This window comes from Lactuca sativa, chromosome 4 (genome assembly GCF_002870075.4).
Source record: "Lactuca sativa cultivar Salinas chromosome 4, Lsat_Salinas_v11, whole genome shotgun sequence".
Classification (NCBI taxonomy): domain Eukaryota; kingdom Viridiplantae; phylum Streptophyta; class Magnoliopsida; order Asterales; family Asteraceae; genus Lactuca; species Lactuca sativa.
In genome coordinates this window covers 284101282-284173370 of record NC_056626.2, presented here as the reverse complement: position 1 = coordinate 284173370, position 72089 = coordinate 284101282, and the positions used below count along the sequence as shown (strand labels likewise).

The 72089-nt window shown below is 39.6% G+C and overlaps 2 protein-coding genes across 2 annotated transcripts; one reads left to right on the top strand and one right to left on the bottom strand.

Moving 5' to 3' along the window:
- Positions 1–1418: 1418 nt before the first annotated feature.
- On the bottom strand, positions 1419–5303 carry LOC111921558 (receptor homology region, transmembrane domain- and RING domain-containing protein 2). Its single transcript, XM_023917138.3, has 4 exons — positions 4772–5303; positions 3726–3950; positions 2509–2913; positions 1419–2440 (listed from the first exon to the last, which is right to left on the bottom strand). Exons 1-4 carry the CDS (start codon positions 4890–4892, stop codon positions 1836–1838), a joined length of 1356 nt encoding a protein of 451 aa, XP_023772906.1. The 5' UTR covers positions 4893–5303; the 3' UTR covers positions 1419–1835.
- A 60336-nt stretch (positions 5304–65639) lies between these two features.
- Positions 65640–68326, top strand: LOC111921557 (uncharacterized membrane protein At4g09580). Its single transcript, XM_023917137.3, has 4 exons — positions 65640–66304; positions 67292–67559; positions 67706–67876; positions 67967–68326. The coding sequence occupies exons 1-4, from the start codon at positions 66042–66044 to the stop codon at positions 68096–68098; spliced, it is 834 nt and encodes a 277-aa protein (XP_023772905.1). The 5' UTR covers positions 65640–66041; the 3' UTR covers positions 68099–68326.
- The last annotated feature ends 3763 nt before the right edge of the window (positions 68327–72089 follow it).

Below are 72089 nucleotides of genomic sequence, written 5' to 3'. Positions count from 1 at the left end.
CTCCTGATATCTCCTAAAATGTTAATCTTAATATGCTCAAACTTATTCCAAAAGCTTGAAAATTAGCAGGAGCTGATCTGACTTCTATTGAAGCGAAAGGTTGTACAAAATAGAAAATTTCGGGTTGTCACATAACTGGACACTAAGAGGAATCTACACGAAGAGTTTGGAAGTAGAACTGTTGTTAAATACACAATCAAGGCTTTATGAATCTCTATCATGTAATCCTTAGAGGATTGTGATAAAGTAAGAAGTGATGATAAGTGAATACAGTAATATTAGTGATTATATACAGTAATATTGATGATTATATACAATTGTACCACCAAACAGATCTTAAAGACAAGATATTGCTATATTTTATCATGAATGGACTTATCAATGGGATAAGATCAGAAGCAGAGGAGAAGAACATGTTGAAGATAACATGCTAAGTAGAGACATTTCTAAAAACCTTTTTTTGATGTTATTATTAATTATTGATGTTGAAATAAAGGAGCGCAAAGAAATAGAATATGCTAGAGCAGGCATATGTATGAAAAAGATCTTACTAGAGTCTAGGAAAAATCATTTTATGAGCTTGTTTGGACACATTTTTGTGTGCTAAATTGCTTTGTAATTTTTAGGCATAGTGACTTGAGGAATATGAGTTGGTGTGAGAGCTAGTAGATTTCTTTCTTTCATATGAACCGATAAACTTATATCCACAAAATCATTTTAGAGTGAACTATCACTTTCTTTCACTAATTCTTGTTAATTCTCAACCTATTATGAAAATAGGTCACACTTTGTGTCATCTTAGAGCATCACAACCCATCCATATGACGTTTCGACATTAGTTCAGTTTTCTTCTGATTTTTTAGGCATCTGTACAGCAAATATAATATTAAATTATTACTGAAATAACAATAAGTTCTTTTCCGGTATGAGAACACGTTACCATGCAGCATATTTTAGACAAGCTTTTAACTTCTTTTGCCTTGTTTTCATTAATTGCTTTTTTAATCCTGCTCATTTGAATGTTCTGATAAAACCCATTTCGCATTAATTAAAAATTACGTTTCACCGACAAAAATAAAGTACAGCCCAAACCGGCATTTTCTTATTAACTTGGAATCGACAGATAGATCCTACTGACATCACATATCCGGATATGCGTTATAAAATTATAATTTTATGTAGGCCAAAGAGGGGGTGGGGGGGATGTTAAAAGGACCAAAGTGATAAGTCAATAAAAACTAATGACCTGTTTTCAAAACAATAAAACTCAGAAACCCAGGAAAACAATAACCTTCCTACCATACAAAAAAAGTTGTAACAAGATAAAGTGCACTAATCTCTCGTCTGGAGTCCAACAAACACAATCGCATGTCTAGAACACGGAAGAGTTGCAAGTAAGACAAGCCGTTTACCAAGTATGAAGCATCAAGAATTCTTTTTATATAAATAACAACTATAACTCACCAATCACAAACATCAAACAAGAACCAACAGAATATCAGATGAGAGCATAATCATCAAAGGATTCACAAAGCAACCTTACCTTACACTACAACAATGTACAGACACAATTCAGCAGCCACCGTAATCAGCATTCATAAAGGGGCAAGAAAACCACTTGTATTTTTATCATTTTACCTATTTAGCCACTTACCTATTTTCTACATCATTATACTTTTTTTTAACCCTTTCAAATATTGTTCCCAAAAACATTGGGAAAAATGTTTGTTTTCCTTTTTCACGGTCATAAAAAAAGTATAATGGTTTAATCAGGAAACAGTTAAGTGGCTAAACATGTAAAAAGGTAAAAACACAGGTGTGTTTCTGTATGTATTTTAGTCTTCTGGAAGCGAGTGAGCCGAAGCATAGGGAGAAAAGCTGGCAGCAGAGTCGCTGTGTCGCAAAGGGTGCGGTTGGTGACTCGAAGACCAAACGTAACTCGATGAAGCGTTCCCCGGGCTCGGATAATATGAGGACAGGTGTCTCGAATTTAGAGGTGAGAAGGAAGGGTAACCCAAGGAATTTGAGGAGAGCAAATGAGAGGCACGGGATCTATGCGAAGAAGATGCGAGATTCCTAATGTCTAATGAGCTTCGTGAGGGAGTAAGGCCGTAAGGGGATTGGTGATTGCTTTGAAGGGAGGAATGGATATTGTAAGGAGTACTGGCAACGGAAACGGAACGGAGGTTGGAATTGGAATTGGAAATAGAATGCGTACGTGAGCTTTGACCAATGTGAATAGCTGCTGAGGATGCGTATGAAGACGACCACGCGGAAGATAAGATGGTGGATGATGCCATGGAGGCTGGATTGGAGGAGAGTAGCGGGGTCCGCTCCGAGGCTGGTGGGTCCCCGTTGGCGGTCCTGGCATCGCGCTTGCAAACAGGGCAGAATGTTCGCCATGATGTCAGCCACGCGTCCACGCAAATCGTGTGAAATTCTGTCAAGATCTCATGTTGTCATCTGGTAAAATTACATTTTAAAAAAATAAATAAATAAAAGACTTACTGTGGCGACATGGTAAAATTCTAAGCTTATCCCCGACGCTATAATCCTCGAGACATATAGCACATGTGGCAGAAGTGCAATTATCTTCTAAAACAGCTGTAAATATTAAACTCGGCATAGCTTTCACTAACCGACTACTCATTCCATGAAATTCCCGAACACGAGAAGCCTGAGGGCGATCTCGTCTTATCCGATGCCTACGCACAAAGAAACATGTAGCGAGTACTGCTGACATGGCAAGCAATGAAATGAAAGATATGGCCATGATTGACCATGCAGAGTTCTCGAAGCTTGGGATAATCCATAGCTCCAATGAAGTTATACCCGCATACATGCTCAGCTTTAGTCCCGATGTTTTTGAAATAAATACCGCGTGTATCGATATACCACCCGAATTACCCGCCACTACAATTTCAAATATCCTTGTTAAGACATTTGTATATAAAGTACATAGTTCAAATTGCAGCCAAATAGCAACATACTTTACTCTTGCTATCATTAATAGCCATCTACTTAAAAAAAATTAACTCGTTCTAAATTTCTTTACCAATAATAGAAATATATAACATGAAACTTATCAACGTACACTATTTGTTACCCATAATGGCAATGTACTTACATTATAGCAACACACTTACATTTATGTACCCATAACATTAACATCAACATACTTTTGTTTTTTTTTACCCATAATAGCAATATGTAAATTAGCTCTTGCAATAATTTACAAAAATGCCATCACCGAATACAGTCCTTGATCTTTTTTATATAATGGCCCAAATTTGGTCTCACCTTCTCAACATAATTGAGGTTATCACTTTATTTCCGGCCTATGCATGTATGTATGTTCATGTGTGTGTATACATCACTTAATATCTAAAGAATCTTTTAACCAATAAAGAGTGGAATTCATCAAAATAAATAAGGATGAGAAAATCAATTAAACTAAATTAATTTGATGGGGAAGCCTCCTTTGCCTAACTTTATCTATTAAGTCAATCCAAAAGTAAACACCGATATTAATTCATATCCCCAATAAGTTTATTAAGTAAGAAGTAACCAGCACCTTACTTGCACATAGACACAATATAACTTTAAAAGGGGTGACAATAGTGCGAGCAAGAAACCATTTAAATAAGTTCAACAGAATATAATTTTGAAAAGGATGAGACAATATATGTTAAAATGATGTGAAAGCAGATAGAGAAAAGGCATACTTGCAACAAGATCAGTATCATCATTATTATAGACAATGGCTGCCTTGAACCCTGCAGATTGTGCTCTTCTAACTTTATCCTCAAAGCTACATCCTCCTCTAACTATTAATAAAAAGGGCTGGTTTAAGCTGTCTTCAATTGTTTTATTACTCAAAGGTTCACAAGCATCCAATGGCTCTGCAAGAAACAATGTTCCACATTCCCCAGAACCTTTCACAGGTGGAGCTGCAAAAAAATTCAACCAATTATTGCAACTTAAAGAATCCAATATTTTCAGACACAAAATTGGGTTAGATGCAAGAACTAGCAACTTATTTTCATTGATTTGTTTATTATAGCATCAAACTTTCTTTTTTCCTAATAGAGCATTGCATATTGAAAAACTATTCAATTATAGCAATGTCATTTGAATACAAATCAATTTTGAATGCTATAACTGGGTATTCTTGCATAGTATAATGGCCAAGTAAGAATTTTTTTTTGAAAGTACAACGTTATTATTGGGTGGATCTTTTAAAGTATTAATAAGGAAAAAAGAGGAAAAAAACAATGATGTAATAGAAAGGAATATACGGAGGATTCTGTAATACACAAAGAAATGAAATTAAATTGCTATTACTTGCACTTAGCCCCAAAAAATATGCACCAATCTAGCATGGGCATTCCTGATAAGGGGATCTTCAGATGTGCATTTCAAAGTGATTATTGCAACTTAAAGAATCAAAATCATATGATCAGTTAATTGTTAATTTTATATTTATCTAATAATCAATTTTCTTACATCATCATGCTTCTTCCAAATCTATTTTGAACCTACTTAATCAGAAAATCAGAAAGATATTATGAGCAAGGTCAGACAAAGGAATTACGTCTAGCAAGTTTAAGATTCCAAATTAAGATCAAACAGACCGCATCGCATCTATGGAGATTTTTTCTGCTTTGAATTAACTGAATAAGAATCTCAATAAGCTTGAGCTTCGGCTCAGTAACTTTCATACAATCAATAAGAGCTAAGCCAAAAACAGTGTGGAGAATATAAGACTCACCAAAATTAGCTTCGATGTCATCAAAAGCTAAAGTAAGATTATTCCCCATCAAAACAACATTAGCAGTCACCCAGGATGCCAATAAACATAGAAAGCAACCGAACACCCAATGATTCAACATTTTTCTTTCTGAATCCACAAACGTACCAAAATTAAAGACCCTATGAAGATCCAATTTTTCGTTGTCGGAAAGCTAGGGTTTAAAGGGGGATGGAAACATCAGCTTCCATCCTCTGATGACACTAGTCAAGCATGTTAGAGTTTAGGGCTTTTGGGTTTGTATCAGTGGTGAGGAGGAGAGTCGTGGAAAGCGTCTAGTTTCCAAGTCAAATCACACGAGACTTGTACTTGTTATGAGCGATTGGAAAGAGGGATTGACGTTTTTTTCCTGGTGGAGTGAGTTGGGGGTAGGAATAGGATTGATGAAAACAGTGACGATGAGATTGTATTATGGCAATGATTATCCGCTGACGAATCGAGAAATAATATTCTTTGGTGGAAAGTGGCGATGCCACCGCCAAGAGACCAAAGCGGGACCGGATGAGGAGGCTTCTAGGTTTATGTTTCCCCAACTTGTCCTAATTCATCTTCCACCTAAAACTACCTTTTTTAAAATAAAATTTCAACTTATAAAACTAAACTATCATATAATGTCATACTAGTTGTGAGACTCGTATATTATACGGGTTGATTAAAACAAAATATTAAATACGAACGATTAAATAAAAATTTTATTTGAATTTGAATTTGAAATAAGTGAAAATTATGAGAAAAACAACATGCAAAAAATAAATAAATTAAAATTATGTGTTTAGTGTGTACTAAACGTGTTAATTATAACAAAATGTTAAACATAAAGGTTTAAATTGTAAATTTATTTGGAATTGAATTTAAAATTTAAAATTTAAAATTTGAAATTAATAGTCATTATAGTACGTTTAATTTATGGAAACTAAATTAAATTGAAAATGAAAAATTAAAATAATGACAAGTGGAAAATAAATACATTTCAAATTATGACAAAATGACATGTGGTTAATTTTATAAGAGAAAAACATGTGGCAAAGTCATTTTTATTTATTAGGGTAGATAAATACATTGAAGACGTTTTTCTCCATTTTATCTCTTTCATTGGATGCTACGTCTTTCATTTTCATTATTAGTTTTTGGAAAAATAATTTTAAAGAGTAACAAACTTTTATTTTTTCTTTTACAAAATGTATCAGTCCTAAGGAGATATCATGCAGAGGAGTTAAGGAGATCTGGATCAACATTTGTATTAGATGTTGATATCATGTCTGATGGAAAGAATTTTTCAAACATTTCTACATTTGTTTCAAGATTATGAAAGATGGGTAGATAGAGGGTTGTAGAATAGTGATTAATCTTGTCGGGTGTTTGCTAAGGGGTGTTATTATCAACGGTTGGTCGTTATGCAAACAATCATATTATATACACAATTACATGGGTTGTTTGCACAGTTGAAAACAAGGCGACTTGGAAATGGTTTGTAGAATGGTTGATAGAAGACTTAGGGATGACAATTGCACCGATAATGGAATAACAATCATAACTTACCAACATAAGGTATGGCACTGGTAATAGAAGACGGCCAAATCCACGACTGAACAATGCTTCACTTTTTTCATGAACCAAATCAAGGAAGTTAGGGTATCAACGTACGAGTGTTTAATGGAAAATGATCCTAAAATTTGATCACATACCTTTTTTCAGTTGGATATGGCATGTAATTTGGTAGAGAGCGGAGTGCTTAAGAGTATAATGCATTTATACATAGTCAAAGGAGGCCAATAATCACAATGTTGGAACAAATAAGGTTGTTTTTCATGAAAATGTCCTTTAAAATGAAGCTTAAAGGAAGAAATGGGAACAAGAAGTATTTATTTAATTAATCAATGAGAAATTAGATAAACTTAAAAAGGCACGAAGGTAGTGTATTTTTAGTTTTTAACTGTTTTAATTGCTTAATTGCTTAATGGTTTAAACTGTTTAATGGCTTTATTTTGGTGTTGTGTGAATTTATACGCAATTTTATTTTAAAAAGTCATAAGATGTTCTAAATAAGCAATCCTGAATACTCATAGTAATATACTTCATATTTTTATGAAATAAGTGTTTAAATTATGTTATATATCTTAACGAAATGCAATAAGTTCATAAACTATTTTCAGTATACGCATATAAAATGATAAAGAAATAAACATAAGCAAACAAGAAACAGAAAACATAAAGAAAAAAGAAAACTGAAAATAGAGGAAAACGGAAAACATAGGGGTTGTTTTTGTTAATTGTTGAAGTTCTTAGTTTCAATTTTTTTGGTTGTTATTGTTGTTTAATATACATATGCACTTCACTATTTTAACACTCCTCATTTGTCACACCCCCAAACTGGAACGGCGGAAACGTTCGGGGGTGGATGACGTCATGTACAGTATCACAACAATTGTATAATAGTAATCAAAGCAACAACACCGTTGTATTGATAATATATAATTTACATTGTGTTCAAAACATTGTTTGTTTAACATTAAAGTTATAGCAAAAGATAAGATGTAATGCTACTATGATCTGTCTTCGTAACACCTGAGAGGGTACATGTCTACTAATTTTCCTGAGAATACAATTGGTTTGAAAAAGTGTCAAAATTAAAGTTGGTGGGTTCATAAGCATTTTTGTTACAAAGAGTATATACTTTGTTCTTTGAAAATGTCCCTGTGCTCCTCCAGAAAATCCTATATTTTCTTAGTAAGAAACGTGACCATACTAGTTCCTTCTATGATCACTTAGTTTATATTAGCTATATATAAACTACTATCGAACGGCCAATTGAATGTGTGGATCTGCCCTAAGCCCACAACCAAACAAGGAACAGGAAGTAAGGCGGAAATCACACATTTCACTACCTATCGGATATTATTTATATATAACTCTGATGTATAAGCTAAGGAACCATAGAATTAATAATTAAGGGTCCTTTATGTTATACTAGTTTGTAAATGAATGTTGAACCTTTTGTAAATATGTTCCTAGTTCCACCCACTCTACTGTAAAGTATTGTTTTCGGTAAGTAATCGTATTTGTTTCCTGAAAGTTGAATTGTAAACTGTTTGCTTGTAAAATAATGATGTTTATCTTGGAAAATCCTGTATTTTCCATAAAACCGAATTGTAGTCTTAAACGTTCAAAGACCGAAGAGTACAAGTATAATTGTCATACTTAATTTAATGATACCTAGTTTTACTCATAAGTAAAACTAGTTGAATATGTGTTTGCCCTGTAAACTAGATGCGATGTTAATACCCTCCAATGATCACTTAGTACATACGAGTTGTATATAATCGAGATCGAACAGACAGTCGAATGGGTGATTCTGCCCTAAGCCCACAACCAAACAAGGAACAGGAAATAATGTGGGAATCACACATTCCACTGTCTATCGGATATTAACTATATATAACCCTGATGTATATGCTAAGTAACCACAAAGTTAATACCCTTCAAGACTATTTTAAAAGTATATTACTATGTAAATGTGTCGTTGTTTTCTCCATGTGAGTTCTTATAACCATACTGTAACCTAAGATGGCCTAATCGCGACGTTCTTCAGGCATCGGAATGTTAACGACATTTGTCACCCAAGGCCTACCGGCCTAACTGTAGCTAACAATTAAGGTGTGGGATTGTCAGTCCCGTATAGATGTATACACAAATTTCTTGCTCTCCTTACAAAAGACTCTGGTTATAAGTCAGGACTTGATTGGTACTTAGATAAGTACGCGAAGACGTCTCACAAATTGCTTCAACGAGTTTACTAGTAATAAAGTGAAAAACCTTTTACAAAATAACACATAACTTTGTAAAAATAGTTTGTTTGTTCCATAAACTATACCAATTATAGTTTATAAGTTTGTTTCCGTGTTGTAACATGAACTTTGCAAAATAGTTCATAGGTTGCATAAACTATACCTATTATAGTTTATAAGTTTATTTCTATTGATGTAAAAACCGTTGCGTCTTAACATGTTTTGTAATTGTTTGTAAATTTAACAATAACGATGTTTGGCGTATTTAATAAATTTCACGTTTAAATACATATTAACCGTAAGTAAACATAATAAGTAATTATATTTTTAAACACAAGATTTCTTGTGTTTTACTTGTATTCCCCCCTAAAATAATTTAAAAATCCTAAAAACGTAGGGGTATGAAGTCACCTCGAATGCATGTTTTTGGTTGGGTACAACTTGGTCGCGATGATCCTCGGGTTAGAACATGTATAATTTTCTAAATCCTAATAATATTTAAACACATAATATTGTGTTCAAATTAGTTAATCTAATAAATTAAAGTGTTAACTAACACTTGTTTATATTAAATACTTACAATGTGCAAAAGAGTTCCTAGGAATTTTGGATGCAGATGTGAAGTGTTCTTGGGTATGATATGAAGATTTGAAGGTTAACTGGGTAAGTGCTTTGAAGATATGAAGATTGTCTTATGAACTTTGAGAGCAAATGGAAGGATTTCGGCCTTGAGATGTAAATTGTGAGGTTGGTTTTCGGTTATATATATATATATATATATATATATATATATATATATATATATATATATATATGATTGAAATTGATGTGATGTTTACGTTGGGATATGTAACTTATCATCTTGGAAAGAGTATCAACCACCTAAGTGACTAAATATCTAAATATTTTAAGGTGGTTTTCGGCCAAAAGAGGTGATTTCTATCTAGCATGACTGAAATCACTTAACTTACCCTCAAATATATTGATTTCGGTCCTATACTTTTCATGGAAGGGTTAATTTCGGTTCTAGTTCCCAAAAAGGAAATTGTTTTCGAATGAATATATGTCGCAAAGTGTTTTCGCCCATAGCCTTATCAAGAATGAGATTTCAGTCACACTTAGACCAAAATCCCCTTTTGATCTTTAATTCCAACCAAAAACCTACTTGTTTTAGATTCCTTGGTCCGAAATCTCTATTATAAGGTATTATATTATGGTTTTAACTTTAAAATTTTGTCTAATGTTGATTTATACTAACCTAAATTAACTTAGGTTTTAATCCAAGCTTAACTACTAGTTTATAAACACGCCTTCATGGTTATAGATGACACAATGCATCAAGGTTTCAATGTGGTTTCACTTGTACACTGTTAGGGTTTAGACCTTGCTTGCTCTAAAATTTTTGGATTGTGACATCATTCTCAATCTGATCCTAGAATTAATTGAGGGTACTTTCGGTATTTTTTTGATGGGTTGTTTGGTTGCAATTGTCATGGTATTTTTAGTATTTTATTGGGTATTTTTGGAATAAGGGGTTTAACTATTTAACTTCGTGAAACAGGATTAGGAGTACATCCATGTGGATTCTGACGGTTTGAGGATAGAAATAGCCATGAAGCATATAGTGCTGATCTGGAGAAAAGGACTTGCACAGGTAGAGGATGGTAACTAACTAGAATGCCTTGCTTTCATGGTGTTGCAGCATTAACGTATCTTAACCTAAATGCAGAAAACCATGTTTCTTTGTGGTTTAAGACATATGTGTTTTGTAATGCCTATAAGTATAACATAAATCTACTTAACGAAAGTGCAATGCGGCCCACGACTTTGTATATACCACCATTGCCACCCAAAAAAGGATATATGCATGGGAGACCGACAATCAAAAGAAAAAATGACATGTTTAAAAGAGAAGAAAGACCTGGAAAGCATTTAATGAGTAAGAAGGGTATTGTTATGGCATGTAGCATTTGCAAGGAAAAGGGCCATAGCAAAAAAAAAAGACATGTAAAAAACTTTTATAAATGAAGGTTTATCTTCCAAGAGATGAAAAAAATATAAACAAAACCAAGGTGCAAGAAACAAAAGCAAGAAGAATAATGCAAATCCTAATGTAGTTTCAGATACATATGTTCCATATGCATCCATTTAAAGTGAAGGCATTCTAGATGTATGGATTCAAAGTGACGGTGTTCCAGATGTAAGTGTTCCAAATGCAGGTGTTCCACTTGTAGTAGATTATATGCAACACCTTCTTCTGGGACGTTCTTAATTCAATATTATGGACTGTAATTCAATCATGTAAAAGATTTGTGCTTTGAGGAAATAAAGTTTAGACCTTATTGAATGTTGATAATATTGATCATGAGACCTAAGCCCTTGATTTGTGTGTTGGAACCAAAGAAAAAATGATATGTTGAGCTTCTTGCATAGATTATGGTTTTAGTTCAACATGTGTTAAGCCAAATGTAACTAGATAGGATTATGGGGCTCGTCAATACATTTTCGTACATATAAAGAACGTCGAAAATGGAGTTGAAGCAAAGAAGTTATGGTTGTTTGAACTTAAATTGAAAATTAGGAATCTTTCCCTACGATGGTCATAGGAAAGCTATGATGGGTGTAGTTGCTGAATTCTGGACGCGAGTTTAATGACCTACAATGGGTGTAGGTTAGCTGCTGACCAAAATCCTAACCCTAAGGTTTTAGGCTCTATTTAAGGGTTTTAACTTCTTGGAATCCTTCCCATGACCAGCCTCCAACACCTCATATCATTTCTTTGAAACCCTAGCCACAAATTGTGAGTTTTGAAGCCTTAGTGTGGTTATGTGTGCATTATGAAGAAGGAGACCATTGAAGAAGCACATATAAGTCCCAAGCTTTTTTAGATCCAGGCTTTGCACATCATCATCCACCTCTAGGAGGTATAAAGCGTGCATCTTGATGTTCCTTTACGATAGATCTGGTTAGCTCATGGGTTTTTATGCTTTCGTCCCAAAACCTTGGTCTCATTGAGTATAAGCTACTTTAGACCTTATGAGTATCATTTCTAGTCGTTTTTGAGCTTGTAGAATCATAAAAATGGGAGTATGGTCACTCCTATCCGTCCATGCATGAGCTCTTGAGCATCAGAGTGTTTATTGGAGTTAGGGCTTGGTCTTGTGCTCTTTTAAGCCACGCAAAGGTGTAAAGTCAGATACTTTATCATTTAGGACGTTCATTAGGTCCACATCTGAGAATTGCACATTTGGTCTTTATGTATTAAGAACTTAATGAGAAGTTGGTAAAACTGCACATTTACGATGGGTGTACTCTTGGCTACGTTTGGCGTAGCCTAATAATGGTATGTTTTCCATCAAGAGGCTCTATGTTGGGCGTAGAGCATGGTGTACACTAGGCGTAGCACTAGAAGGTCAACCTTTGGACAATTTGGATATTAGGTCAAGTGGAGAGGGTTCTAACCTTGTAAAGGTAAAATGGTCTTTTACCCCAAGTAAGCAATTATAAACCAAGACCCTCGAGTGTAGATTATTACCTTAATTATTTATTAGGGTCTTATTGTATATATGATTATTGTGGGGAGTTCTAGTATCGACAGCTCAGGTGTGAGATTTGTCTATTTGAATATTGAGGTGAGTCTTCTCACTATACTGTGTAGGATGCTAGTTGTCTTTGTGACTCTTGCATTGTGTATTAGGCTAGGCCCACTGGTATGAATGTTGGGCTAAGAACATTTGTATGTTAAATTGGGCCCATGGATATTTTAGGTTGGACCCCTTTGTATGTTGGGTTGGGCCTATTGATATGTTGGGTTAGATCCATTAATATGTGGGGTTAGTGTCACACCCCCAAACCAGAATGGCGGAAACATTCGGGGGTGGATGACTTCACGTAGTATCACAACCATTGAATATTGTAAAGAAAGTAACACAACCATCACATATATAATGAAAACGTATGTTGTTGCGTTATACATATTAGCAAAAGAATATTACAATAAGATGATAAATGTTCAATAATAAAACATCCTTAGTGTTTCCTTCTCCAAAAGCTGGTGGTTACCTGTATTAGTGATTCCCTGAGAAATACAAGTGGTTTCGAAAAAGTGTTAACAATTAAGTTGGTGAGTTCATAAGTGTTTTGCTTTGAAAAGTATGTCCTTTTTGATAGTAAATCGATGAACGAGGTTTTCAGAAAATCCAATATTTTCTATAAATGATTTGAAAAGTTTCCCGTGTTGGAGTGCGTTAGTGTTTTCCATACTTGAATAATAGTGATAAAATTTGTGTTAACAATAAAATGGAAAACTGAAATGCATAGATGAATCTCGTAAATCAAACTTGTTTTTATACTTTTATGTGAGTTTTATAACCATACTATTGACACTGACGGCCTGTAACAACATTCTTCAGGTGTTGTAGTGTTATGACATTTGTCACCCCAGACCTGCCGGTCTAACTATAGCTAATAGTTTAGGTGCGGGGTTGTCAATCCCGTATAGATCTATACACAAGTATCACGCTCTCTCTCCAAGAGATTATGGTATATAATACAGGACTTGAAATGCATACATACGAGTACGTTGAAGTTTAAATGTCTCACATTACTTGGTATAAACAGATTTACGATAATAAAGACTTTACTTCTTTTGAAAGCATTTCAGTTGTCGAGATATATATGTAAAATGTATGAATCACTTGAATACTACACTCATTATAGTTTCTCAAAAGTATGTTTCCATTTAGTAAGAACAACTTGGTGATATATTAGCTCTTTAAACATAACGTTATTTTTGTATCAAAACCCTATAAGAACGATATTATAATTATGTTTATGAAATGATACTTTGACTTGTAATGTACTTGTATTCCCCCCCTAAAGCGTGAAAAGAATTGAAAAGTAGGGGTATGAACTCACCCGTTAAGTTTGAAGAGAGAGGCTAGAGTTGAGCAGAGTTTCGACCGCGGAAAGTTGCGTCTTCGGGTTCCCGGGAATCTCTGCAGCGTAGATCCTTCGTCGGGGGCTCGAGTGCGGAAACCAAGGTAAGGAAATGGTCTCTGGAGCTGGGAGAATGGCTGAGGAATTGTGAAGGTGTGCCAAAACTCGTAGCTCATGCCATCTATTTATAGTGCTGGAACTTCCTCGTACGCGGCGCGTAATCTTGGAGTACGCGGGGCGTAATATGGCGTCATGGCTTACGACTCCTGGCTAGCTAAGCGTAGCTTGGGTGGGCCGATGGGACTCGACTCTGGGTCTAGTACGTGGGGCGTACTCCCAGAGAACGCGGGGCGTAATCTGGTCTGTCCTCTTCTAAATTCCGTAACTTTCACGTACGAGCTCCGTTTTTCGTGTTCTTTATATCCACGCGTAGGTGAGATTATGCTCTACAACTTTCATTTAGACTCCGTCGGCTGGTTTTGACTTTATTTTTAATGATATATTTTTAATAGGCCGGGTCTTCTAAAGTTCGTTAAAAATTCATAGGTTCTTTATTCGACGTCGGTTTTCGTTTGTCTTTTTATCGTTTTATTACCACTGAGGAGATCTTCAACTTCCATTTAGGTGGCGATAGCTAAATAACACTCGATCTTCAATCCGAGTTTTTAGCCCTCTACTACTGTTACGAAACTTTGAAAATTCGTAACTTCTTCATACGAGGTCCAATTTGGGCGATCTTTTTATGCACGCTCACCTTTCAACGAGATCTACGACTTTTGTTTAGATACTTAAGGCAAGAATGTATTTTATTGAGATTTTACCTTTTTACGTCAAATAATGTTTTAACGTCGTGTCGTAAATATACGAGTGGTTATACTTTCTTCAATATAACCCGGTTTTGAGCGTTCTTTATGTTTTTGGAAACCTTGGCATGATATCAAATATTTGAGGCATCCCAACTTAGATACTTGAACACTTTATTTTTGAGGTTAATTCCGTTGTATTTGGCTTTCGAGTGTTACAATGCTTTTGGAAAATATAGGGTTGTCACAGTTAGGCTCGTTATTATTGGTTGGGCCCATTGATATGTATGGTATGTGGTATTTTGGGGAACTCACTAAGCTTTGTGCTTATAGTTTTGTGGTTTAAATATTTTCAGGTACTTCCAGTTCCAAAGGGAAGGGCCCGACTTGACTGCACTGTATCCCTTGATAGCTTTTTCCGCATTGATTACTTTTGGTCTACTCTAATTTTTAAATTACATTTTACTTTGATTGGTTTCAAAACATTTGATGTATTGATATGATGGTTATAAAAACAAAAAAAAATTATCAATATTTTGGGATGTTACAAGTTGGTATCAGAGCCTTCATTATTGTGTCGAATTTCTTTGTTTCGTCAAAAACCTGATCAACTACAACCCTTGGAATTGTCGTTTCTTTCGAAACATCTTTATTTTCATCATCACTATCTGTTTGACTATCTTCGACAGTCACATAGTTACGATCATGAACTTTTGAAGGTGAAGGTTCGTCAGTGTCAACTTTAACCGAAGAATCATTACATTTTTCTTTACCTTTAGCCATTGAAGTGACATTAATGACAGACAACTGAGAACAGTCAATAACTTCCTCATCTTCAATTTCACTAATATCATCAAAATCACTTTGATATCAACAAAATTAGTTTGTGAGTCAGTTTTCGAATTCTTAGTTCTTTTCAAAATCTTAATTGTTCGTCTTTGGTCAAAGTTTCATTTACAATATCAACTAATTCATTAGCATCCATCCATTTATCAATTTTCACTATACCATATGCATATCTATTATCTGGAACCTTATTAAATTCAACAATTGTTTATTCACAATCATAGGAAATAAAGTCAATTTTCTCCCTTTCGAATGCTAAAAAGGGCAAAAGTTTCCTATGTTTTTCCTTGCTAATATCCGAAGAATGATGTAATGTTGTCAATTTACCATATAATCTTTTAGCAGAGTTACAGTAGATATTTCGTTGTTTTAATAACATTTTAACATCTGCACTTAAGCTATCTTTATCACACATCAAATTTGTTATTTACATATCTAAGTATTGTACTTTCATTTTCTTCGAATCCAACATCCTCCGAGTTTCTAAAAGTTGTGTGTTTGACTTCTTAGCATTGTTACTAGCAGAAATAAGTAGATCATTAACGTAAGTAATAGTTGCATCAAACTCGGAAAGAATCGAATCATAAGCACTAGAGGGAATATTAAAAGATTGTAAAAGAGAACGTACCTGAGAAGTCATCGGAGATTTGTGTGAAGACATTGAAACAAATCACTTCCCGGTTGTTTTCTCTTCCTCAAACTTCGCGAACATAGCCCCATGTGTAGGGTTTCGCATCTCGTCATCGTCAAAACCAGATGAGCAAATCTGGTATGTACCTTCTTCTTCATCCACACCTTTGGCCACCTGTCACAACTAGCTTGTTAGCTAGGAAATTTTGTTTTCATGTAAACATCAACTATTGTAAGACTAGTACTCTAAGTGGATATCATACTCTATGCTCAATTAAAATCATCCATTTGGATCAAAACTCCTAAGTGAAGTTCAAAACCTAATGCAATAAATCTCATATACTTAACTATGGGTCTGAAACCCTAAATACTCTGGTTCGAATTTAATATGGACTAGGATCCTCTTATTGGGCCTAATGGGCCAATAAACCTTTTATTTGACGATTTTGGGCCAATGAAACCCATTTGGGCTTTGGTTGGGCCCACGTTCGTCAAACCATAGCAATTGGGCCATGTTGGGCCTAAAATAACTCACTTATTCTCATGGTCCTTCATGGGCTGTGAATCACCTTAAGAAACTATGATGGGTCGTAAACCCCATACCTTTACCACCTTTGGGCCGTGAACCCTCAAGAAGAGCCCAATGGGATGAAAATTCTCAAATTGGGCCTCATAATGTCAAACGTGAGCTAGTATGGCCCAAAGTTTTCCTCTCTTCTTTTCCCCTCTCATTCTCGGCCCACTATGAAAAAAGGGAAAACAAATTAGAGGGAAATAGAGTTTGACACCTCAACATTACCTAATGGATATCCATGCAAGATTTCATGTATCCATGCAAACCTCTAATCACTCTCTTCATAAGTCAACTCTCAACTCTCCTAACTCTCTCTATCTCTCGGCCACTCTCTCCCTTTCCACCCCCATTCACCATTTCAAATCTAACTTACTCCCTCTCAACCTCCAACATCCTCCCACCTTCCACCTCTCAAAAATTTCGAGTGTGTGTGTGCTTCAAGAAATCCTCATCAAAGGTCATAATATTGGTAAGTTATTCTCTCATCTAAGTGTTTAACTTCATTTTATGATAATCTTCACTCCTTAACACTTCATTTCATGATCCATTCTCTTAGAACTTCATAGATCTCAAAAATCACTTCAAGAAAGCTTGTTAAAGCCAAAAACCTCTCTAATCCTCTTCCAAAACAGAAACCGTAAAAGAAAAGTGAGCTTCATACCCCCCATATCTTTCGTATTTTTCATTTTTTCGGGGGGAGGATACAAGTCAACTCTCGTTTAACCATTGGATATTTGCATGTACCATTGTGTTATGTGTTTAACTTTTAGATCTTTACTTGAACATGAAGTTTATCACTTAGGTCTTCATAAAAACCATGAGAAAAGTATGTGTTGTCATATATATTACATATAAGCTTGTATATCTGGGATTATACACTCAAAATAGCAAAAATAAGTGTTGTGTTCAAACATGTATAACCTAAACTCAAAAATTAGCTTTTAACAGAAACAATTTGGTCTAATTACGGACTGTTTTGACCACCTTAATTAAAATATTTTGCAAAAATTTTTTACATGCAAAACTTTCAGGTTTATACCTTTAAAATGACTGCTCTCACACGTTCATACGATTTTTCTACAATTTTTGACGATTTTTACAAAACTGTCTATCATTTCCAGAAGAATTTCGTACCAGTCTATGTAGATGAACATTTTCACACTGGTTTGAGGCCATTAAAAATTATAATAAAAATTATGAACAAAGTAGACTAATTTTACAAACTCTCAGAGTTTACGGATCCAAATTTTGACTTACGATGATTTTTATATAATTTTTCTAAAAGTAGAGACAGAAAGGTCAAAAACAAGAAAATATTTTTATCATGCTAAAAGCTCTTATACATGTGTTAGATGTAAGTTTGTATAACGTATATATACTTTTAAAACGTCTAGACATGTTGAATTATATGTACTTATATATATATATATATATATATATATATATATATATATATATATATGTGTGTGTGTGTGTGTGTGTGTGTATATGTATATGTATATATATATATGTATATGTATATATATATATATATATATATTTACGTCCTTATTGGCCCTATAAATAATATACATGTTTAGTGGGCTTTAGTGTCCTTTTACATGTTTAGTGGGCCTTAGTGTCCTTTTACATGTTTAGTGGGCCTTAGTGTCCTTTTACATGATTAGTGGGCACTAGTGTCCTTTTGCATGTTTAGTGGGCCTTAGTGTCCTTTTACATGTATATTGGGCTCGGGATATACATTTTCATTCCTTTCGAGGCTGGAAATAATTTTCATGCTGAGTGGGCCTTAGTTGCTCGCTTACATGTTTATTGGGCCTGGAATATACCTTTTATGTTTTTTTTTTCTTTTTTCCATGTAAATTTGATTAAGGATCAAGTGAGACGTTTCGTTTGACACCTATTGAGTATACGATCGTAGCCTGCAGTTATAACCAGAGTCTCCTGAAGGGAGAGCAGGAGTTTGTGTATAGATCTATACGGGAATGACACCCCACACCTGAGTTGTTCTCTACAGTTAGACTAACTGAGTCTAGGGTGACGAAAACCTTATTTTATTTCGGCGGCGTCCAACAACACCATGACGGGTGAAATTGTCATTATCTAGTATGGTTATAGCGACTCACTTAGAGGAATTAACATTATAAATTTATGGGAGACCATTCTTTTTTCTAATTGGATTACTCGGGAACATACTCGTGCTGGTACTCAACCTCGGGGGTTGGTATACCAACATTCTCTTTTACAGACAACATAGGGTTGTCTGGGGGCATTCTCTATACATTCTCTTTCATTTTCTTCATTTTCTTTTGCATACTAGTAAACAATAACACACATGCATTAATACAAGATCGGACACAAACATACTGAACTGTTTTCAGAAAATATAGGATTTTCTGGTGATTACAAAATTATACAAATCATTTTCTCAAACATGCTTATGAACTCACCAACATTTTTATGTTGATGTACACCCAGTCCATGGTACGTATTTAATTCAAGTATATTTCATGTTTTGTCCTGGGAATCGGCGAGTTAGAGGCCCAACTCGTCGAGTAGACTCGATTTTGGACCCGGAGGTCTAGTGACCTACTCGACGAGTTGGGGGACCGACTAGACAAGTAGGAGCTGTCTGGAGGAAACCCAAATGTTAGGGTTTGCACCCTATTTAAACGTCTTATTCTGCCTCAACCCAGCCCCCATCGTCCCTCCCAACCCATGGAAACCCTAAATCGAAACCCTAAGCCCTTTGTGAGTGTTCGTGAGCTTTTTGGTGACTTTTATGTGCATTTGAAGTTAGAAGAGAAGAAGAAAGCTTGGGAGTTCAAGTGGAAGCTAGTAGATCCAGAGGTTTTGCTTCATTCTCAGTTCATTCAAGGTAAAAAGCTTGAACATTGACCATCTATCTCCTAGATCTTGTTTTGGGGCTATTTTCTACCTTTTCTAAGCTTTTGAGAGGCTATACTCGGATTTGTATGTATATGTGGAGTTTCACTTCAGATTTGGAACCATTGAGAGTTCCCATGGCATAAAGGTGCCAACTTTATGTCCTTGGGAGATCCATGCGACATATAAGCCCCTTTTTATGGCTTTTTAAGCCAAAGGCCCCATGCATGGACATCAAGTTTGTAGCTTTACGTGTAAAATGGAATCTAGGAGGCCAGATCCATGGTTTTGATGCATTGAGACCCATTATAATCGACCTTGTAGTTTTGGACAAAAAGGGACTCGGGGAGTCACTTGGGTGACTTGAGCGAGTCGGGTCGCATTTTCCCCAAATGCCTTCTGGAAATGGTTTGTGGTTGAGTGGAAGGAACACTTAGCCTATTAGGAGGTTGTCATGGACTTGAAGATCGAAGGACTCGATGAGTTCCAGGAGGAACTCGGCAAGTTCAAGGCAATGTCACAACCTCATGAAGACGTGCTCGACGAGTTCAAGGAGAACTCAGCGAGTCATAGACTAGACTCATTCATTCAAATGAAGATGAACTCGACGAGTCGGTTGAAGATGGTCCCAATGTTATGGTTGAAAGAGAACTCGTCGAGCTCTTGCAAGAATCAACGAGTATAGTCGGGGTCTTAAAGATTTGTAGAAGTGGGGACTCGACGAGTTGGTGGACCAACTCAGCGAGTCTAGTCAACTGGACGTTGACTTTGACCAAGATTGACTTGGACCAGGGTTTGACCTTGACTTTGACTTGTACTTGGGTTGACCCTTGTAAGGGGTTATGAGTATGTATTAGTAATTGATAAAGGTTTTTGTATAGGGATTGAGGGGTAGAGACGAGTTTATTCTCGTGCCTAGGACTGTGTAGATACTACATGATATCGAGGTGACTTACCTTCCAGTAGAAGTGGGTCTAAGGCACCAAGGCCGGCCCACTTGAAGTTGATTATATTCGAGATGATTTTCTTTGTGATAATTGTTTTGTTTACTACTACCTGATATGTTATATGTGATAGTGGTAGTAGGAGGGGAGTAGTCCCCAAGTTCGGTTGTTAGGACCGAAGGGTAGGTCGGGCACCCCAGAGATGCCTGACAGTATGTTTATGTTATGATATATGTGGTAGTAGTGGTATGGGTGAAATAGTCCCCAGAGTTCGGTTGTTAGGACCGAAGGGTAGGTCAGCACCCTAGAATGGCTCGACACGGGAAGGTCAGCACTCCAGAATGGCTTGACATGGGTAGGTCGGCACCCCAGAATGGTCGGACCGGGTAGGACGGGCACCCCAGACTTGCCCGACAGTATGTATGCTATATGATTGTATTATATGTGGTATGATGGGGGATCTCATTAAGCTTTGTGCTTATAGTTTTAGTTTTGTTTCAGGTACCTCTTCAGCGAAGGGGAAGGAGTCGGCGCTGTAGTTGTACATCACACGCACACCGGTTTTCCGCATTTTGTAATTCATGGGATTGTACTCTGATTTTATTACTACTTGATTATCTGATTTCGGAAACATAATTACTATGTTTTATGGATTGCTATGTTATCAACTATGTGTTTGAGAGATGATTTTATAATTTATTTAATTAAAAATGGAATTTTTGGCTTGAAATTTTGGGATGTTACATGTTGGTATCAGAGCCTTGGTTTGAGGGATTCAGACACACCTTCGGGGGTGTCTGGACTCAAATCGAGGGTTTGAAAGATTTTTTCACAAGAAAAATGTTTTTCCAAAAGATAAAGTGAGAAGTTTTGAGAAAGAACGAGGTGTGTGATGTGCACGACCGGCCGAGGTTAAGTAAGTTTTCCCCAAGATACCTATAAATGTTATGTTATGATATGATATGATTATGATAATTTCATGCTAGATTAGCCTATTAGGGCTACGATTTAGGAAGATGCTTGATGTGCCTACTATATGTGCTTTTTGAGCTGTGAGATATTACTAATTAGTTAGTTATATGATAGCTTGGATACAGTATGTCTGATTGGGATAGTCAATGCTCGAATGTTGTTGCTTTGTGCTAATAGGAGTTCTAACTATATTTAGTTAACTAATAAATTAATAAATCACATTACATATAGCGAGGGTTGAATAATTTCAGAAGGTTAGATTTAGCCCTATTTCGCCGCTCTTGTCTGAGTCTAACCGTTTTAGGGTAGGACCTCTCATTCGAAGAATTATCTGGTCTTAGTGATATGTAATGGTATTCGTGGGCTAGTTAGGTAAAGGTAACAAGAACTTCTTACACAACTGATGGCAGAGAGTGGATTGGAGAGTTACCCTAGGTTAAGCCTAGGATAAGATTAGCAAAGAGTGCAGCAGTAGTAGAAGGGACTTGCTGAAGTCGAAGCAATCCTTAAGGAAAGTACGGATAGATGTGGAAGGTAGTATGGGCCCGTACTACTAAAAGTAAAGGATCCATACTCGAGTCAAGGAGGGCGGAGACGGAATCAGGGAACTCTAGAGTGTATGAGACCTCCCGAGATTTATGTATGATTATGAGGATTATGTGTTTTGTTTCAGAATGGTGATGATCACATGTCATGGAGGGGCAGGTTCAAGATCAGGATCAGGATCAGGTTCGGGGGCAGGTTCCAAGCCAGTGGATGAGGGACTACGCGAGTTCATCGTGTCTGAGATCATGAGAGGTATCCTTGAGTCGACCCTTGTGATTTTTGGGTCGATCAAGGAAGGGATTATTGAGCTGATGGAGGAGTGCCTCAAAGCATTCCGGAGTGACATGACATCTAGCCAGTCGAGTACGCGCACACTGTCCTTTAAGGACGTCAGGAGGAGTGGTGCGACAGATTTCCATGGGGTTAAGGACCCCATTGTTGCCAGGAGACGAATTACAGACATTGAGTATGCACAGTTGATGAGCTTCTGCCCAGAAGGGTCGAAGGTCCGCTATGTTGCGGGATGTTTGTGAGACAGGGCCAGGGATTGGTGGGAGTCAGTCCGTGACTCATTGGGAGCCTCAGCTATTGAGGCTATGACTTGGTCAGACTTTGTGACCAGGTTTAGGACCGAGGTTGCACCAGCTGTGGAGCTTCAGCAGCTAGCCAGGGAGTTCCTTGATATGTGGCAGACGGCAGAGACAGTGTCGGAGATTACCGCCAAGTTCCGGGAGAGGGCCTTATTGGTGCCTCAGTATGCAGGAGATGAGGATATGCGGAGGACCCGCTATCACGACATGTTGAGAGCTGATATCCAGGAGCATGTCAGCTTCTCAGCGTGTCTGACCCTAGATTCCATAATTGCCAGGGAGAGGGAGATTGATTTGGAGCACATCCGAAAGAGGAAGGCAAAGACAGAGCAGGTTACTGGGGCTTCGGGGAAGAAGCCCAAGGGATCTGATACTAGGCTGAAGGGCCATTCGGGCCAGGGCCGTTGCAGGAAATGCGGCAGGCCGCATGAGGGAGCTTGTAGAGTGGGATCGTCTGACTGCTACAAATGCAGCAAGACAGGGCATTTCAGCCGGGATTGTACCGCCACTGCGCCCACTGTTTAGACATCAGAGTTGTTGTGTTTCCACTACAACTAGCGAGGCCATAAAAAGGCCAACTGCCCGATATTGAAAGCAGCAGCAACGCCAGTGGTGGCACTAACTCCAACGACCCTGCGGATCACTGTTGGCCGGCAGGTCAAGTCAGAGGACCCTGCGGATCACTGTTGGCCGGCAGGTCAAGTCAGAGGCTCCAATGGTGAGGAGCCGAGCCTTCCAGTTGACTACCGAGGAGGCACGCGCCACACTCAATGTGGTGACGGGTATGATTTCTTCTCCCTAGCTTTTATTTTATGTTGCTTATGATATTGATGTGCCATGTTATATGTTTTGTTTAGGATCGTTCCATGTGAACGGTATCCTAGTTCATGTGTTGTTTGATTCGGGTGCTACACGATCATTTTTCTCTCTTGCGCTTAGCAAGAGGTTCCATGAGTCTTCGGGCATGTTGGATTACCCCTAGAGGTTGAGATTGCGGACAATCGATCAATGCGAGCATCGGAGGTTTTCAGGGATTGTGTTTTGAGGTTGTTCGAGGAGCATTATTTGGTAGACTTGGTTCCCATCCCGTTGCGTGGGAACAAGGTGATTATAGGTGTTAAGACCACTGTCATACACGATTTAACAAATAAAAATATAAAATAAACTGCTTTATTGCACTAACAGGTAGTACAGGTAAGCAGGGTCGGATCCTCAGGGACACGTCCTAACATTTACACCTCTTTGCGTAAGGTATGAACTAATTCTTGATGAATGCAATAAACATAAGGGGGGGGGGGGGGGTATTTCTGAAAATTAAACTAATAGAAATTGAAAATGACAAGAAAATGATTAAATTTAAAGTGATGAAAATTCAATTAAGAGAAAGCAATTCCAGTTTCGCAGTGACTCCCCTAATCGTGTAATTAACCTTCAACACAATATTTGACTACGCACTTGCTTAAACTGGTACTAAGGTTCATTAAAAAGCTCTAATGACCTTTATTAAAAAAATCATTTAATCAAAATAAGTTCTTTGAATTAAATCTAACTTTTTACTTAATTAACCAAACAAGCTCTCTTTACTAATAAAGAAAAGTTTCATTAGACACAGTGTAATTCCCAGTAAAGTTCAATACCTCTCATAAGCTCGGAGGCGTTAAAACTTGTTTGATCATTTCATATTAGAGTTAACCCTAAATGCAGAATTAGTCTAATGTATGTCACTTTTTACTAATTAATCTAGACAATTACAGATCTAAACAAGTAGATGACTAGAATGATTCACAAACAATTTAAGTGGCCAACGGAAATTGAAATCAAAATCAAACACTCAATTTAACACAGAATTGATCAAACTACACAGTAATCATAGTCAAACACAGTTCCTGGTGGTTGTCGAGGCCAACAAAATAAATAACCCTAAATCTTTTACACTAAAATAGTGTATAGTGGTAAAGGGATCGTATCCACGGAGATTGGTCCAATTTTGTAACTCTATGAGAAATCTCTTTGTAAAAATACTTGTAAAATGACAATAAATTAAAAATGGGGGGGGGGGGGGGGGGGGTCTTTTGAAATACTTGAAATAAACTAGAATTAAACTAAGATTTAAATAAACAATTTCAACAAAAAAAGGAGTTTGATGTAAAATCAATAAAAGAAAGATGGTTGACTTTGGACTTTCATCACTTGAATGTTTGGTTAAATAATCATGAGAATACCAAGGTGCAATACTTGTATTTACAATCTAACTTGGCTATAGCAGTTTATAAGCATAACTTGCCTCAACTCTTCTTTTGTATTAAAATAACTAGAGAAGCTCATAGCACATTTCCTAAATCAAAGTCACAAAACTAATGAAGCATGTAATTTTGTGAAAATCAATTAGCATTAGGCTTTAAGAGTCACCAAATCCAAAGAGTAATCTATTGCTTTCATTACCACTATGGAGAAAATATTTTCTTAGTCTAAATGAAATGAAAACAAACATTTAAACTAATTGTTGCTTGTTAAATTGAAGACCCATTACTTAGCCAAGAATTTAACCAACAAAAATAACATTCACATATCAATATTCATGACTAGAGATATATATAAACATGAAGGAAGTTTTTATAGAAAATATAATCATAGATATTCAACACAAGTTCATGGAATTCTTCAAAAGAACCAAAACATTCAAGCAATTACATCCAAGTCAACTGAATATGAGTCTAGCCAAGCATGGCCAAGATGAAAGAAATGCAAAGTAGATTTGTGATACCAAACATTGTTCAAGATGCAAGTTGGAAGAAAAATTGCTCCAAGCTTCTAAATTTTCCAATCTTCTAGAGAGCAAAAGTCTTTGTTCCTCCAAGTCTCTCCCCCCCCCCCTTTTCTTCCTCGAAAAACCAGTAAATATGTGTAAAAATTCGGATCCGAAAGTCCCCTAAAAGCATTCCACCAACCTTCCCAAAATAGAGTAAAAAAGTCAAAATTTCGGATTCTTCACAGTGCGATCCATGCGGACCACATGGATTCTGATGAATGGGCTTTTTGCCCCATTTAATTGGCACTTCTAGATTACTCTTCTCATCTATGGTCCAGCCCGTTTGTGCAAGTTCTTGATAGCCCAATTATGTCTTCCAAGCTCTTCCAAGATGCTCCAATGCTCCTTTAATCTTCTATAACTCGAATTCTCGTCGTCCTGCCCGAAATTTAAGTATGATGCGCTTCTTGCTTGTATTGACACCAAGCCCAATTGCACCGCTTCAAGTCCATGAAGAAATTGCAAGCCTCCAATAGTCCTGCACTCCTTCCATACCTCCAATAACAAATAGTCTTTGGTAAATCCTACAAATAAGCTCAAAAAACTGGAATGTACCCGGTAAAGGATAAAAATAATAAAAAGAGAAAATATGCATGAAGATTAACTAAAATGAGATGGTTTTAACTAAAAATAAACTATGAAAAGAAGTAACAAAAACGAAACTATGAAAAGAAGTAATAAAAACGAAACTATCAATTTGGTGGTTGTCGAGGCCAACAAAATATATAACCCTAAATCTTTTACACTAAAATAGTGTATAGTGGTAAAGGGATCGTATCCTTGGAGATTGGTCCAATTTTATAACTCTATGAGAAATCTCTTTGTAACAATACTTGTAAAATGACAATAAATTCGGGGTGGTCTTTTGAAATACTTGAAATAAACTAGAATTAAACTAAGATTTAAATAAAAAATTTCAACAAAAATAGGAGTTTGATGTAAAATCAATAAGAGAAGGATGGTTTACTTAAGTTTTCCTCACTTTGAATTTTGAAGAACATATCATTAGAATCCAATGGTGCAATACTTGATTTAAATCCTTAATTTGGCTATAGTAATCCAAGAAGCTTGAAATTACCTAGACTTTTCTTAGTTGTTAAAATGGTTAGAGAAGCTCATAACAATTTCCTTAGTCAAAGTCACAATTTCCATTAAGCATGTAATTAGTGAAAGTCAACTAGCATTAAGAACCAAAGAGTCACCAAATCCAAGAGGGGTCAAATGCTTTTACCACCATGTTGGAGGAAATGTTTTTATGATTGTGTGAAGCAAAAACAACACAAAAATCATTTGTTGCTTGCTAATTTGAGGATCCTTTACTTAATCAAGAAATTATCCAACTAATCACCACAAACACATTTAAACTCATGACCGCTTCGTCTTCACAAAACCTGGTCGTCGTACCTGAGAATACAAGTTATTTTGAAAGTGAGTATTAGCAATAAAGCTGGTGAATTCATAAGTATTAATGTGTCTTTGATTTGTAAAACTGTAAAGAAAGACTTGTAAATGTTTGAAGAAAAGTTTGTATAAGTATGAAAGTGTTTGTAAGTAATTGTAAGCGTTTGAAAACCCTAGAAAATCCCATATTTCCTACTAGTATAAAAAGTAGTCTTCTACCAAGACTCGACTATTTTCAAAGTAGCCTTCTACCAAGACCCGACTGTTTTGAAAGTAGCCTTCTACGAAGACCCGACTGTTTTATAAGTAAGCATCACTGTAAATGTAACGGTTTTTCCTTGTTTAACTATTATTATAAAACTATAGTTTACCTCATCTTTTATGCGAAAGAGTCACAATATAAACGTAATAAGGAAAATAGTCTATCTATATCAAATATATCCTAGCTCGTCGTTTATGTGAATGAGTCACAAAGTAAAGGAAGGAACTAAAAATTGTATCCTTTTGTACTAGGATATTCACGGCGTGGAAACTCGCCGAACAGTATAACCGTAGACACCCGTCGATGATCATTTTCCCTACTGTAGCTAACAGCTTTAGGTGTGGAATGGTAAGTCCCGAAACGTTTGTAACAGATTCTATGTAATAGTATCTATTAAACGTATTAATGTAAACGTGTTCATGTAAGCGTATCTATGTAAATGTATTCTTGTAAGCGTATCTATGTAAACGTATTCATGTAAGCGTATCTATGTAAATGTATTCATGTAAGTGTATTCATGTAAGCGTATCTATGTAAACGTATTCATGTAAGTGTATCTATGTAAACATCTCTATTCATATAGTATGTAATGTATTAGTATAGACTCATGAATGAACTGACTCTTGTGTGATTCCTTGTACTTGGAATAGTAAGTAGTATCTCCTAACTATACCTATTATAGTTACTATTAGTGTACGTGTATAACTGAAAGTATGCCTTTGCTACCCAAAGGTACTAAACTGACTGATGGAACTTTTATGTCTATATATGTATACATGATATATAATTAATATTTAGATGACATTCGGACGAATAACAGATGCCCTAAGGCCACATCCCAACGAGGAAAAGGAAATAAAGCGAGTTAGCCGTCCTAAGTCCTTTAAACATTACTTATATAACTATACATATATGGGCATCCATTTGACAATATAAAAGTATAAAAGAAGTTTTGTAAAACCTTTGAAAAGTTTAATAACTAAGAAATGATGACTTGATGTCAGTTTGTAAAACAATTATAACACAGTTTGTTTAATAAGAACAATTTTAAGCATAAGAAAACCTTTGTTTGAAACACAATTGTAACAGAGTTTGAAAGGAAACATACAGTGTGTAAGACAGTTTGATAAAGAGTTTTAACATGTAAAAAGGTTTGACAAAGCCATTTGAAGTAATCTATTTGGTAAAACAGCTAAAAGTATAGTAAATCCATTTGAAAGCTAGTTATTAATCACATGTGATTGATATAATAACTACCATGATTCAACTTGTGTTCCCCCCTTAAAGCATTTATAAACATTTAAAAACATTTAAAAGGTTAATTAAGGGGTATGAACTCACCTACAGTGAGTGTGTAACACCCATAAAATTTACGCCAAATTTAAACTTTTAATACTAGCAAAAGAGTCAAATAGTAATTAACAAAACATTTCCAATTCATTTATCATCAGAGTGTCCCAAAAAAGATCATGAGGATGAGGAGTGGTATGGTCACGCCTTTGACTTCCCTCGCTCTCCTGAAGTACCTGAAACAATAAACTGAAAACTGTAAGCCCGAGGGCTTAGTGAGCTACCCCCAAAATACCAATACCACACTGGCAGAAACCATAGCCATAACGAACAATCAAACAGCATACATATTGGGTCATCGGCTGGACTGGTCCGCCCCACTGGGCCTAGAGTCTATCTGAATCTATCCCGAGTCTTCGGCATGACTGGTCCACCGCGTGGGCCTACAGTCTCCCCGGACCGCTCAGAGGGTGTGTTGGCCTTCAGCACAAAGCAGGACTGCCTCAACCCAACCAACAAGCAACTAACCATGTACGCATACTATCATATATTGGCAAATACACGTAGCAAACATATCTATTTCATTTACCATCAATCATAGAGTTTCACTCGTAACTAGAGCATCGACCTAATAGGTCACTAACATACCAATCCTTACGGATCATAAAAGCATATCATACTATCTATCCTGATTTCGATCTAACAGATCAGAATCATATGTAGCATAACATGACAACCGATCTAACCGATCTCTAGCATAACAACCATCCTAAACAGGATGAATTCTAACATAGTAATCACATAACACCCATCCTAAACCAGGATGAAATCTAACATGGCAATAACAAAGCAACCATCCTAAACCAGGATGTAAATCATAAAGGGCCAGCCTTGGTGCCGTAGACCCTATCGATATAGTGAGGATAACTCACCTTGCAGATTTCAATTCGAAATGCAAACTCCGACTATCGGATCACTTGACACCGGCTCCACCACCTATAACCATAGCACAATATACTCATAAGTTCTTACTCTTATGAGACACCCCATAACCTCTTAGTGATTCCTGATCAAGGTCAAAATCCTTAGTCAAGGTCAACAGTCCATGTTGACCTCAACTCGCCGAGTACACTCGGCCACTTGCCGAGTCCATGGAACACATTCCAACTCGCCAAGTTCCTTCGAATCCTGATCAATCCTTAAGGCCACCCGTCGATTTTCCTCCTTGCCACTCAACACGTACACACACATGCATATCCTAGGTAAAAGCCATCCGACTCGCCGAGTTGTTCTTCAACTCGTCGAGTTTTATGGCTATCTTCATCGGACTCGCCGAGTTGTTAATCCAACTCGCCAGGTTCAATGACCATCTTCATGTGACTCGTCGAGTTCATTCTTGCGACTCGTTGAGTCCATCCAGTCCTCTTTCCACACAGACTTGTTTTGAGCCATGCAGCGGCTCCAAATCATAGATCCAAGCTTCTAGGGCATATTTACCACGTAAAGTTGCAAACTTTACGTGCATGCATGTATAAAGGCTCCAAATGTCTATTTTAAGTTCTTAATGGAGCTTCTAGTCTAAGAGGGACTTCAACCACAACCAATACAACAACTTTATGACTCTAGCATCCAAGGAGGGTCCAGATCTGAAGTTACAACTTCAGATCTAGCCCATAGCTCAACATCCCAACTTGAAAATCCATAAAAAGCCCTAGAACTCAACAAAAGGGAAGAAAAGGAAGTAAGAATGGCACTTTGATACCTTCAAACGATGCTTGCTGAGGCAAAACTCACTTCCCACTCCTTTCTTGCTTCAATTTCCTTTGCACTCTTAGCTTCCTTCCTCCAAGATCCTCTTTTCCAAGCTTCAAACCCACACCAAGGCACACACACACAAATTAGGGTTTTAAGGGCTCTCAAAGACTGTAAGGAGGCCCAAAGGAGGCTGAGGCTCCTTTAAATAGGGGTGCAAACCCTGGGATTTAGGGTTTCATCTGCCAGCTCCTACTCGCCGAGTCCTAATAGTGGACTCGTCGAGTAGGTCACTAAACACGTGTTCTCACCCCGCTGCTACTCGACGAGTACGTCGACTAACTCGTCGAGTAGAGCTTCGTCCATAAATTCTCAATTAATTAATACCTGAGGATCGGGGCGTTACAATTCTTCTCCACTTGAACTAGACTTTGTCCTCGAAGTCCGCTGAAGAAAACAATGTCGGGTAATGCTCGCGCATTTCCGCTTCCGACTCCCACGTCCACTCGGATCCCCTCTGATGTTCCCACTGCACCTTTACTAAAGGTATTTCCTTGTTCCGCAAAATCTTCTTCTTCCTTTCCAAAATAGCTACAGGCCTCTCCACATAGTTCAGGCGCTCATCGACCTGAATGTCATCCAACGATACCACTGCCTCCTGGTCCATGATGCACTTCCACAATTGCGAAACATGAAATGTGTTGTGGATTCGGCTAAGTTCCTCCGGAAGCTCTAGCCTATAAGCCACCCTGCCAACCCTGGAAATAATCCTGAACAGCCCGATGTATCGGGGACCCAATTTTCCCCTCTTCCTGAAATGGATCACACCCTTCCAGGGTGAGACCTTCAGGAGAACCATGTCACCCTCCTGAAATTCCAACTCAGATCAGCGTCGATTTGCATAACTCTTCTGTCGACTCTGAGCGGTCTGCAGTCGTTGTCTAATCTGCTGTATCATCTCGGTAGTTTGCAGAACTACCTCTGTCCGACCCATCACCCAGTGCCCAACCTCGCCCCAATAGACTGGGGTCCTACACTTCCGCCCATACAACAGCTCAAAAGGCGGGGCATCAATATTGGAATGATAGCTGTTGTTGTAGGCGAACTCTACAAGCGGTAGGTGGGAATCCCAACTCCCACCAAAATCAATGACGCACCCCTCAACATATCTTCGAGGGTCTGAATGGTCCGCTCACTCTGCCCATCAGTCTTCGGATGGAATGTTGTACTGAAATGCAGCCTCGTACCTAGTTCATCGTGGAACTTCTGCCAAAAACGGGAAGTAAATCGGACATCCCGATTGGAAACTATGGAAACTGGAACCCCATGGCGAGAGACAATCTCGCGGACGTATAGGTTGGCCATCTTCTCCGCCGACGAACTCTCCCGTATAGCTAAGAAATGGGCACTCTTGGTCAATCGATCCATAATGACCCATATAGCGTCGAATCCCTTTGCTATTATTGGCAATTTCGTGATGAAATCCATCACAATCCGTTCCCATTTCCACATGGGAATCTCCAGAGGTTGTAGCTTACCATGCGGCCTCTGGTGCTCGGCCTTGACCATCCTGCAGGTCAAGCACCTCTCAACGTACCAAGCGATATCTCGCTTCATACCAGGCCACCAATAACTCAAACTCAAATCACGGTACATCTTGGTAGCCCCCGGGTGAATACAAAAACGAGACTTATGAGCCTCCTCCATCAGTGTCTACCTAACTCCTCCGGTCATTGGAACCCAAACCCGACCATATCGGGTCAATCGCCCGCGGCTATCCTGAACAAACCGGGCGCTTTCGTCCTTAATCCTTTCCAATTTCCAATTCTCGGGTTTCATACCCTTGATCTGAGCATCCCTGACCAAACCCACCAGTGGGGAATCCACCACTATCCTCATACACCTGGTTGGGGTAGAAGACCTTGCTGACTTGCGGCTCAGAGCGTCCGCAACCACGTTCGCTTTACTAGGATGGTAAAGGATCTCGCAATCATAGTCCTTGACTACATCCAGCCACCTGCGCTGCCTCATATTCAAGTTTGGCTGATCCATTATATTCATCAAACTCTTGTGATCCGTGTATATGGTACAACGAACCCCGTACAGATAGTGCCTCCAAATCTTGAGAGCTAAGACCACCGCTCCCAGCTCAAGATCGTGTGTGGGGTATCTCGTCTCATGCGGCTTCAACTTCCACGATGCATAAGCTATCACTCGCCCCCTCTGCATGAGGATTGCCCCTAAGCCTATGATGGACGCATCACAATATACCATGAAATCCTCCACTCCCTCGGGGAGTGTCAACACTGGCGCCTCGCATAACCGCTGCCGGAAGGTCTCAAACGCCCTCTGCTGCTCCGAGCCCCACCAGAAATCCACTCCTTTCCTCGTTAGACGAGTGAGGGGTACGAAAACCTTGGAGAAATCACGAATGAATCTCCGATAATACCCTGCTAATCCCAGAAAACTCCTGATGTCTGAGGGAGATCTCGGAGTCTCCCACTGCATAACCGCCTCCACCTTGGCCGGATCGACCAAAATCTCATCCTGGTTAACGAGATGTCCAAGGAACTGAACCTCTCGCAACCAGAACTCACACTTCGAGAACTTGGCATAAAGTCGTTCTCGTCGCAGCACCTCCAATAGCTCCCTGAGGTGCTCCTCATGCTGCTCTCGGGTCTTGGAATACACCAAGATATCATCTATTAACACAATGACCGAGCGATCGATCATCGGTCTGCAGACTTGGTTCATCAAATCCATGAATATTGTTGGCGCGTTGGTGAGTCCAAACGGCATCACCACGAACTCGTAATGACCATAACGAGTCCGAAACGCGGTCTTCTCCACGTCTTCCTCCCGCACCCTGACCTGGTGGTATCCTGATCTCAAATCGATCTTGGAAAACCAAGATGCACCCTGAAACTGGTCGAAAAGATCATCTATCCTCGGGAGCGGATAACGGTTCTTCACCGTTAACTTATTCAACTCCCTATAGTAAATGCACATCCTGTGCGATCCATCCTTCTTCCTGACGAAGAGGATCGGTGCTCCCCAGGGTGAGCTACTTGGACGAATAAACTGCTTACACAACAGTTCCTGCAGCTGAGATGATAGCTCCTGCATCTTTGGTGGTGCCAAAAGGTACAACGCCTTGGAAATTGGGGCCACACCTGGCACTAGATCAATCCTAAACTCAACCTGCCTCACCGGAGGCACTCCGGGTAACTCCTCCGAAAACACATCAGCAAACTCTCTAACCACAGGGACCTCTGAAATTGAGAGCTGCTCTCTAACCCGCGTATCTACCACATACGCCAAATAACCGGCACACCCGTGCTGAATATATTGTCGAGCCTTGGTCGCCGAACAAAACCCTGATCCCAACCTGGTGCGCTCACCATATACTACCAGTTCTCCCCCACTTGGGGTTCGAACCACTACCCGCTGTCCCTCACAGTCGATCATGGCGCCAAAACGGCTAAGCCAATCCATTCCTACAATCACGCCCATGGGAATAGGAATCAAATCTATCGGGAAAGACACCCCGAAAATCTCCAACTCGCAACCTCGGTAGACCAAAGAAGCAGAAATCCCATGCTCGTTAGCGATCGAAACTCGCAACGGACACTCAAGATCATCTATCAGCACAATGAACCCTCTAAAGAAAGTCTGAGATACGAACGACCGACTCGCCCCCGAGTCAAATAAAACCAACGTAGGCAAAGAATTTACTAAAAACGTACCTGATCATGGGCACAACCAATAAGCATAGTACGAATACAATAATTGAGATAGAGAATAGAAACATACCAGCAACCACATCCGGTGCTGCCTTGGCCTCCTCGGCCGTGAGCTGGAAGGCGCGACCCTGAGCCTTTGGAGGCTCCATCTTGACTGGCCTCCCATCTCCAATCCTCGCAGTAGCTGGCGCGGAATCCTGCGTCGGCTTGGCGGCGAGCTGCAGACAGTTGGTCTTCACATGACCAACCTGATGACAATGGAAACAAATCCTCATATCTGCTGGAGGGGCGGACTGAAGACAGTCCCTGGCATAGTGCCCCTCCTTGCCACATTTGTGGCACCCACCTCCTGCTCGACAAACCCCTGAATGAACCTCGCCACACTTTCCGCAAGTGCGACTCTGATGACCCCCAGACCGTGTATCAGCGGTTTTAGACCGCTTAGGCGCCGGTTGAGACTGTGTCGGTGCCTGACGCTGCTCCTTTAGCTCCAACTCACGCCGCCGCGCGGCTTCCTGAAGATCCAGAAGGGTATCGCAACGCCGCATAGCCACAAGCTGTTGTATATCCGTCTTAAGCATACTCAAATAACGGGTCATCTGAGATTACTCCGACGCAAACTCCGAGCAAAACACAGCCCTCTCCGTGAACATCCGGGTAATCTCCATCACTGACTCACCATCCTGTCTCAAAGTCAAAAACTCCTAAGCAAGCCACTCCCGTTCCACGCGCGGAACGTAGCGGGTACGAAACATATCTCGGAACTGCTCCCAGGTAATAGCAACCCTCTGATCATCAGTATACAACCCAGTCGTCAGCCTCCACCAGTCCTTCGCCCCAAGCCTCAGCAGGTTCAGGGCACACCTGACCTTCTGGTCAGCAGGGCATGAACACGTGAAGAAACATCCCTCTACGTCAGATAACCACCTCATAGCCCGAATAGCATCCTGTGTACCATCAAATGTCGGGGGCTTCGTATTTTCAAAGTCCCGGTACTAGAAAGCCCTGCCGGCTCCTCCTCCAACCCATGCAGCAGTTATAGCCGAAGCGGCTGCAGCGGCAGCTGTCTCTGCTAGAGTGGCATACCGCTCATCAAAATACTCGACCATCGCGGTCTTAATCGACCCAAACATCTCTGGCAGTTGCGCTCGCAACGCAGTAGCAATCTCGTCGTGCAGGATCTCCCGAATCCGGGCATCCAACTCCTCAGTCCCTATCTGAACCACGGGCTCAGGTGCTACCGACACCTCCAATCCTCCGTCTCCTGACCCTAATCTTGATCCTGATCCTAATCCGGATCCCGAAGCAACACGTCTCGTCACCACCATACTGCAAACACACTCAATGTCTCAGACAAATCATATAATAACGGAAGACCAATTACCCTCAATCCCTAGGGGTTGTGACTTCCTTGATACGCGTATGGGTCCTGTGCTTTCAGTATTATGGTCCCCTACTACCTTGCACACCTACCCATATTTGTCTCAAGTATCACCACAACGTCCTAAACTATATTTAACATAATATACGCTCAACCCTCCCTAACAGGGGCATCGCCTAACTAGCAACTGATCCTGCAGTTCCGCACCACTCACACATCCATGAAACTTCCATCATCCCCTGTAGCACTAGTGTACACAGGCTGCACATAGCGCTGGACCCGATAGACTTTTGAATATCCGATCCTACACTAAGGTCGAATCGGACATTCTCAGGCTATAAGATCTTGACTACACACAGTCGTGATGCATACACTAAACATCTACAGTTATGATGTCAATCCCATATACGAGAAACCCTAGGCTAAAAGGTATCATACAATCAGGCCAATCTATCATGCAATTCCTGAAATTCCCTAGCCTAGCACTAGCATTTTGTTCTAACATATCAGAATATCAAATAACTGTATGGTGTTTTGGGGCTTACTTACAGGCTCCGGCGGATCGTACCCTCTGCATCCTCCATCCTTTATTTTGAAAATCATTTTAAAACTTATTTTTAGAAAATCTCCTCGATTTGAGACTGGATTCACACGAGTGTTCCTCCAACTCACTCAAACCAAGGCTCTGATACCAACTTATAACACCCATAAAATTTACGCCAAATTTAAACTTTTAATACTAGCAAAAGAGTCAAATAGTAATTAACAAAACATTTCCAATTCATTTATCATCAGAGTGTCCCAAAAAAGATCATGAGGATGAGGAGTGGTATGGTCACGCCTTTGACTTCCCTCGCTCTCCTGAAGTACCTGAAACAATAAACTGAAAACTGTAAGCCCGAGGGCTTAGTGAGCTACCCCCAAAATACCAATACCACACTGGCAGAAACCATAGCCATAACGAACAATCAAACAGCATACATACTGGGTCATCGGCTGGACTGGTCCGCCCTACTGGGCCTAGAGTCTATCTGAATCTATCCCGAGTCTTCGGCATGACTGGTCCGCCGCGTGGGCCTACAGTCTCCCCGGACCGCTCAGAGGGTGTGTTGGCCTTCAGCACAAAGCAGGACTGCCTCAACCCAACCAACAAGCAACTAACCATGTACGCATACTATCATATACTGGCAAATACACGTAGCAAACATATTTATTTCATTTACCATCAATCATAGAGTTTCACTCGTAACTAGAGCATCGACCTAATAGGTCACTAACATACCAATCCTTACGGATCATAAAAGCATATCATACTATCTATCCTGATTTCGATCTAACAGATCAGAATCATATGTAGCATACCATGACAACCGATCTAAATGATCTCTAGCATAACAACCATCCTAAACAGGATGAATTCTGACATAGTAATCACATAACACCCATCCTAAACTAGGATGAAATCTAACTTGGCAATAACAAAGCAACCATCCTAAACCAGGATGTAAATCATAAAGGGCCGGTCTTGGTGCCGTAGACCCTATCGATATAGTGAGGATAACTCACCTTGCAGATTTCAATTCGAAATGCAAACTTCGACTATCGGATCACTTGACACCGGCTCCACCACCTATAACCATAGCACAATATACTCATAAGTTCTTACTCTTATGAGACACACCATAACCTCTTACTGATTCCTGATCAAGGTCAAAATCCTTAGTCAAGGTCAACAGTCCATGTTGACCTCAACTCGTTGAGTACACTCGGCCACTTGCCGAGTCCATGGAACACATTCCAACTCGCCGAGTCATCGGAGTGGCTCGTCGAGTTCCTTCGAATCCTGATCAATCCTTAAGGCCACCCGTCGAGTTTCCTCCTTGCCACTCGACGGGTACACACACATACATATCCTAGGGAAAAGCCATCTGACTCGCCGAGTTGTTCTTCAACTCGTCGAGTTTTATGGCGATTTTCATCGGACTCGCCGAGTTGTTCATCCAACTCGCCGAGTTCAATGACCATCGTCATGTGACTCGCTGAGTTCATTCTTGCGACTCGCCGAGTCCATCCAGTCCTCTTTCCATACAGACTTGTTTTGAGCCATGCAGCGACTCCAAATCACAGATCTAAGCTTCTAGGGCATACTTACCACGTAAAGTTGCAAACTTTACGTGCATGCATGGTTATAAAGGCTCCAAATGTCTATTTTAAGTTCTTAATGGAGCTTCTAGTCCAAGAGGCACTTCAACCACAACCAATACAACAACTTTATAACTCTAGCATCCAAGGAGGGTCCAGATCTGATGTTACAACTTCAGATCTAGCCCATAGCTCAACATCCCAACTTAAAAATCCATAAAAAGCCCTAGAACTCAACAAAAGGGAAGAAAAGGAAGTAAGAATGGCACTTTGATACCTTCAAATGATGCTTGCTGAGGCAAAACCCGCTTTCCACTCCTTTCTTGCTTTAATTTCCTTTGCAATCTTAGCTTCCTTCCTCCAAGATCCTCTTTTCCAAGCTTCAAACCCACACCAAGGCACATACACATGAATTAGGGTTTTAAGGGCTCTCAAATACTTTAAGGAGGCCCAAAGGAGGCTGAGGCTCCTTTAAATAGGGGTGTAAACCCCAGGATTTAGGGTTTCATCTGCCAGCTCCTACTCGCCGAGTCCCAATAGTGGACTTGCCGAGTAGGTCACTAAACACGTGTTCTCACCCCACTGTTACTCGACAAGTAGGTCGACCAACTCGTCGAGTAGAGGTTCGTCTAAAAATTCTTAATTAATTAATACCTGAGGATCGGGGCATTATAGAGTGGATCGGATGGAAGTGTCGGACAAGTGCTTGGTGTCAAGTGAAGACTTAAACACACACAATGGTCCTAATAACATATAAAGACATATGTATATATACAATTAGTGATTATAACACTAATTAGACAAATATAAACACCCTAATGCGTGTAAAACACTTTGGTCAATGTGTTAGGAGGCTATTGGATTGCAACAAAGGAGTATAAGGCTTCATATTTAAGTTTATGGTCCATAGACCATACTTATTGGAGTTTACGGCCCAGGAGGGTTTACTCCTGGCCGTAAAATATCTAACGGGTCTCCATTTGAGGCTTAAAGGCAAGGTGTTTTAAGTGGTTAAGTGTTCCAAGGCTTAAACAAGAGGCTAGGTGAGTTTAAGGTCCAAGAATGACCCTAACTTGTGTTTACGGCCTGGGGACCACTTCCCCATGAGTTTACAGCCGTAAAATCATGGTAGGAAGTACCATTTCGTTGCTTGAAGTCCCTAGCTCAATGGTGGTTGGTTCTATGCTAAGTTCTATTCAATTGGAAGGAGGAAAGGGCATCATTGCACCCTTATAGGGAGTTTACGGCCTTGGGAGATCCTTGGCCATAAACTCTCATTCAACCATTGATTCTTGATGATTCTAAGCGGTAAACATGCTAAACCTAGTGTACAACGAGTTAGAACAAGAGTAGTTACGATCTAGGAGCTTGAATGGTCGATTTTGGCCAAGAACACTAGTGTGTGTTCTTGGTGAAACTTGAAGATCTACAAAATGGAATGATTTCACGGATGAAATCATGTAAGATCACTAGTTCATGTAAGATATCAACTAGTTAGGACAAGAAACTTATGAGTTTTGAAGACCGGGGACGAAGATCAGGATGGTACTTGAGAGGATTTTAGCCAAGGAAGTGAAAGAATGGAACAAATGGCCAAAATATCAACATATAGGAGGAGTTTATGGCCCACATGGAGTTTACGGCCGTAAAATCCCATGTGGTGGCCATGAACTCCTTGTAAAGGTGATCTAGACTTGTTCTTTGTGCTATATCTTCAGCAGATAAACCCCGACACTTATCCTTTAAGTGTACAAGGCTCAGAACGCTCAAATAAACTCCAAATTGTGCTAAATGATAGCAGGAATGAGTTTGACTTTCAATCAAGTGTTAGACTGAACAGGATGGAAAATTTCGGGTTGTCACAAATACAAGTCAAACTCAAAGTATTTTATTAAGTTTTAAACTTATTAATACAGTCCAATGATTTCCATGCTTAATAACGTATTCGGATATTTTATCCCTTTTGTAATATGTTGAGCATAAGGGAAACTTTTAATTTGGAAATCTAACTTCATAGCTTTCAGAAAGGTTTTTACAAAGTATTTTCCATATCAACTCTAATAAACTATAATGGGTATAGTTTGGGATAACCCTCTAGGCAGTTTCTACCAAATCAAATTTCGTGGATGAATATGTATAAACTATGGTAGATTTAGTTTATGTTATATATTTTCTCACGAGTATAAAGTACATTTATTCAAGGATAAATATTATTTTATATTGTCTCTAGCTTGTAAAGTAGATTATACAGAATTGTGAGGCTCTACTTCAATACTGTACCCTTAGGTGTACATGGATAAATCCTTTTAGTGTAACCAGAGTCTCCTGGAGGGATAGCGTGAGATTTTTGAATAGATCTATTCGGGACTGACAATCCCACACCTGAACTGCTAGCTACAGTTAGGCAGGCATGCTTAGGGTGAACATATGTCATTTAGCTTAATGCCTGAAGAACGTTTTAAAGGTCTCTCGGTCATATCAAGCATGGTTATACGACTCACAAATAAGTATAAACTAAATTTGGTTTACAAACTCTACTCTTTATTGTTTTATTTTGAGTAATAAAACTACTTTCATAAATACACTGATAGTTATCATGGATTTCTAAACTTGCATCTCTACCTTTAGGACGGTTAACCTGTTTTTAGGGAAAATATGGGATTTTCCCAGGATAACAACGGCATTTCCAGAACTGATGTTTATTTTCTACTAATAGATACTCTTTCAACACTACTTTTCATAAGAAAATATGGGATTTTCTTGAGGAACACTTTTCAAAAGAATCAAAGAAATTTTTTCCATCAAAACTAAATGCTTATGAACTCACCAGCTTTATGCTGATATTCTTTCAAACTGGTTGTATTCTCAGGAAATCGGTAGACAGATACTTCTTGGATTTAGAGGAGTCGGAGCAATAAGAGTCATGTTTTTATATTCTACATACTTTGGTGTAATTGAAACAAATTTCAGACTGATGTAAACATTTTTCATATATATATATATATATATATATATATATATATATATATATATTCATTGTAATGGTTGTGTTACTATGATTGCTATTGTATAATGGTTGTGATGCTAAACATGACGTCCTCCACCCCATAACTTTTCCGCCATCCTGGTTTCGGGGTGTGACAGATTGGTATAAGAGCCCTTGTTTATAACGAACTAAGTATACCGAACCTTACATGGTATACAACTATAAACACTAAGGGGCCTAAGTGCTCTAAACTAAAAGTATATTTTCAAAATACAAAGTATTTTGTAAAAAGTATACTAGTATGCATACGTAATAGAACTAGAGTCATAGATAAAAAGAAACAAAAGTATTTGGATGTTGGGACACTGCGGTTAAATTTGGGAAGTTATGTAATCATGTCCAGGATCAATATAGCCTGATCAACTATATTCACTTGGGACATGACCAACATGTGCTTGGGAGTGACTGTGGTGTTACAGCAAGCCTAAAACTTACCAAGAACAAAAACATCCAACATAAAATACTATAGGAGTATTTTAGCTAGAGCCAAATTCAATATACAAATTCATTCCAAGTGTTGCTACCTCTTCTTTCTTAAGTGATAACTTACTTGCGTTAGTAACCCTCCTTTGCTTATCGCTTAGCGGAACACTTTTATCAGGATGAGATATATCTTGTTTCATATATCTTGATTTAAATTTAGGGGACTTATCAGCCTCTTCTTCTTGATTATTTCTAGAACAAGATGCCTCCCCGACGAAGACTCATCAAAAGGAACAACAACACCCCGCCACCGCCACCTCCACAATTCGATCCTGCCATGTTCCAGGCATCAGTTACCGTTGTCATAACTGCAGCAATGGCACAAGTGAGCTCTGGTGGGGCTAGAGGTGGAACCGACCCCCAACGACAAGACGGGAGTCAAGGACATCAAAAGGAGTGTTCCTACAAGGACTTCATGACCGCAAAACCCAAGTCCTTTGACAGAAATTGAGGTGTTATCGCTCTAACTCGATGGTTCGAGAAGATCGAATCCATCTTCGAAATTTATGCCTGTTCCGAAGCCAACAAGGTGAAGTTCGCCACCTGCACCCTCACCGACAGAGCTTTAACCTGGTGGAATGGTCAAGTCAAAACCCTAACCCTGCCAGTGGCTAATGCCATGGGTTGGGAAAGACTGAAGGAACTCATGCTTGCGGAAAACTGACCGAGGGGCGGAGTGCAAAAGTGGGAGCACAAACTCTGGAATTTGAAGATGAAAGCTTCCGACATCGCTGCCTACACCGCTAGATTCTTGAGGGAGAAAGAATGCATAGAGAGAGGGAAACAACCGGCATGCTAATGAAGAAGAAGGGTTGCATGTCACTTAAGTTATTTGGTCAAAAGTTAATGGAAGTCAAAGATGTTCAAAGTTGGTCAACGAATCCACGCAGGCAGTTTCTGGAGTACACGCGGACCATTTGTAGTACACACGGACAAGGCATCGGGTACACACGGACCATTTCAATAACCCACGCGGACGACCTCTCGAGTACACGCGGACCGCGTAAAATGTTCTGTAAACCCCTAAATTTGAAGAAGGACGCAGACATTTTTGGGGACCACACACGGACCATTTGTTTATTAACACGGACTCATCCCCGAGTACACGCGGACCGCGTGCGTCCTGCTGCAACTTCTCAATTTCACCCTTTGACCAAAACGAATATCGGGGCTTAAAATCCAACACTCTTTTACTGCAAGAAGGAAGAAGAAGAAATGTGAAATGCAAAAAGGATTTATCTACGACATTTATTCGGAATTAGAAAAGATAAAAACTTTAAGTTTTCCAAAAATGCCCTTCATTAACGTCTTTGGCGAGACGTCCTTCCCTTTCGATTTTAGTATACTAGGGCATCCAATTGGATGACATCCAAGACATTTGCATTAAAACCTTCGTATAAAGGTTTCAAACGATGCCCATTGACTTTGAATATTTGCCCCGTGTCGACATTTTTTAATTTCCACACCTCCATTAGGACTCCTTTCTTGTATTGGACTTTCTTTTTACGAGAAAACCATATCGGACTTAGACCTTTGATAATAGCAATCGTCCAACCATATTCTTTCTTGTATTTGTTCAATAAGGTGACTAACTCTTCCCTCTTTGACATGGTGGCTGAGTAGGTGACTGGTTGGGCATCTTCTTTCTCTGGATACATATCCCTTAAAGGGTCCGACATATTTAGCTTTTCCAACTGTTGTGGTTGTTCTACCACTAGCGTTAGTTTCTCAATAGTACCAGGTGGCTCAACCTCTCTTTCGTTAACACCCAACACTTCCTCTATAGCTTCATTGACATCTTTCTCAATCTCTTCTTCCTCCTTGATAACCTCTTCCACTTCTACTTCTTCTTTCACTTCTCCAAATAACACTCTCGGGGCATCAAAAAATTTTTAATCTTTCAAAGGAATGGCACATGCACTATTCAATGGTCTCTCTTCACATGGTAGTTTTCCTTGAGCTTCCATTACACTTATTGTTTCAGCAAGTTGTGTTATTTGTTTCTCTAAGCTTTTGAGGCTAGCTTGCGTTGTTTCCTGGAAATGTTGGGTAGAAGTTGCAATGCTCTTCACAATCTCCTTTAAGGACATGCTTGGCGGTTCAATTTGTTGAGGAGGTGGAAAACATGGATGTTGGAATTGTGGAGTTGGTTGGTATTGGTCATTTCTCCAAGCTTGGTATGGGCTTTGATATTGGTTGTATCCCCAAGCTTGGTTGTTGTCCTACCATTGATCATGTTGAGGTTGATCATAACTCCATTGGTTTGACCAGTAGTAGCTTCCCTTTTCTTGTATTTCTTCCCATCTTCCTTGTAAATATGGACACATGTCAGAATGATGTCCATTTTGGGCGCAACAATCACAAATAAGAGGCTTAGGTTGCACACTTTGGTCACTTTCAATCATCATAACCAACTGAGCTAGCTTAGAAAGTTTATCTTCAATGCAAGGAGTGTTTATTTCCGAACCATATTTTTTTCAATTTTTTTGAGTTTTAAACTAGAGTACCTGCACAATGAGATCTAGGCATAGAGAAACAAACTGATTAAATATAAACCAATCCCCGACAATGGCGCCAAAATTTGGTGGTTGTCGAGGCCAACAAAATAAATAACCCTAAATCTTTTACACTAAAATAGTGTATAGTGGTAAAGGGGCCGAATCCACGAAGATTGGTTCAATTTTATAACTCTATGATAATCTTGTTGTAATACACTTGTAAAACTAAAATAAAAATAAAATTGGGGGATTTTGATCTTTTGAGATGCTTAAAAGAAAGCTAGGATTGCACTAAGATTTAAAAACACAAATCAACAAAAGAAAAGTTTGATGTAAACTTAATAAAAGAAAGATGGTTGACTTTGGACATTCATCACTTGAATGTTTGGTTAAATAATCATGAGAATACCAAGTTGTAATACTTGTATTTACAATCTAACTTGGCTATAGCAATTTATAAGCATAACTTGCCTCAACTATTCTTTTGTATTAAAATGACTAGAGACTCATAGCATATTTCCTAAATCAAAGTCACAAAACTAATGAAGCATGTAATTTTGTGAAAATCAATTCGCATTAGGCTTTAAGAGTCACCAAATCCAAAGAGTAATCTATTTCTTTCATTACCACTATGGAGAAAATATTTTCTTAGTCTAAATGAAATGAAAACAAACATTTAAACTAATTGTTGCTTGTTAAATTGAAGACCCATTACTTAGCCAAGAATTTAACCAACAAAAATAACATTCACATATCAATAATCATGACTAGAGATATATAAACATGAAGGAAGTTTTTATAGAAAATATAATCATAAATATTGAACACAAGCTCATGGAGTTCTTCAAAATAACCAAAACATTCAAGCAATTACATCCAAGTCAACCAAATATGAGTCTAGCCAAGCATGGCCAAGATGAAAGAAATGCAAAGTAGATTTGTGATACCAAACATTGTTCAAGATGCAAGTTGGAAGAAAAATTGCTCCAAGCTTCTAAATCTTCCAATCTTCTAGAGAGCAAATGTCATTGTTCCTCCAAGTCTCCCCCCCCCCTTTTTCTTCCTCAAAAAACCAGTAAATAGGTGTAAAAATTCGGATCTAAAAGTCCACCAAAAGCATTCCACCAACCTTCCCAAAATAGAGTCAAAAAGTCAAAAATTCGGATTCTTCACAGTGTGATCCACGCGGACCATTTGTAAATCCACGCGGACCGCGTGGATTCTGCTGAATGGGCTTTTTGGCCCATTTAATTGGCACTTCTAGATTACTCTTCTCATCTATGGTCCAGCCCATTTGTGCAAGTTCTTGATAGCCCAATTATGTCTTCCAAACTCTTCCAAGATGCTCCAATGCTCCTTTAATCTTCTATAACTCGAATTCTCGTCGTCCTGCGCGAAATTTAAGTGTGACGCGCTTCTTGCCTATATTGACACCAAGCCCAATTGCACCACTTCAAGTCCATGAAAAAATTGCAAGCCTCCAATAGTCCCGCACTCCTTCCATACCTCCAGTAACAAATAGTCTTTTGGTAAATCCTACAAATAAGCTCAAAAAAACTGGAAAGCATCCGGTAAAGGAGAAAAATAATAAAAAGAGAAAATATGCATGAAGATTAACTAAAATGAGATGGTTTTAACTAAAAATAAACTATGAAAAAAGTAATAAAAACGAAACTATTAGTGCCTAATGATTAATCATACGAAAAGGTTACGTCTTGCGAAACTAAAATATGAGTTTTTAGCTTGACATGGCTAAAAACGGATTACAAATAGTGGAAAAAGAATCTAAACGATAAATCTTACTAAACTATGAATAGGAATCGAATCGTCTCCTTAAGATCTGCGTTCTTCACTTGAAAACCTCTAAAAATCGCCTCTCAATCGCCAAGAATCACCAATTAGGGTTACTGGAAGAGTATGGGGTTGTGTTTCTACGTCTAGCTGTCAAAACGTCATACCTGCGATCGCAAAGGGACAACATGTGATCGAAGGTTTCACCCAAAACGAGTCACAGGACTTTTTAATGAAGTACGTTGCTATTTCCACGCAAATTGACCACCTGCGATCGCAAGGGCACAACTTGCGATCGCATGTATCAATTTTCCTAAGCTGATGAATTTTTTTGGCTCGACAAAACCTCGAAGGCAACCTGCGACCCAACCTGTGATCGCAAAGGCATACATGCGATCGCAGGTTACTACTTTTTGGCTCTTTTGATCGTCGTTCCTCCTTCCAAGCAGTTCTTGATCATTTCTCGGCATCCCTCCTTGGTCTAGACTCCAATTAAGCTCCAAAGCATCCACAAACGCATCCCAAACTTGCGCAATCATCTGTGTGCTCCAAATGGCCCTGAAAAGTCGTAACAAACGTGAACAGTATGGGCATTCTTCAAAATAACCATGAAATACAAAATACATAAGAATATTCGGGAGTTAGTTAGCTTTTATAATGAAATACGTAGGAAATCGTGCTAAAAGATGCATATAAAATGCATCTAACAATAGACATGGACTGGTTGAGCCCCAATAGGGCGGTGATAGACTGCGCATAGCAATTAGTGTGAGTCAGGACCCTAGGTGGGTAAGAGCTGGTGATTCAAGACGAGAGGCCACATCGTGGACCAAATTTATGTTCAGCGGCAAGGGCTAGGCGCTACCTCCAACAAGGTTGCGTAGGGTATGTCGCTTATGTTATGGACACCCGGGAGGCGGGTAAGGCAATTATGAGCGATGTACCAGTGGTACGAGAGGACGCGGATGTATTCCCAGAGGAGCTGTTTGGGATACTTCCGAAGCGACATGTGGTGTTCGGGATTGACCTAGTCCCTGGTGCGGCTCCGATAGCCAAGGTAACATACCGGTTGGCTCCTCCCGAGATGCATGAATTGTCTATGCAACTGCAGGAGCTGCTAGACAAGGGATTTATTAGGTTGGGTAGTTCACTGTGGGGAGCCCTGAACTTGTTTGTCAAGAAGAAGGACCGGTCGTATCTAATGTGTATAGATTACCGGGAGCTAAACAAGGTAACAGTGAAGAACCATTACCCACTCCTAAGGATAAATGACTTTTTTGATCAGCTTCAGGGAGCATCTTGGTTCTCCAAGATTGATTTAAGGTCAGGGTGCCACCAGATGAGGGTTAGAGAGGAAGATGTACAAAAGACTGCTTTTTGGACTCGGTATGGCCATTACAAGTTCGTGGTGACGCCCTTCGGTCTCACTAATTCTCCTGCCGCGTTCATGGACCTCATGAACCGCGTGTGCGAACTGATGCTGGATCGGTATGTGATAGTTTTCATTGATGACATCTTGGTTTATTCTAAGACGCAGGAGCAGCATGTGGAGCACTTGCAGGAGGTGTTAGATACCCTGAGGAGGGAGAGCTTGTATGCCAAGTTGGCAAGTTCTCCAAGTGCGAGTTCTAGTTACGCAAGGTGTGGTTTCTTGGGCACCTTGTCAACCAGAACGGGATTTTGGTTTACCCGGCCAAGGTGGAGACTGCGATGAGGTGGGAGGTTCCGAAGTATCCATCTGAGATTCATATTTTCTTAGGATTGGCAGGCTATTATCGGAGATTCATTCAGGATTTCTCCAAGATATTTGTGCCCTTGACTTGACTGACGAAGAAAGCCGTTGTATTTCGTTGGGGGCTGAGCAGCAGGCCACATTTGAGATGCTGAGATAGAGATTGTGCGAGGCGCCAATCTTAGCCCTGCTAGAGGGCATAGATGATTTCGTGGTGTATTACAATGCGTCCATCTCAGGTTTGGACACGTTGTTGATGCTGAGGGGGGCATGTTATCGCCTACGCTTCGAGGCAGCTGAAGCCTCATGAGGCGAACTATCCGATGCATGACTTGGAGTTGGGAGCGGTTGTTTTCGCCCTTAAGATTTGGCGTCATTACCTCTATGGGGTCCTTTGTACCATTTACACAGACCATAAGAGTTTGAGGTACCTTATTGATTAGCTGAATCTGAACATGAGACAACATTGATGGTTGGATGTGGTGAAGGGTTATGATTGTGAGATCCTCTACCACCCGGGGAAGCCCAAGGTCGTGGCCGATGCACTCAGCCGCAAGGCAGCACCGATCAGAGATGTATACTTGAGGATGACTGTGGTGACTCTGCTGTTGGAGCAGATTTGAGAGGCCCAACAGGAGGCCATGAAGGATGAACATCGTAAGAGAGAGTGTATTGTGGGTCAGGGTTCCTCCTTCGATTAAGAAAGTCGCGGGTTGTTGACTCTACAGCATAGGGTGTGGGTCCTGTATCATGGAGGTGTGAGCCATGTATTGATGGAAGAGGCACACAAATCCAGGTTTTCTATCCATCCCAGAGCAATGAAGATGTACAGGGATCTTCGTCCTGATTATTGGTGGCCCTGCATGAAGAGGGATGTAGCTTGGTTCATTGAGAGATGTCTGGCCTGCAGGAAGGTCAAGGCCGAGCACCAGAGGGCTCATGGCAAGACCCATCCATTGGATATTCCACTGTGAAAATGGGAATATATCACTATGGATTTCATCACGAAGCTTCCCAAGACCGCGCGGGGAGTGTATTCGATTTGGGTCATCGTGGATCGGTTGACCAAGAGTGCCCATTTCATTCCAATTTAGGAGAGTATTTCGACTGAGAAGTTGGCTGACATCTATATCAGAGAGGTAGTGTCTTGGCATGGGGTGCCCGTTCCGGTGATTTCCGACAGAGAAGTGCGGTTTACTTCCAGATTCTGGAAGAAGTTTCACGACGATCTGGGTACTCGCCTGCACTTTAGCACCGCTTTTCACTCGCAGAAGGATGGCCAGAGTGAGCGAACCATCCAGACTCTGGAGGATATGCTGCGGGCGTGTGTTCAAGATTTCAGAGGTAGTTGGGATACTTACCTTCCTTTAGCGGAGTTTTCTTATAATAACAACTATCACCTGAGTATCGACCGTCCCCCCTTCGAGATGTTGTACGGGAGGAAGTGAAGGACCCCGATATGCTAGGGTGATGCTGGCCAGAGGGTCATGGGGAGTAACGAAGTGGTACTCAAGACTACAGAGAGGATCCAGCAGGTGCAGAGCAGGATTCAGACTACTCAGAGTCGGCAGAAAAGTTATGCTGATAGGCGATGTTTCGAACCTGGAGTTCCAGGTCGGGGATATGGTGCTTCAGAAGGTGTCACCTAGGAAAGGTGTCATTCGGTTCAGGAAGCGGGGGAAATTGGGCCCCAGGTACATTGGACCTTTCAGGGTTGTAGCCCGGGTGGGCAAGGTGGCATATAGGCTGGACCTACCAGCCGAACTTAGCCAGATTCACAGTACTTTTCATGTCTCCCAGTTGCGGAAGTGTCTGGTGGACAACTCGGCGGTGATGCATTTGGAAGATATTCAGGTGGATGACAGCCTGAACTACATCGAGCGGCCAGTGGCAATCCTCGACATGAAGTCAAAGGATCTGAGGAAAAATAGGGTAGAGCTAATGAAGATGCAACGGTAGCACCGCAAGGCTCGTAATGGACCTGGGAGCCGGAGGACGAGATGAGGGAGCACTACCCCGGGCATTTTCCGGATTCAGCAGCAAACTTCGAGGACGAAGTCTAAAATAAGTGGGGGGGGGGGGTATTTGTAATAATTGGTCCATGGTACGTATATAATTCAAGTATTTTTCATGTTTTGCCATGGAACTCAGTGAGTTGGACGCCCAACTTGTCAAGTAGACTCGATTTTGGACCAGGAGGTTTAGTGACCTACTCGACGAGTTAGGGGACCAACTCAACTAGTAGGAGATGTCTAGAGGAAACCCTAATGTTAGGGTTGTCACCTTATTTAAACGTCTTATTCTGCCTCAACCTAGCCCCCATCATCCCTCCAAACCTAGAGAAACCCTAACTCGAAACCCTAAGCCCCTTGGGAGTGTTCTTGAGCTTTTTGGTGACTTTTATGTGCATTTGAAGTTGGAAGAGAAGAAGAAACCTTGGGAGTTCAAGTGGAAGCTAGTAGATCCAAAGGTTTTACTTCATTCTCAGTTCATTCAAGGTAAAAAGCTTGAACCTTGACCATCTATCTCCTAGATCTTGTTTTGTGGCTATTTTCTACCTTTTCTAAGCTTTTAAGAGACTATAATTGGATTTGTATGTATATGTGCAGTTGCACTTCAGATCTTGAACCATTGAGGGTTCCTATGGCATAAAGGTGCCAACTTTATGGCCTTGGGAGACCCATGCAACATATAAACCCCTTCTTATGGCTTTGAGCCAAAGGCCCCATGCATGGATATCAAGTTTGTAGCTTTACGTGTAAAATGGACTCTAGGATGCCATATCTATGGTTTTGATGCATTGAGACCCATTATAATCGACTGTGTAGTTTTGGACAAAGAGGGACTCGACGAGTCACTTGGGTGACTTGCACAAGTTGGGTCGCATTTTCCCCAAATGCCTTCTGGAAATGGTATGTGGTTGAGTGGAAGGAACACTTAGCCTATCAGGAGGTTTTCATTGACTTGAAGATCGAAGGACTCGACGAGTTCAAGGCAATGTCCCAACCTCATGAAGACGGACTTGACGAGTTCAAGGAGAACTCGGCGAGTCATAGACTAGTCTCATTCATTCGGATGAAGATGAACTCGACGAGTTCAAGGATGAAATCGGTGAGTCGGTTGAAGACGGTCCCAATGTTATGGTTGAAGGAGAACTCGTCGAGCTCTTGCTAGACTCGGGGAGTAGAGACGGGGTCTTAACATTTTGTAGAAGTGGGGACTCGACGAGTTGGTGGACCAACTCGGTGAGTCGAGTCAACTGGACGTTGACTTTGACCAAGATTGACTTGGACCAGGTTTTGACCTTGACTTTGACTTGGACTTGGGTTGACCCTTCTAAGGGGTTATGAGTATTTATTAGTAATCGAGAAAGGTTGTTGTATAGGGATTGAGGGGTAGAGATGATTTGATTCTCGTACCGAGGACTGTGCAGATACTACACGACATCGAGGTGAGTTACCTTCCAGTAGAAGTGGGTCTAAGGCACCAACGCCGACCCACTAGTAGTTGATTATAGTCGAGATGATTGTATTTATGATAATTGTCTTGTTTTACTACCTGATATGTTATATGTTAGCATGATATGTTATATATGATAGTGGTAGTAAGAGGGGACTAGACCCCAAGTTTGGCTGTTAGGACCGAAGGGTAGGTCGGGCACCCCAGAGATGCCTGACAGTATGTTTATGTTATGATATATGTGGTAGTAGTGGTAGGGGTGAAATAGTCCCCGGAGTTCGGTTGTTAGGACCGAAGGGTAGGTCAACACCCTAGAATGGCTTGACACGGGTAGGTCAGCACCCCAGAATGGCTTGACATGGGTAGGTTGGCACCCCATAATGGTCGAACCGGGTAGGTCGGGCACCCCAGAATTGCCCAGCAGTATGTATACTATATGATTGTATGGTATGTGGTATGATGGGGCAGCTCACTAAGCTTTGTTCTTACAATTTTAGTTTTGTTTCAGGTACCTCTTCAGCGAAGGGGAAGGAGCCGACGCGGTAGATGCACATAACATGCACACCGTTTTTTCGCATTTTGCGATTCATGGGATTATATTCTGATTTTATTACTACTTGATGATATGATTTCAGAAACATGATTATTATGGTTTATGGATTGTTATGTTATCAACTATGTTTTGAGAAATGATTTTATAAGTTATTTAATTAAAAATGAAATTTTTGGCTTGAAAATTTGGGATGTTACAATTGACCTTTTAAATTAACTTGTATTCTCAGGAAACCGTTGAAGCAAGTTGGGCAGAACAAACTAATGGATATTTTGTTTCATCATACTTCTATTATTTTGGCATGTAATATTCAAACACAATACTCGATGTAAACAATGTATGTTGTTATATTACATGTGTGATGATGATGATGTTATGTTTCAGTTATATACTATGTGATGATACTATAAGGTAGAAGTCACTGACGAGCCCCTGGACGTTTCCGCCGTCTGGTTCGGGGTGTGACAAATTGGTATCAGAGCATTGTTTATAGTGAACTGGAATAACTAATCATACAAGATATGCAACTATAAACACATTGGTACTAAAACACTCTAAATAAGATAATACCTAAGTATGCGATAAAACTATACCACTAAAAGTCTTTGGAGGAAATTGAACACCGTGGTTAAACTTGGACAGTTATGTAGTCATATTGGGGATAAATATAGCCTGATCTACTATATTTAATCAAAATATGACCAACATGTGTTTGGGAGTAAGCATGGTGGGAAATGAATCTAGAAGCTTACCTCGCATCCAAGAACTCTAAGGAACTCAAACTTAAACAATTAAAACACTATAGGAGTATTTTGGAAACCTATTTACACATAATCTCCTTACACACTTCTCACCCTTCCAGTTTCGCACACAACCTTCATGGAGGAAGTACATCAAGGAATCCTTTACTATCAAGCTTTGGTAGCCAATGGGCTAATTGAGGGAGACCCTGCGATAGGTCAAGAGGCAGAACGCGATGTTGGGCCTGAGGAGTACATGGAAACATACTACGAGTTCGGAGAATTCGATGAGGTTATAGAAGAGGATGGGGACACTAATGAAGTTCCTAGTGAGCCTCCCACTTTAGAGATAGTACAGGACCACTTTGCAACACCACGGGATCCCATCGATAGGACTCACTCTTTAGAGGAGGAGGTTGCCACCCTTCGGCAACAACTATTAGTAGTAGAGGCCCGAGCCATGCAGACAGAGAACGAGTGGGACGAGGTCGTCAGGGAGATGAGCGAGATGGCTGATCTCGTGGCGTGACATTTTGGCATATGATTTCACCACCAGACCCCTCTCGACGCAGCTAGTACCCGTTCATCTGCTACCTACTACAGTTATGATTTTCCTTTATGTACCAACGACTACATGATTAAGTGATTACACTACTCATGGAGTTGTTACTCTGTCGGGTTTTATTTCATTTCATGTATTATATGCCTTATGTAGGCAAATTTTCATGCACTCAAAAGATTATCATTAATGAAAAACGGCTAGATATTTTCTCATGATGTTGTTATCTGTTATGTGTTATGTTACTACTATTACATGCTGATTTTATACACTCACTTGCTTATACAATACCGAATCACCGACACTAGTCTATAATCAAGAGATCATGAAACTGGAATACACTAGATACTCAACATCTTTCCGTTCCATGATAGAAAGATGCCTCGAAGACAGACACGCGGGAACCGCAATGCAATACCACCACCGCCTCCACCAGAAATGGACTCAGCTACATTTCAAGCAGCTGTTTCAGCTACAGCTACAGCAGCGCTGGCTCATATCCACAACGGGAACAACGGTGGAGGTAATGGGCAAGGGGATGGAATCTCAAACCATGGGATGAACCAAGGACCTACGAGAACCTGTACCTACAAGGACTTCACGAACGCCAAGCCCCACACCTTCAACGGGACGGGAGGTGTGATAACTCTGAAAAGGTGGTTAGAAAAAGTGGAATCGGTATTCGAGATCCGCGGATGTCCCGAGGAGTGCAAGGTGAAGTTTGCGGCATGCATATTCGTCGATCAAGCTCTCTCTTGGTGGAATGGTCACGTGGAGGCCATGACACTCCCTGTTGCAAATGCTATGCCATGGGAGGAGCTTAAGGAATCTCACAGTCCAAAACTTTGACATTGATGCATACATCTCAAGGTTCGGTGAGTTGTCACTCTTGTGTCCAGGGATGATCACTTTTGAAGGGAAAAAATTGAAAGATTCATTTGGGGATTGACCTCTCAAATTCAAGGAAATGTAATCGCAACAAGCCCTGGAACGTATGACCGTGCTAAAAAACTAGCCAAGAAGTTATACGACCATGGAAGCAAGAAGGGTGCCAAAGCAGGAGAAGTTGAAGTTAAAAAGGAAAGTGATAACAAGAAAGGCAAGAACAACAAGCGTAAAGGGCGAAAAAACTCAGAGTCATCAAAGAAGCAAAAAACAGTAGTTGTCCACGCTCCTACTGCCCAAGTTACCACAACACCACATGCTCCAGCCTCATCTACACCAACTACTACCAGAAAATACTCAGGGACCCTACCCAAGTGTAGCAAATGCAGTTTTCACCATCATGGAGAATGCAGGGAGATTCATTGCACGAGTTGCAATCGAAAGGGCCATACCGCAAGATACAGTAGAACTCAGTCTCAACATAACCAACAATCAAATAAAAACAACAACATAACAACAACAACAATGTTGGGGCCAGTTACACTTGTTACAGGTGTGGAGGAACTGGTCATTTCAAACGCGATTTCCCCAAAGCCAACAACCAAGGGGCAAGATGATCAGGAAGGGTCCTGACGTTGGGTTAAGGTGAAGCAGTTTAGGACCCGACGGTTGTGACTGGTACGTTCCTACTTAACAACACTTACGCATGCATTTTATTCGATAGCGGAGCCGAGCAAAGCTTTGTTAGTAACAAATTCAAACAATTACTAAATCAACAACCCTAGAAGCTTAACGAAGCGTTCACAGTGGTGATGGCTAATGGGAAAACTGAAACAACCAAAGATGTTTATGTAGGGTGCACATTAACACTAAAAACCTACTCATTTCAAATAGATTTGATGCTAGTAAATATTAAGATTTTTGATGTGATAATCGGAATGGATTGGTTAAGCCCCCACCATGTTGATATTATGTGTCGCGAGAAGGTCGTTCGCCTTCACCTCCCCAACCACGAAACCCTAATAATCTATGGTGATAAACCTGGCGCCAATCTTCGTCTTATCTCGTGCATCAAAGCACAAAAGTGCCTGCACAAGAAAAACTATGCTTTCCTCGCTCATGTTGTGGATAAAGCCAAGGAAGAAGTAAACATTAAAGATATCCCGATGGCATGTGACTTCTCGGATGTATTTCCAAAAGTCCTTCCGAGAATACCCCCAGAAAGGCAGGTCGAATTCCGAATCAACCTAATACCAGGAGCCACATCAATTGCCAAATCACCCTACAGGTTAGCTCCCGCCGAAATGCAGGAGTTATCCAGTCAATTAAGAGAATTGTTGAGCAAAGGATTCATCAGACCAAGCTTCTCGCCCTGGGGAGCTCCGATCTTGTTTGTCAAGAAAAAGGACGGATCTTTCAGAACGTGCATTGATTATAGAGAATTAAACAAGCTCACTGTCAAAAACCGATACCCACTCCCTCATATCGATGATCTATTTGACCAGCTTGAAGGAGCTAGTTACTTTTCCAAAATAGATTTAAGATCCGGTTATCATCAACTTCGAGTCCGGGAAGAGGATATTCCCAAAACTGCTTTCCAAACGCGATACGGCCATTACGAATTTGTTGTGATGACCGTCGGTTTAACAAATGCCCCCACAACATTTATGGACATCATGAATTGAGTTTGCCGCCCATTCCTTGATAATTTAATGATCCTCTTCATCGACGATATTCTTATATACTCCCGAAACAAAGAGGAGCACGGTCAACATCTCCGTCAAATCTTGGAAATTCTAAGGGCTGAGCGTTTATATGCAAAACTCTCAAAATACGAGTTCTGGATTCGCAGTGTAAAACTTTTGGGCCGCGTAGTCAGTGAGAAAGGGATTCATGTAGATCCTTCCAAGATAAAGCCCATTGAAGGTTGGGCGATCCCGAAGACACCCACATAAATCCGATAATTCTTGGGTCTCACAGGCTACTACCGAAGGTTTATTTAAAATTTTTCCAAGATAACCAAACCCCTCACCACCTTAACGCAAAAAGGCGTATCTTTCAACTGGACGGAAAAACAAGAAGCCGCCTTCCAAACCTTGAAGCGAGCCCTCTATAGTGCACCAGTGCTATCCTTACTAGAGGGGACTGAAGACTTTGTAGTCTACTGCGATGCTTCAAACCAAGGATTAGGATGTGTCCTCATGCAACGTGGGAAGGTGATAGCTTACGCATCTAGGAAATTGAAGACACATGAAGTAAATTACAACACCCATGATCTCGAGTTAGGAGTTGTGGTCTTCACCCTAAAGATTTAGAGGCACTACCTTTACGGTACAAAGTGCACCATCTTCACCGACCACAAAAGCCTCCAACACATACTAAACCAAAAGGAGCTAAACATGAGGCAGCGAAGGTGGTTTGAGCTGCTAAATGATTACGAATGCGAGATTAAGTACCACCCAGGCAAGGCTAATGTGGTAGCCGATTCCCTGAGCAGGAAAGAATAATCAGGTCGTCGGGTGAAAACATTATCAATAACCATCTACTCTCACCTAACCTTACAGATTAGGGGAGCCCAATTAGATGCATTGAAGTCGGAGAACGTCACAAATGAAACACTACGTGGGATGGATAAAAACTTTGAAGCCAAAGAGGACGGAACTTATTACTTCATGAATAGAATCTGGGTCCCTAAACTTGGGGGATTCAGAGAGATAGTCATGAATGAAGCTCATAGAACGGGATATTCCATCCATCCAGGTTCGGATAAGATGTACCTGGACATTAAGCAACATTATTGGTGGCCAAATATGAAGGCAAAGATCGTCACTTACATGGGCAAGTGCCTCACTTGCGCCAAAGTGGAAGTGGAGTATCAAAAGCCCTTGGGACTATTACAACAGCCGGTAATACCCGAGTGGAAATGGAAAAGGATTACTATGGACTTCATAGCCAAATTTCCTAAGACGATAGACAAATTGGATGCTATCTGGGTGATTATCGGTAGGTTAACTTAATCCACTCATTTCCTGCCAATAAAATAATCGTACAAGATGGAAAGATTAACCCGAATCTATATCAAAGAGATCGTGAGACTCCATGGAGTGCTAGTATCCATTATCTCAGATCGTGATAGTAGATTTACTTCACAGTTTTGGCAATCACTCCAGAAGGCTATGGGAACGCAACTAGACATGAGCACTGCCTATCATCCTCATACCGATGTCCAGAGCGAACGAACCATCCAAACACTCGAGGACATGCTACGAGCCTGTGTGATCGATTTCGGCAAGTCATGGGATACCCACTTGCCCTTGATTGAATTCTCGTACAACAACATCTATCACACGAGTATAAGGGTTGCTCCTTTTGAGGCCTTATATGGTCGCAAATGCAGATCGCCTCTCTGCTGGGCTGAGGTGGGTGACACCCAGCTGGCAAAAGGGCAATCACCAAGTAGCACTATTACATGACCAAAATTCATTCGAGAAACTATAGAGAAGATAATCCAAATCAAAGCCCGACTCCAAGCATCGCGTGGCCGACAAAAGAGTTATGCTGACAAACGAAGAAAACCTTTGTAACTCCAAGTCGGAGATTGAGCACTATTAAAGGTCTCTCCCTAGAAAGGGATGATCTGTTTTGGGAAACGGGGAAAACTAAATCCACGATACATCGGGCCGTTCGAAATTCTTGCCCGAGTTGGTCCGGTGGCATATAAAGTGTAGCTGCCTGCGGAGCTCAGCAACGTACGCCCCGTATTCCACGTCTCAAATTTGAAGAAGTGCTTATCAGATGGAACCCTTGTCATTCCTCTAGAAGATATCAAAATAAACGTGAATCTCCTGTTCATCGAAGAATCGGTCGAGATAATGGATAGGAAGTGAAGCGTACGAAACAGAGTCGCATTCCGATTGTGAAGGTTCGATGGAACGCTAAGTGTGGACCGGAATTCACATGGGAACGCGAGGACCAGATGAAGCAAAAGTACCCTCACTTATTCTCTCATTCATGATCCTACCTTTCAAAAGAATTTCGGGACGAAATTCCCTCTAACTGGGGGATGATGTCACAACTAGCATGTTAGCTAGGAAATTCTGTTTTCATGTAAACATCAACTATTGTAAGACTAGTACTCTAAGAGGATATCAAACTCTATGCTCAATTAAAATCATCCATTTGGATCAAAACTCCTGAGTGAAGTTCAAAACTTATGCAATACATCTCATATACTTAACTATGGGTCTGAAACCCTAAATACCCCGGTTCGAATTTAATATGGACTAGGAATCTCTTATTGGGCCTAATGGGCTAGTAAACCTTTTATTTGATGATTTTGGGCCAATGAAACCCATTTGGGCTCTGGTTGGGCCCACATTTGTCAAACCATAGCAATTGGGCCATGTTAGGCCTAAAATAACTCACTTATTCTCATGGGCCTTTATGGGCCATGAATCACCTTAAGAAACTATGATGGGCCATAAACCCTACCCCTTTACCACCTTTGGGTCGTGAACCGTCAAGAAGAGCCCAATGGGCCGAAAATTCTCAACTTGGGCCTCATAATGTCAAAGATGAGCTAGTATGGCCCAAAGTTTTCCTCTCTTCTTTTCCCCTCTCATTCTCGGCCCACTATGAAAAAAAGGATAACAAATTAGAGGGAAATAGAGTTTGACACCTCAACATCACCTAGTGGATATCCATGCAAGATTTCATGTATCCATGCAAACCTCTAATCACTCTCTTCATAAGTCAACTCTCAACTCTCCCACCTCTTTCTATCTCTCGGCCACTCTCTCCCTCTCCACCCTCATTCATCATTTCAAATCTAACTTACAACCTCCAACATCCTCCCACTTCCACCTCTCAAAAATTTAGAGTGTGTGTGTGTGCTTCAAGAACTCCTCATCAAAGGGCATAATATTGGTAACTTATTCTCTCATCTAAGTGTTTAACTTCATTTTATGATAATCTTCACTCCTTAACACTTCATTTCATGATCCATGCTCTTAGAACTTCATAGATCTCGAAAATCACTTCAAGAAAGCTTGTTAAAGCCGAAAACCTCTCCAATCCTCTTCCAAAACTGAAACCTTCAAAGAAAAGTAAGCTTCATACCCCCATATCTTTCGTATTTTTCATGTTTTCGGGGGGAGGATACAAGTCAACTCTCGTTTAACCGTTGGATACTTGCATGTACCATTGTGTTATATGTTTAACTTTTAGATCTTTACTTGAACATGAAGTTTATCACTTAGATCTTCATAAAAACCATGAGAAAGGTATGTGTTGTCATATATATATTACATATAAACTTGTAGATCTGGGATTATACACTCAAAATAGCAAAAATAAGTGTTGTGTTCAAACATGTATAACATAAACTCAAAAATCAGCTTTTAACCGAAACGATTTGGTCTAATTACGAACTGTTTTGACAACCTTAATTATAATATTTTTCAAAACTGTTTTACATACAAAAAGTTTAGGTTTATACCTAAAATGACTAATCTTACACATTCATACGATTTTTCTACAATTTTTGGTGATTTTTTCAAAACTGCCTATCATTTCCGGAAGGATTTCGGACCAGTCAGTGAAGATGAACATTTTCATACTAGTTTGAGGCCATTAATGTGACACCCTGGAACTTCTACCTTGTTCAACTAGTCAATACTATCAATGTGAAACTCGTTTCAGCTATCTTTTAGCATTGTTTTGAGCCTATTTGGATGATCTAAAGCCTTGTACAACCAAAGTTTGAATTAGGGATGGGCTGGTTTAAGATTTAGGGTTGCAAAAAGGCCAAACACTCCATCAAGGGGAGTGTGTGGCCACACAAATGAGTTTGCGGCCGCACACCCGAGTGTATGGCCGAACACCCGAGTATGTGGCCGCACACATGAGTGTGTGGCCACACACCCGAGTGTGTGGCCGCACACCCATTATCTATATATAGATGAGGCTCATTTTCACTTCATTCCCCCTATCCTCAACTGTACAAACCTCTCTCTCTACTTTTATCATCCACAAACACTTCTAAGGCTTCAAAAACGTAAGTATTCCATCCTTTTAGCATGCTATACTTGAAAGACTTCATGATTTGAGCTTTGATTCACCTTAAAGTCGACCACTTTAGCATGATCGTGAAGTGGTACGGCCGCACACCCTAGTTTATTGCTCATTAGGCCTTAAAACTCATGTTATACTACAGGGGTAGAACCACAAACACTCAGGGTAACTAGATCTGACCCTAAATCACCATTTTTGCGTGTTTTCATGAGTGTGCAACTGCACACTCTGACCGCAGACTCCTTTGTGTGGCCTCACACTCCCTTCATACAATCATATGTGATTGTAACACTTGCCCCAAGTGTTTCCTAGTCCCGTAGGGTGTCACTTATCATGATTAGTTGTATTATACATTAATTATATCCATATATGTATCGTTATATGTTAAATAGGGTCCGTTTGTGCTCGAGGCTACACTTGACACTCAACATCCCTAACGATCGTACATTCGAATCACACGTCAAACGGTAAGTTCATACCCCTACATTTTCCGTGTTTTTAATGTTTTCAGGGGGGAATACAAGTCGAACTCACAGTATTTTATTAAGTTTTAAACTTATTAATACAGTCCAATGATTTCCATGTTTAATAACATATTCGGATATTTTATCCCTTTTGTAATATGTTGAGCATAAGGGAAACTTTTAGTTTGGAAATCTAACTTCATAGCTTTCAGAAAGGTTTTTAAGAAGCATTTTCCATATCAACTCTAATAAACTATAATGGGTATAGTTTGGGATAACCCTCTAGGCAGTTTCTACTAAATCAGATTTCATGGATGAATATGTATAAACTATGGTAGATTTAGTTTATGCTATATATTTTCTCAGGAGTATAAAGTACATTTATTCAAGGATAAATATTGTTTTATATTGTCTTTAGCTTGTAAACTAGATTATACAGAATTGTGAGGCTTTACTTCAATACTGTACCCTTAGGTGTACATGGATAAATCCTATTAGTATAACCAGAGTCTCCTGGAGGGATAGCATGAGATTTGTGAATAGATCTATTCGGGACTGACAATCCCACACCTGAACTGCTAGCTACAGTTAGGCAGGCATGCCTGGGGTGAACATATGCCATTTACCTTAATGCCTGAAGAACGTTGTAAAGGTCTCTCGGTCATATCAAGCATGGTTATACGACTCACAAATAAGTATAAACTAACTTTGGTTTACGGAATCTACTCTTCATTGTTTTATTTGGAGTAACAAAACTACTTTCATAAATACACTGATAGTAATCAGGGATTTCTAAACTTGCATCTCTACCTCTAGGACGGTTAACCTGTTTTTAGGGAAAATATGGGATTTTCCCAGGATAACACCGGCATTTCCAGAACTAATGTTTATTTTCTACTAATAGATACTCTTTCAACACTACTTTTCATAAGAAAATATGGGATTTTCTTGAGGAACACTTTTCAAAAGAATCAAAGAAAAATTTTCCATCAAAACTAAATGCTTATGAACTCACCAACTTTATGCTGATAATATTCTTTCAATCTGCTTGTATTCTCAGGAAATCGGTAGACAGGTACTTCTTGGATTTAGAGGAGCCGGAGCAATAAGAGTCATGTTTTTATATTCTACATACTTTGGTGTAATTGAAAAAAAATTCAGACTGATGTAAACATTTTTCATATATATATATATATATATATATATATATATATATATATATATATATATATATATATATATATTCATTGTAATGGTTGTGTTACTATGATTGCTATTGTATAATGGTTGTGATGCTAAACATGACGTCCTCCACCCCGAAACGATTTCGCCATCCTGGTTTCGGGGTGTGATAATTAAAAATTATAATAAAAATTATGAATAAAGTAGACTCATTTTCCAAACTCTCAGAGTTTACATATCCAAATTTCGACTTACGATGATTTTTCTATAATTTTTCTAAAAACAGAGACAAAAAGGTCAAAAACAAGAAATTATTTGTATCATGCTAAAAGCTCTTATACATGTGTTAGATGCAAGTTTGTATAACTTATATATACTTTTAAAACATCTAGACATGTTAAATTATATGTACTTAATATATATATATATATATATATATATATATATATATATACATCCTTATTGGGTCTGGAAATAATATACATGTTTAGTGGGTTTTAGTGTCCTTTTACATGATTAGTGGGCCTTAGTGTCATTTTGCATGTTTAGTGGGCCTTATTGTCCATTTACATGTTTAGTGGGACTTAGTGTACTTTTACATGATTAGGGGGCCTTAATGTCCTTTTGCACGTTTAGTGGGCCTTAGTGTCCTTTTACATGTTTACTGGGCCTTGGTTGTCCTTTTACATGTATATTGGGACAAATATATACATTCTCATTCCTTTTCAGTCTGGAAATAATTTTCATGCTGAGTGGGCCTTAGTTGCCTACTTGCATGTTTATTGGGCCTAGAATATACCTTATATGTTTTCTTTCTTTTTTTAGCGTAAATTCGATTAAGGATCTATTGAGACGTGTCGGTGGACACCTATTGAGTGTACGATTATAGCCTGTAGTTATAACCAGAGTCTCCTGGAGGGAGAGCAGGAGTTTGTGTATAGATCTATACAGGGATGACACCCCACACCTGAGTTGTTCGCTACAGTTAGACTAAACCAATCTAGGGTGACGAAAGCCTTATTCTATTCCATCGGCGTCCAACAATGCCATGACAGGCAAAATTGTCATTATCTAGTATGGTTATAGTGACTCACTTAGAGGAATTAACATTATAAATTTACGGGAGACCATTCACTTTTCTAATTGGATTACTCGGGAACATACTTGCGTCAGTACTCAACCTTGGGGGTTGGTATACCAGCATTCTCTTTTACAGACAACATAGGGTTGTCTGGGGGCATTCTCTGTACATTCTCTTGCATTTTCTTCATTTTCTTTTGCATACTAGTAAACAATAACACACATGTATTAATACAATATCGGACACAAACGTACTGAACTGTTTTCAGAAAATATAGGATTTTCTGGTGATTACAAAATTATACAAATCATTTTCTCAAACATGCTTATGAACTCACCAACATTTTGATGTTGATGTAACACCCAGTCCATGGTACGTATTTAATTCAAGTATTTTTCAAGTTTTGTCCTAGGACTCGGCGAGTTGGAGGCCCAACTCGTCGAGTAGACTCGATTTTGGACTCGGAGGTTTAGTGACCTACTCGACGAGTCGGGGGACCGACTCGACGAGTAGGAGCTGTCTGGAGGAAACCCTAATATTAGGGTTTGCACCCTATTTAAACGTCTTATTCTGCCTCAATCCAACCCCCATTGTCCCTCCCAACCCAGAGAAACCCTAACTCGAAACCCTAAGCCCCTTGTGAGTGTTCTTGAGATTTTTGGTGACTTTTATGTGCATTTGAAGTTGGGAGAGAAGAAGAAAGCTTGGGAGTTCAAGTGGAAACTAGTAGATCCATAGGTTTTGCTTCATTCTCAGTTCATTTAAGGTAAAAAGCTTGAACCTTGACCATCTATCCCCTAGATCTTGTTTTGGGGCTATTTTTCTACCTTTTCTAAGCTTTTGAGCGGCTATACTCGGATTTGTATGTATATGTGGAGTTGCACTTTAGATCTGGAACCATTGAGGGTTCCCATGGCATAAATGTGCCAACTTTATGGCCTTGTGAGACCCATGTAACATATAAACCCCTTTTTATGGCTTTCTGAGCCAAAGGTCCCATGTATAGACATCAAGTTTGTAGCTTTACATGTAAAATGGACTCCAGGAGGCCAGATCTATGGTTTTGATGCATTGAGACCTATTATAACCGACTATGTAGTTTTGGACAAAGAGGGTCTCGACGAGTCACTTGGGTGACTCGCGCGACTCGAGTCGCATTTTCCCCAAATGCCTTCTGGAAATGGTATGTGGTTGAGTGGAAGGAACACTTAGCCTATTAGGAGGTTGTCATGGACTTTAAGATCGAAGGACTCGACGAGTTCAAGGAGGAACTCGACGAGTTCAAGGCAATGTCCCAACCTCATGAAGACGAACTCGACGAGTTTAAAGAGAACTTGGCGAGTCATAGACTAGACTCATTCATTCAAATGAAGATGAAATCGACGAGTTCAAGGATTAACTCGACGAGTCGTTTGAAAATGGTCTCAATGTTATGGTTGAAGGAGAACTCGTCGAGCTCTTGCTAGACTCGGCGAGTAGACTCGGGGTCTTAACATTTTGTAGAAGTGGGGACTCGACGAGTTGGTGGACCAACTCGGCAAGTCGAGTCAACTAGACGTTGACTTTGACCAAGATTGAGACCTATTATAACCGACTATGTGGTTTTGGACAAAGAAGGACTCAACGAGTCACTAGGGTGACTAGCGCGACTCGGGTCGCATTTTCCCCAAATGCCTTATGGAAATGGTTTGTGGTTGAGTGGAAGGAACACTTAGCCTGTTAGGAGGTTGTCATGGACTTGAAGATCGAAGGACTCGACGAGTTCAAGGAGGAACTCAGTGAGTTCAAGGAAATATCCCAACCTCATGAAGACGGACTCGATGAGTTCAAGGAGAACTCGGCGAGTCATAGACTAGACTCATTCATTCAAATGAAAATGAACTCGACGAGTTCAAGGATGAACTCGCCGAGTCGTTTGAAGATGGTCCCAATGTTATGGTTGAAGGAGAACTCGTCGAGCTCTTGCTAGACTCGGGGAGTAGAGACGGGGTCTTAACATTTTGTAGAAGTGGGGACTCGACGAGTTGGTGGACCAACTCGGTGAGTCGAGTCAACTGGACGTTGACTTTGACCAAGATTGACTTGGACCAGGGTTTGACCTTGGCTTTGACTTGGACTTGGGTTGACCCTTGTAAGGGGTTATGAGTATGTATTAGTAATCGAGAGAGGTTATTGTATATGGATTGAGGGGTAGAGACGAGTTGATTCCCGTGCCGAGGACTGCAGATACCACACGACATCGAGGTGAGTTACCTTCTAGTAGAAGTGGGTCTAAGGCACCAAGGCCGACCCACTAGTAGTTGATTATAGTCAAGATGATTGTCTTGTGATAATTTTATGGTTTGCTACTACCTGATATGTTATATGTTAGCATGATATGTTATATGTGATAGTGGTAGTAGGAGGGGACTAGTCCGCAAGTTTGGTTGTTAGGACCGAAGGGTAGGTCGAGCACCTTAGAGATGTCTGACAGTATGTTTATGTTATGATATATGTGGTAGTAGTGGTAGGGGTGAAATAGTCCCTGAAATTATGTTGTTTGGACCGAAGGGTAGGCCAGCACCCCAGAATGACTCGACACGGGTAGGTGAGCACCCAAGAATGGCTTGACATGGGTAGGTCGGCACCTTAGAATGGTCGGACCGGGTAGTTGCAAAGAAGATCTAATATGATTTTCTGAAGCAAAAGAGCGGAAAATTGAGATCTAACACGAGACTCAAAACTTTTGCAAAAACTCAGAAAATTAGAACAATCCTGTGTGAATCTTGCTCTGATACCAAATGTAGTTGCAAAGAAATCGAGTATGTATTGCGAGATCAAAGTAAAAGTAAGAATGTTAAACACAAGATCTAAATAATATCTATTTGGCTCAATTAAGTTTTCAAAGAGTACAAAATGTTTTAGACAATTACACAAAAGTTCTTTTCTAACTCTAGTACACTTCCCTATTTATAGGGAACATGAAAGTGAACAAAAAAAATACAAGAGACTAGACCAGTAAGCTTCGAAACATAACATGCCCTTGTAATAACATTACAAACTATCGAAACTAATCAATGACATTCGACACCTCACAACTATATTCGACATCTACATATCTCCCGAAATAAAGGAGTTTGTGCCCCTATCTGACCTGCAACAATCTCGGCTCGAAAGGCTCTGAGCTGCTCATCCATGAGCTCCATAATCCCTTCCTTGATGGTACCAAACATCATAGGGGTACCATCCAAAATGCCACGAGTAACCTCGGCTGCAATAAGCTCACACAGTCTCTCATCAATGGGTTCTGAGCTTGGGCTTGAACCTGAACCTCCTCCTCGAGTGACCACCATACTCAAACTGAAATATAAACATAGAAACCATCAACATAAACTCGAGGGAATTACTAATACACAGGTTTCCTTAGAATCCCCAGGTTCGTCCTTGTCTTGGGTAATCTTGTGCTTTCAGTAGTACGGGTCCAATACTAACTTTCACACCTATATGTACTTTTCTCAAAAACCGTCCTGAATCCTCTAAGTCACTAAACTAGCACTATAAACCAATCATATGCACATCATACATATCCTAGACTTTCCTCATTTCAAACTCTTATCAAACAACAAGAAACTATCAAGAACAACCTCACAATCGACTATCAAAACCTATTACAACCGCTCAAAATGAAGGAACAAACTACCAACAACATAGCATGTGAATCGCAATTCAGTCACTATCACAACTACTTCTGTGTGAATCACACACACAATCACTGGTTGCTATGAAAGTTAGCTCACAAATGTGCAATTTTTTTTCCTTGATTTCCTGCTTTAACAGAGATTTGTAAGAGTTTGAAATTAGTATCGAATTAGTTACCATTAGTGAAAATAATAAACTACCCAAATAAACGGCATTGTGGTTGAACGTATATAGACACGTCAATACGTCTTCTTAAGTTCAAAGCAAATATGTTTGGTTTTTGCTTTCCTGCCGTATATATCATTGAAAACGTTTTCACTCCTCCTAAAAGCAATAGACGATTAGACGCGTCTTATTTGATTTCAGCGTCGTCACTTCATTGCCTTTTCCGCCCACCATTGACGACTAAATCTCTCCCAATTCGATTCATCTAAAACTAACTTCCATTTTAGGGCTCATCCAGTTGACTAAAATCTAATTAAAAACTACCTTAATCCGATTGATCTGCAATTCTTGAACCTTCAAATTTGTAGATCCAATTGAAGTTCCGTGTTCGAGCTCAAGCTGAAGCTAAACACCACAAAACCCAGGTTAATCGAGATAATTTAAGCAAATATTGCTCCCTTGATGGCATCAACTACTTCGTCTTCAGCATCTCATGGTGGAGCTTGAGGGTTTTGTTGTTGTCTGTGGTGTCAACGCGTTTTCTTATTGATGGCGGCGCCGAGGAATATCGTCGTGGAGACTGGAAAGTTGATGAAGGATGAAGAGACTGCCGAAGATTCCCCTACGAGTAAGAAGCCTATAGGTGCCAAATTAGACGGGAGGTTTCCGCTGACTGGATGGGAATTTACGGTGGCTTTTAGTGTTTTCTTGGTGTTTTCCACTGGGTTGTTCTGCATTTATCTCACAATGCCAGCTGCTGAGTATGGCAAACTTAAGCTGCCTCGCTCCATATCGGATCTGAGAATGCTCAAGTAGGTACCAGAACTCGCATTGTTTTTTCTTTACTATAGGAGTTCATATGTCTTTTATTGATTTTTGAAAACTGATGAGCCTGTAGGTAAACAGCAATTCTTTTGGTATAGTACTTCTTAGTGTCTCTCATTTCTAATCTATTAGTAAACTGTTCAAATTTTATTATGTTTCTTTGCTCAAAGCTAGGGCTGTTATCTGTTTTAAGGAGTTGCATTCGAGTTATATACTTATTACGTGACGTCTTACCAAAATTTACATGTAGTTCAGGGTAAGTTCTGTTCAACAATATACTATATAACATACATTGTGTGGCTAGGTAACTTAAATAGTTTGGGTGGGAATTTCATTTGCATATTGTTGGAGTCCTACATCAGCTGGACACGGTCCTATCCACATCTATACATGTTTTAGAGTCTCCCCTCTCTTCTCAAGGTTTTGGAGAGAAAATCAAGGAACATATAGGGAAATTAGATGGATTATGACAATGAATGAATCCTGCCATGCGTTAAAATTAAATAGGTTGCTTAAGAAGAATCACCATTGTGTACAAAATTTAGGCTAGAGGCCATAGCAACTCACAAAGTACACAATGCAAATCCAAAATGTGGAAAGAATTTGGAAGAAGAATTGCGAGTGGTTGGTAATGGGATGCCTCATCCTGGTTTGCTTGTCTCCATCCCTTCTTGAGAGACTGACGACACAATTGGGGAAATGAAAGGAAAAATAAATGTGGGAAAATTTATAAAGAAGCTAGGTTCTTTATGCATCAAGTCGAAAAGAAAAACCAATGTATAAGTATGACTTACTAGATCAAATCATGTACCCATTAAGTAAAAAAGAAACAACATTGACCATCAGAAAATTGTAAAGACAAAGATTAAATTAAGTAAGCATCTAAGTTTGGAACTTGTCATCCATTTACATGTTTCGGATTGGTTTAAATTCCTTTTTTTTTTTTTTTGTTTTATATTAAAAAAAAAAAACAGAGATGAGCTTGGAACATATGCAAACATTTACCCAACAAAGTTCATTCTGGGCTACTGCTCGACTTACATATTCATGCAAACATTTATGATTCCTGGAACCATTTTCATGTCGTTACTTGCTGGAGCCCTTTTTGGTGTAAAAGGCATCTTCTTGGTTGTCTTTAATGCCACTGCTGGTGCATCATCCTGCTATTTTCTGTCAAAGTTAATTGGAAGACCCATAGTCTCCTGGCTGTGGCCAGAAAAGTTAAAATTCTTTCAGACAGAGGTATATATATATACCTACGCACTTCCTTTGTTTTTTATAGGATTATATTCGGGGTTAAATGCAAGAAATAGCAACATACTTCCATTGATTTGCTTGTTTACTTCGTTTCTTTCTATTTGATTGGATTGTTGTAATTCTCATCTCAGATAGCAAAGCGTGGAGACAAGCTGCTAAATTATATGCTGTTTCTAAGGATAACTCCAAGCTTACCAAACCTTTTCATTAATTTGGCATCTCCGATTGTGGATATTCCATTTCATGTCTTCTTTTTGGCTACAGTTGTCGGCATCATCCCAGCCTCTTATATTACCGTCAGGGTATGTATGTTTCCATTGACAAGCTTTTTTTTTTTTCTTTCTAGAAGGGGGGTATTTACGTCTTTTTATCTATTTGCTTTTGTGTTACAGGCTGGGCTTGCTCTTGGAGATCTGAAGTCTATTAAAGATCTATATGATTTGAAGACGTTAACTGTACTTTTCCTCATTGGATCCATCTCCATACTGCCAACACTCTTAAAGAGGAAACGGATATATGAATGAACCAAATATAGATAAACACACACCATTCTACTTTCACATTTCATCAAGACATTATTGCTACACGCCCTATTGCTATGATATACGTACACCCATACAAGAGGATGGGCATAGTAAGTGACAAAATGTATAAGGAGACTGTAAACTAAATGTAGACCCATGGAAGGATTCCGAATATGTTAACCTCTATTATACTTGTTATATGTATGGGAAACAATCTTATGTCGATTATATTTCTATTGTCGCTACTTAGACCGGACGGAGCCAGGTGCGGGAAGAGCGGAGGGACCTTTCCCGCTCCGATGAACACCACACCAGCAGTGCGAGAAGGCCTGCGCGGGGAAGGGGATGAGGGGCTCGGTTGCCGCGTTCTCGCTCCTTTCGTGATTGGGTAGAAAATGTTTTTTTTTTAAAAGTAACCACTAAAGAAGGGTAAAATGTGATTTTTTTTGTTATTTTTTTTTTGTTTTTTGTTTTTAAAATTCCAATGGCTAAATGGTTTGAAATTTAATTTTTTTTAACCCTCTACAACATTTATAAATACTCATGCTCATTTACCTTCAAACAAACCCTCTCAACCTCTATTTTCTTCAAAAAGAAAAATTGAATCCCGACAATCAAACCCCAACCTCCGATAAAAGAAAAAAAAACTTTTGTTTCGAGTTTAAGTACCTCTACTCGAAATATTCTTGCTATCAATTCATTATCATAAGGAGTTTATCGTCCCCAACTCGATGCTCCCATTTAATCTCCATTACAATTTCAATACCAAAATGATAGACAATATTACCCGGTCCACGTTTCAAATGATATTCCACAAATGTTTTCAAACTTTGTTGTTTTTCCCGATCAACATTCGCCAAATCAACCTCAAACCCAAACTCAACCCTAAACCTAAACCCAAACCCGACAATAATTCCAACTTGTCGATCAGTTGGATGACTCAGAAGAAGAAGAGATGGTTCTCGAAACTCAACATACACTACCCCCACAACGACGCAAAGGAAAACAACAAGCGCGCAAGGGTGTCGCACAACCGGAAAGACAAAAGCCGACAAAATGCCTTCCGCAAGAAGAGCTAGTTTTGGTAAAAGTTTGGGTTGACATTTCTAAGGATTCGAAGACGGGAAATGCACAACCGGGAAATCATTTTTGGTTTCGCATTTTAGAACGGTTTCGAAGTTTTGAGAAATAGCAAAGGGGGTTTCAAAAATAAACGGGTTATACAACAACCTAAAACCCAACGGAAAAGCGGCCAAGACGTTGAAGAAATACTTCAAGAAGCTTTGCAATTTTACCTTAAGGAAGTCGGAAAACCATTCAAGTGGCACAATTGTTAGAAATTATTGGTTAAAAGTCCTAGGTGGAAAAATACGACCGAGATTTTATTTTTGGAGTACAACAATCAAAGCGAACAAAAACGGGCTCTAGTGGTTACACAATTTCCTCCGATGCCTCGGGTCAGTCTAGATTTAAACCAGGAGGACGAAATCGAGCTAGAAGAAATTATACGACCGATGGGTAGGGACAAAGCAAAAAGGAAGGGAAAAGGGTCTTCTTCGGTTGCATCGGATTTCAGCATGGACGTTGACGAAATGCGGAAAATAACAACGTCGTTTGATCGATATAATCTTAATTTCGTTGAACGTTTGATGTTCAACAAAGAAAAAGAAGAAGCAAGGAAGGAGCGTCTAGAGAGACAAGAAATGGAGGATATGAAGTTCTTGATGGAAAACACCGACCATCTCTCCGGACTGACTTTTGAGCTCGTGATGATAAAGAGGGAAAAAATTATGAAAAAACATTTTCCATAGGTTGTTGGTTTGTTTGATTTTTTGTTTGTGGATGTGTGTGTTTTTTAATATTCTACTTTATTAAATCTTAGGTTTATTGTAATTTTTATTTTAATTAATGAAATTCATTTTCTATTTAATTAAATTTTTTATTATTAATTTAAAAATTATAATCATAAAAATGAATTAATTTTATTAAAAAAATTAAAAAAAAAACAAATAGTAAGGAAAGCTTCCCACCTATTCATTAAGTTTAGGTGGTATTGTAGCCTACAAAAAGAGAAGTTTCTCATCCAAACCCTCTAGTCTTATAATTCTCTTTAATGGATCAAAATAAGTATATAAAACTTCAAACGTAACAATAACCCTTCAAAATTTTATAATTCTCATCAAGAGATGAAAACTTTTAACAAAATTATAACCCTTCAAAATTTGATAGAAACATCTAGAAACGTTCCTAAAAGAGAGATCCAAATAAAAGAATTTTATATATTAATAAACTAGTTTACAACTTCAACTCTTAGAAATTACGGATAAAAAATTAATAAAAAGAGTAAATTACACGAATGGTCCTTATGGTTTAGGTTAATTTGCGCGTTTAGTCCTTAACTTATTTTTTTAACTCGGAAGGTCCCTAATGTTTATTTTTGTTACGCGTTTGGTCCCTGTCTTACCTAAAAAGACTATTTTCCCCTTGATTTTTTTAATTTATTTAAATAAACACACCCCAACCTCACCCCTTCACCTTACCTTACATACCCTACATTTTTTTTTTCTATTTAAATAATAACATTTTTAGGTAAGACAGGGACTAAACGTGTAACAAAAACAAACAGTAGGGACCTTCCAAGTTAAAAAAATAAGTTAGGAACCAAACGTGCAAAAACTAAACGCTTATGAACTCACCAGCTTTATGCTGATATTCTTCAAAACTGCTTGTATTCTCAGGGAATTAGTAGACAAGTACGTCCAGGAGTTCGGAGAAGTCGGAGCATTAGAGTCGCGTCTTTACTATTTTACTTTTGATATGAAAAAAAACTATGTATTAAACAATGTAAACCTTTTTCATATATGTATTTAATGTCTGATTGTGTTTACTATGCTTGCTATGATACAATTGTTGTGATACTACGCATGACGTCAGCCACCCCCGAACGTTTCCGCTGTTCCGGTTTGGGGGTGTGACAGATTGGTATCAGAACCATTGTTTATAGTGAACTAAGTATACCGAACCTGACATGGTACACAACTATAAATATTAAGGGGCCTAAGTGCTCTAAACTAAAAGTATACTTTCAAAAATACAATTATTTTTATAAAAGAATATAAGCATACCCGAGTATCAGAATCCGTGTCGTAAGTAGAACAAAACAAAAGTATTTGGATGTTGGACATCGCGGTTAAACCTGGGCAGTTATGTAATCATGTCTAGGGTCAATATAGCTTGATCAACTATATTCATTCGAGACATGACCAACATGTGCTTGGGAGTGACTGTGGTGTCGCAACAGGTCTAAAACTTACCTAGGTATCAGAAAAGTTCTACAGTCAAACATAAGGGTTAAAATACTATAGGAGTGTTTTAGGATGCTATAACGACCGAACCAGAAACTTACCCAAGAATCCATCATTGGAAGTATTAATAGATTCGATGCCTATCCCTTTACCATCACCTCGCGTAGATAGCATGGCTGGATTCCACCTCCTTGGCAACCCGTACTTTCCCAACCAAGGAGATGATGGATGGATCGAGCCAGAGCCAGAAGGAAACCGTGAAATCCCTTTGGAAAACGACCTTGACGAACCATTTCCCGAAGAGACTGACTCGGAACCCGAATTCGAAAACATACCTCAAGTGACTCCAATACCAAATCCTAACCCTCGAGTTGAACTCCAAGGTCCAACGCCTATATGGGTCGGGAGTTTGAATAGGTGGAGCTATGAGCAAGACCAACCCCTCCCATATGACGGAAACGACAACTTCTACAATCTGAACGAAGGAGGCCCCGCGGACAGGGCCCTACCAATCCTGATATGCTGAGTGGCTCGTAATGTAGATGTAACAGCCCGGAATTTCAGATATTGATATAATTATGTTTTTGGGGGTGATTTAAGAGGGGACTCGGCGAGTTGGAGCCTAGACTCGCCGAGTAGGATCGCAGACTTGGTCGCGGGTTCGCGACTGGACTCGACGAGTCCAG

What these genes read in the sequence shown, in the direction of transcription:
- LOC111921557 (XM_023917137.3), top strand. Translation starts at nt 66,042, where the DNA reads ATGGCGGCGCCGAGGAATATCGTCGTGGAGACTGGAAAGTTGATGAAG. An exon ending in TCGGATCTGAGAATGCTCAA is followed by an intron (nt 66,305 to 67,291) that starts GTAGGTACCAGA and finishes AAAAAAAAACAG; the next exon opens with AGATGAGCTTGGAACATATG. An exon ending in CCTCTTATATTACCGTCAGG is followed by an intron (nt 67,877 to 67,966) that starts GTATGTATGTTT and finishes TTTGTGTTACAG; the next exon opens with GCTGGGCTTGCTCTTGGAGA.
- LOC111921558 (XM_023917138.3), bottom strand. Translation starts at nt 4,892, where the DNA reads ATGTTGAATCATTGGGTGTTCGGTTGCTTTCTATGTTTATTGGCATCC. An exon ending in TGATACTGATCTTGTTGCAA is followed by an intron (nt 2,914 to 3,725) that starts GTATGCCTTTTC and finishes TTGAAATTGTAG; the next exon opens with TGGCGGGTAATTCGGGTGGT. An exon ending in AATTTTACCATGTCGCCACA is followed by an intron (nt 2,441 to 2,508) that starts GTAAGTCTTTTA and finishes AGATCTTGACAG; the next exon opens with AATTTCACACGATTTGCGTG.